The 59548-nt window shown below is 42.0% G+C and overlaps 1 protein-coding gene across 1 annotated transcript; it reads right to left on the bottom strand.

Moving 5' to 3' along the window:
- Positions 1-27866: 27866 nt before the first annotated feature.
- On the bottom strand, positions 27867-58875 carry RAP2A (RAP2A, member of RAS oncogene family). The gene is made up of 2 exons (XM_066176376.1): positions 58543-58875; positions 27867-31934 (listed from the first exon to the last, which is right to left on the bottom strand). The coding sequence occupies exons 1-2, from the start codon at positions 58854-58856 to the stop codon at positions 31697-31699; spliced, it is 552 nt and encodes a 183-aa protein (XP_066032473.1). The 5' UTR covers positions 58857-58875; the 3' UTR covers positions 27867-31696.
- Positions 58876-59548: the final 673 nt, after the last annotated feature.

Below are 59548 nucleotides of genomic sequence, written 5' to 3'. Positions count from 1 at the left end.
GATGGCAGACAAAGCCGGGGCACTTCTTCCCCAGTGTGGAGGCAGCCCTGATCCCATGCCTGCTCAGCCACCTGTGACCTTGGCAGGGTGGTGGGGAATGTGTGAAGTTCTGCTGCAGCCTTGTACGAGGCACTTCATCCCTTCTGGTGAAAAATTCTCTCCTTTGCAGCTATATGTTTTGGTCAAAAATAAAGTGGCATGCCATGTATTTAACAATAAAATTCAATTACTGGAAACCAAAAATCAAACCAGTGACCTATGAGCATCTCTACATGATTAGTGAGTGTTAGTTTAGAGGTGCAGAATGCTACAGCAATGCTAGAGACCATAAAAAATAATATTGGTAGGTTCATGGAGGTGTTTTCTTTCAGTTTTGATTACAAAAACTTTCTATTACAGTCCTCTGTGAGTGCAGTGCAAAAGGAAGAGGGCAAGTCTGGCCAGGTCTGTCCTGCCCTGCCCTTGTGCCTCTCAGCCCAAATGACTTGGTAACCTCCCCACTGAGCCCTGGAAGGAAATGCCTCAGCCACGCAGATCCCAGCACGCCTGTACAAGGGTGTGGAGGAGAACACACAGCTTGTTCTGTTCCTTGCTACCAAAACAGCTGCTGGCCAGCCACGGTGAACAAGGGGCAAAATGCTAACCTGGACGCTTCTGAAGTTCACTTAGAGAAATGAGACTGAAGAAAAGAAAGGAGTATTCTCTGTGATGTCGTGGAAGATGACCAGCTCTTTCCCAAACTCTCCATATTTGCCTTATTTTCTGGTCCTCATGCCCCTCTTTTAGCCTGTGAGACTGATCCTTATCTGTCTTTGTAAACACAGCAGCTACATAAGGGAAGACGAGGAGCAATTCCTGTCCCCAGGGACTCCCTGGCTCCTGTCTGTGCAGCAAAACTCTATTCCTGATGTCATCAGCACCCTGCTGGTAACAATATGCATATATATATATATATATATATATATATATATATATATATAAAATACACCTGTGTATTATAGGCTGTCCTCTTGTAACTGCTAAAAGACTGCTAAAAGCACAGAGGTTGGTGGCTTTGAGAGTGCTTCTTTGTGAACCTGTTGCCTCAGCTTCTGCAGGGACAGCCAGCAGGGTAATACTGATGGTTCCATGGTTAAAGCCTGACAGGTTTGTGGCAAGGAAAGCTCTGCCCTCCAAGGCCTGTGTGTCGAGGCTGGGGAGCTCAGTGTTCCCCAGCCTGTGGTAGAGGCATATGCTTTCAACATATTGGCAGTGGGTGCCCGGTCCCTCTCTGACAAAAATCAGATGGAGCAAGGGAGTTTCTGTAATTGGCAGCTCTTTCAGTCCAGGAGACGCCCTGGGACTCAGCACTGGAGGGAATGCGAGCACAGTGGCTAACCAACCCAGCAGGGTCACCAGCTGAACTCCTTGCTTTACCTGTTACTAGTGCCAGCATTTTAATAAAAAAACCACCCTTACCTGAGAGAAGAGTAAAGCACGACCTGAATAGAGCTGGCTTGAGACCCTATCCCAAATTTGCACCTATATCCACACAAGCCAGGACATCACTCTCTTACTTTTCCTCAAAAAACACGGCCCTCAGGCCTGACGCTTGTATTTGGGTAAGAGAAGAAGGCTGTGCTTTGTAGGTGGATGGATTAAGGTCTCGGGCACAAGACACCATGGCTGGGCCAGCATCCCCAGTTGTGACCTGAGAACCTGTGGGCCTGGAGAGGCTCTTCAAAAACACACTTGATGTTTCTTCCTTCTCTGGCCCTCAGGCCTTGATGAACAGACAAGGTTCATCCCATCCCTTGTCCTCACTAGTGACACAACCACAGCAAAGAAACCAATCTCATTAACACTGCTGTTGCACTTCTTGAACATTGTTTTTCCATAGCTACACTGCCCAGCCTCCTCCTCTCATGTCTTACCAGCACACGTTTGAAGGAACAGAAGGGTATGTTCCACATGGGCCATGCTGCTGAGCTCACGGTGGAGGGACTCACGAGCTGAGTGAGGATGACGGGGAAGTTGGAGTGAAGGATTTTGGAGCCTGACTGTGCTTCTTGTGCCAGAACCATGCCAATGCCACCAGCCCTCAGAGAAATGTGGCCTTCCACTCATTCTCTTTCTCCTCTGGGCCGTGGGAAGAGTGAGAAGATGTTGGGTCTGTCTGCAGGTCCCAGGTCATGGCAGAGGGGCTGTGGGACTTTGGCTGCCTTTTCCCCCAGGGCCTGGCTCCTGAGGAGGATGTGTAACAGCCCACGTGCACAGAAATTCCTGGAAGGGCTGCTCAATCTTGAAATTGCTTTTGGAAGAGACAATGAAGGAAAGCAGATCCATTTTCTGCCCAATCTCAGCAAAGCTGCCTTTGCTGGGCTTACAGAAACACTCCTCTGTCTCTCCATTTGAGTTTCTGTTTTCCTTTACAGCTCACATTTTTCCTTTCTACTGTATGAGGTCAGCTGACAATTTTAAAGAGCCTTAAAATCCCTATTGCGGTATTTAATGCTTTTCCCAGAGCATCTTCCCTGTGTTTTATTCTGCTCCTCTCTTTCCTCATTATATCCATATTTTCTTCTGGAATATATGTCGCCAACTAGCTACAGAAGACCCTTCCCTCCTGAAATTATTTATTACTCGTTCATCATCTTGTAAACAAACTGTTTTCCACCTCTGCTTTTAATAGACGCAGTCATTTCTCTTCATAGAGACCCAAACCTGAGTTTCTGAGAACAAAAATCCCTCTGTTGATTATCAGCATTGTCATTATTTGGGCTTTATTTATATTGTTTCTTTCCACCTTTTCTCACAAAGACAGGCTAAACCCGCTCTGATGCAGTGCCTATCATGACTGTCAACTATCTGGCACTGTCATTAGTTTTACTGAAGCTGGAGGGATTTCTCTGCACTCAGCTAAATGTGACTGTATGTGTTTGCGAGCTTGAGAACAAAAAAGAAATTACAATATCTGAAAACTTTTGATAATTTATGGATCTAGACTTCCACCCCACTAATGGAATCCCTGTGGAGGGTGACACAAATTACTACTGGTCTGAAACAGGATCATGCAACCTAAAATAGCCCCATGCTTCCTCACTCCAAACTGCTTGGCATTTTTTGCTGTCATCTGTCTGGCGGACCTAAAACAGCAAGGGTGCCTCAAAATGCAGCATGCTTTTGGCCAAAAGAACTCCCTGAGTTGTTTAGCAAATGCAAAGAGAATAAGGGGTTAAAAACCAAAAAATATTTTTACTTGAATTTATCTGAAAAACTCATCCTAGAGGCTTCTTCAGGAAACACTGCAATATGCAAAGAGATGCTGTACATTGGTGCACTCTCAGTGCTTCCAGCACTAAGTACATTATAAACACACTGCTTTAAGGTCAAAGAGGTGACAAATCTGTGGTAGAATCTTGCATCAGACTCATAAGAGCTTAAAAAATCATAGGATTTAAATGACCTTTTCTTTCTGCTCCTCCGGTGAGCCGCTTGCCTTGTCTCTAAATTGTTTTCCTGCTGCTCAGATGTCATCCAGGAACGGAAGAGAAGTGCCTGAAGACTATGCATTGGTCTCTGAATGCGCAGCATGTGCTGCTGCCCCTTCACAGGAGGAGAGGCACTTTCAGATGACAGACTGTCTTGGGTTGTAGTATAGGATGTGCACAAAGTATTCTATCACCATCTTCATGAACTGTTGAATCCAGGTGGGGCAGTGTTTTCCCAGACCCCCTCCCTCTGGGCCATTATCTTCTGTTAATGGCCCATCAGATGCCTTGCCCATGACTCATAGATAACTCCCTCCGGGAGTTTTCTCTGTTTAATGGGCCATCAAGGACCCCCTGCATGACTCATCATCCCATTGTGAGATGCTCCGCCCAGGGGGAGGAACCAAGCATTCTCACCTGGATATAATCTGGGGGTTGGGACAGTACGGGGGGGGGCGGGGGGGGGGGGGGGGTCCTTACCCCCTGAATTCCCAGACGACCCGAGCTACCAGACCTTTCTACAGAATCACTGCTTCAGGAAGACCACCTCATCTGGACTGCTTCCATCACTCTGTTCAGGTTGTATTCTGACTCTGTCAGTGGTCTTTTGTATTATTGCATCTATTTTTATTTTACCTTTTTTTCCTTTCTTCCTATTAAATTGTATCTCTGACTTGGAGCCTCTCATTTGTTTTGCTTTCAAACCACTACACAGACAAATATTTTAGCATCACCATCAAGGCTGAGTGCCTGGCTCACCCCTGGGCATATCAAACATCTGCAAAGCTGGGAATCATGGAGCCGCATGTGAGAGTCACTCACGGCATGGCACTGCTCCCAAATCATGGCCCGAGAGAGGAGTGGCAGCCAGGGAGGGGAAGGTAAAGGTGGTTTGTAGGTGGTTTACATCAGCACTGCACATCCAAGGGATGACATTTCCCCTTGGTCAGTTGAGTTGGATGGGGCTGGTCATCACTCTAGGGAAGTTAAAATCTGCTAAGCAGACACCATAACTACGTGAAATGCCAAAATTTGGGCTACTTTTCAGTGGCCTGAAACACTCATTGAGTTTCATCTGGTTTTCCATGCTCCTCTTCTTACTCTGGTTTCATTTAAAGGCCTGTATTTCTGTTTAACACTGTAAGGGAGATGCTGTCTTTAACTTATCACCATTCTTTGGTGATATTGGTAAAATCATATCCATAATAGTTATCTAATGAGGCCGAGTAAAACACAAGCATATTCACATGCTTAGATGTCTATGACTCACCCTGACCATTCCTGATACAGCCCTTTCCAAGGGTGTGACTGTGCTTAAAACCACAGGTACCATGCATGGTACTTATGTATAGATAAATATATGTGCATGTGTGTGTGTATTCACTCACATAAAAAGTCCTTCAATCTGTATTTACATGAAAAATACATATGAAGCTAAAATAAACACATATGTACTTAGATTTGGACAGCACTACAGCCAAATGGATTATAACTCACCTTCAAATAAGTGTACAGTCACTGTCTGCTGGTACTGTGAGTAGGTTAACTGTTGGTTAGGTCTTTCTCTCTGTGCACATATCTGCTGAATTAAGGAAATTACTGATTTCCCTGTGCAAAAGTAGAAGTAAAAAATGTATCATGGAGGATGCTCTAATGAGCTTGTACAGGAGACCCACAACTGAGAGCACCTGCCTCAGCCACACTTACTCCTCAATCAATTCAGAAATCTTGGTGAGAGCATCCAGCCTATTAGGGAAAGCTCTTAGCCATGGCTAATTTGTGATTATTATCCCAAAGGAAATATCATGCCCTGGGTCCTGGTATGAGGAGGTGATGGCGGACACAGCTCCCCCAAAACCTCTTTTGGGTTCTGGTTTTCCACCTCATACACCGTGAGAATCTGCTGTGGGGCAGAGCAGCCCTCCTTTCCCAGCCTGCTCACAAGGGATAGAAGCCTCCAAACTCCTCTGATGGGTTTCCAAATTTACAGATTGCTACAGACTGAAGATTTTCGACATTGTTTGCGTTCCTGATCGAAGCAAGATTGAAGTTTCCCCATGGACCATGTTCCTAGTGGAAAAAAATCACTTCTGTGTCAGGAAAAAATAATTAAATTTAGAATTGGCATATTTTTAATCAGAAAAAGATTTTGGAACATCTATTTAGAACCATATCTCAGAAAATGCCTGCTTCTATACACGTCTCTGTAGTAAAAGAAAATGTGTTAGGAGGAAAGATCTCAATCTGCTCCAAATGTTTAGGGTTTTCTTGTCTTCCCACGTTTAAAAACAAACAAACAAACCAACCACCCAAAAAACTCCCCCCAATACAGTCTAAGAGGATATTCTGGATTTATCAAAATGCTTCTGGGAATAAAAAACCCAACCAGAACAACCTCCACTCGGTTTTGGTTCCTTGAGTCCTTCCTAGAAGCTTGCTCCTTGCTCCCATGGGACACTCTGGTTGTTCCTGTGGCAGCCAGAGCTACCTCCTCCTGCAGCTCCAGGCACAGCAGGCAGCTGTGGAGCATCCAAGTCCCAGCTCCAGCCACAGCTGCTCTTGTAGCTGCAAGGGGAGTAAATGCTGGCCTAGCTACTCTCTGGGATGCTGGAGCTGGCCAGGCATGGAACTGGGAGTCAATTTTTACAGGGCAAAAGTTAATAGAACTGTTCTTGTAACGCAGGCACCTTGACAATCAGCTTTGACAAGCAGTTCAGGAAAGCTCCTGTGTACTCCTTCTAGCTACTTGAGCTTCTGTGTAACAGTGGCTCTGCAGTAAAATAAAGTAGCAAAAGCACAAAAAAAGCATTGAAGAATTGGGGCAGCAAGTCTGAGAAAAAACTGTTTCTTGAGCAAGGAAAGGAGGTGAGGAAATACAGGAAAGTAATTCTTCTGAGAGCCTCATTCTGAGTAGTGCTGTCCAGGTCTTGTGTTTGTGGAGCTGCAAATGTCTGTATCGTGGGGTTTTTTTTCTGAGTTCTGAGTTCATGGGTCAGCACAGAACAAAGGGGGATTGGTAAAACAACCACAGCAATATTTTCTAGCTTTTTCCTACTTCTTTTTCCTTGATCTTATTCTAACTTGTCTTTGTTAGTAGAATTAATGCAGGACTAAACCCTTAATCCTCTATCTACCAACTGGCCACAGTTCTACTGTCCATGGGAGCATTATGGCAGGGCAAGGACTGAGTCATGGAGCTCAGGGATAATTGATTAATGTAGCAGCAGAAGATTGCACAGCTCATTTTGATCTGCACTTTGTTGAACAAGGGCCAAAGTTCCAGAACTAACCTGCAATTTGATGAGGGACACTTGGGCAGATCAGCCCCACAGTAGTGCTGGCACCTATGTCAGTCTGTAAATACCATTTTCAGCCAAGGCTTTCTTGTGAATAGTTATAAGACTTGGTAAATCTTTTGTTCAGACTGGGACTGGCTTGGGCAATGACAAGAAAACACCCTGAAAATGCCTCCTGTCACTCTGTGCAGCACAGGTGGGAATTGGGGTCTGAGAGTCTGGGCAGTGGACGCATTGCAGGGACAGTGCAGTTTGTCAGTATTTCACCTCCTGCCTTCATCCCGTCCCTCCTGTCTGCCACGTCCCAGCATCAACATCTGTATGGCCTTGCAGTGACGTTGGTGTCATGGGAAAAGCATTTATAAAACCCCTTTATTGGGTTTGCATAGCTAGGTCTTGGTAGCAGGGGGGCTCCAGAGGTGTCTTCTGTGAGAAGCTTCCAGAAGCTTCCTCCATGTTGGGCAGAGCCAATGCCTAGCTCCAGGGTGGACCCACTGCTGGCCAAGGCCAAGCCCATCAGCGGCGGTGGTAACGCCATCAGTAGGCTGGGGTGGATCTTTGGAGGGGACACGACTGACCCAAATCAAGCAAAGTGTTATTCCGCACCATATGATGTCAACTCAGATATGAAAGCTTAGGAGAGGAGGAGGAAGGGAGGCATTCATTATTTGCAGTGTTTGCCTTCCAGAGCCAATGCTAAGGGTGCTGAAGCCCTGCTTCCCAGGAAGTGGCTGGGCATTGCTTGCTGTTGGGAAGTAGAGAGTAAAGCCGTGGTTTTTTCTTTGCTTGTGTGCATGCAAACTTTCTCTATTGCTTTAGTAAACTGCCTTATCTCAACCTGTGAGTCATTTTCCATCTTATTTTCTTTCCCCTGTCCAGCTGGGAAAAGGAGTGATAGAGCAGCTTGGTGGGGACCTGGCATCCAGCCAAGGTCAACCCACCACAGCTACAAATCTAAGTTAAGCAAAATTTCCATGTTAAAATTGTCTCATAGGCTGTCTGCCAGCAGTCTCTAAAAGAAAAAGGAAAAATCGCTCCTGAGAGTGAAAAGAAGGAAAGAGTTGCTAAAATTTATGCTAGGCTTGCATACAAAATCCATCGAATTTTCATGCTGGCAAACACAAGGACTGGGTATATCAACAAATCTGTTAGAAATTGAGTTGCTGAGCACCACAAATAAAGAAAGGTCCCTGACTGTAGAGCAGGGTCCAGCCCTTCCCCTGTGAGCTTGGGACTCTACAGTTGCCTGCTTGCTACAAATGCAGGTCCAGGTTCCAAGTGCCTTTGGTCTTTGAAAACCGAAATTACCTTTTAGATGGGTGGTTTTACAGAGTTTGAAGCAATGACTGGGCATTCAGCCACTAGCTCAAGATAGCTATGGGCTTTCTGATCAAATTGCTTTGGTTTTTTTGGATACTATTTTTCCAGAGTTACTGGTGTAGGAGTGGTACTTGTATTGACAAGGTAATGTACCTGCAGCACAGCAAAGGTGATCAAAGTGGCCTCAGTTACTCAGCTACCAGTGTCCAGAAATGCAAGGCTGCCTCCCTGCAGCAAGGTGTGTGCTACCACCACGCTCCTGCCTTGCCACCAAGGCTTAGGAGTCCAAGAATAAGCAACAAGCTTGCCCCTGGATTTGTGACAAGTAAGCTGCAGCTATTCCTTCGGTCCGTGCATCCTGAGCCAGTAAGCTTGCCATCTCACTGACCTTTGGTTGGCCTATGCTACATTTTAGCTTCACTTTCTGCCATGTCTTCTTACTTGAAAATTATTTGTTCATTCAGAATTTGTTTTATAGGGTTGTAAACCAATGAGGTTGGATTAATGAGTGTGTAAACAGCTTAGATCATACCCTCCTTTCCATTTCTCACATTAACTGGATTCCTGTGTTATGGTATCTGTCTCTGATTTGATAGATCAGAAAGCCTTACTATCATACTGCCAATTTCATGGGCCAGTTCCCTCAGCACTGGAGATGGAGATTATCTGGTTTTTTTAGCTGAAATATATTAAACTTGGAGTTTAGCTTCCATCTGTAGCAGGGTAATTTCCATTTCTCTGAACATTTCCATTAGTCATCCTGGCTCTGACCCTGCAGTCTAGATAATTATTCTTATTGAATTGCAGCGCCAAGCTAGTCTCTTATTTTTTGAGACCTGAATAAATTGTTACTCCTTTTAACCTGAGCAGGAAGCTGAATGTCAGGATCTCACAGAAAATTTCATTTGAGAAGGTAAATCAACAGGAGGAATTGAGTGGTTCGGAAGAAGTTTTGTTGGTTTGCTTGCAAGAAGATGCAAAGACCAGAACAAAATGCTCCAATGGGTTCCCAGCTGCCTGTCCCAAGCCCATATGGATGGTGCTGGAGCAGCCAAGACCAGGCAGGATTTCCCACAGAGCTGGGGCTACTGTCACTTTGGCCACCCTACCCTGTCAGCAGTCATCTGCAATGCCTCCTGTCCTAGGCACGAAACATTTTGTTCATCTCTGAGGAATTTTTTTCATTGGTATATTCTTATAATTCACTTTTGTTATCTTTCTGTTAACTTAAACCAAATCTGCTCATGCCCTCTTGGTCCAGGGTCATCCTCTGCAATGAGATTTTCTATAACCAGTTTGATGGATAACAAAATAGGTTGAGGTAATGTCACCCTTGCTTGGTTCAATGATGAGTGAACTGCTGCATCCAAGAATACATGGGGCTCGTAACTATTAGCAGAACTATTTTCCAGATAGTAACTGAACTTCAGGTCTTTTCGATGATATGATTCTCAAGAGTGTCTATTTCTGCTGAAACTGCAAAGCACTCTCCCACTTCTAAAGCTGCTGCTCGGAGTGTCCGAGTCCGTTTAACAGTCCCTAGTTCCCCAATCATCTCTTCCAAAAATAGCTGATAACATCCCTTGTTTCTGTTTATATTGGTTTCTCTGTTTCCTTAACAGCTCATAGATTGGCCACTGTTCTTTCTGCTTATCTGTTTGTCTGTCTATCTATCCATCTATTATTTTCTGTCTATCTGTTATGGTCATTGCTTTTGCACCATTGTCTGTACAATATCCACATTTTCTTCCCTTCGACCAGCTCCCTAACAAGTGTGCAAACACTGAAGTTATGTGTTTCTGATCTTGTGCACACTGTTACCTGTATCAGGCCCAGTCCCTCCCTCTCCACACTTCAGGCTATATGTAAGCTTTTTTCCACAGCTGGATTTTCCCTCTGTCCTTCCTGTTCTCATTCCTTTGTCCATCGATCTCTCTGCTTTTAAATTGTTTTTCTCTGTCTCTGTAGTAAAATCAAGCAAATGGCTTTACTAAGTCTCACATAACCTCCTCTTCCTAATTTTTTTTTTTGAAAACTCTTTTGTTTCTAGGCTTATCAGCATTCATCCCACCAGACTGGTAGCTTAGGCATGCAGGTGAAGTCCCTCTGCCGAGAGAAGTCCCATTCCTGGAAATGCCTACTATTGCAGCAAGAAGGCGATGAATGTTGTGTGCATGCTGTGCTGGCATGAGGGATGTCACATGAGTTTTCTTTGTCCTGGACCCCTGAGTACTTTTCAACATTGTTATCAAAAACTTATAAGAATTTGCTGATTACTTGGTGGAAGTTAATCAAGCTGAAAAGTAGATTAACTGCATTAATTCACTTCCATTTAGCTCTTACTGGAGTTAACTTCTTCAGCAGTTATTTGCTGAACTTGGAGGTTGCTTACTTCATCTTGTGAACAAACCTTTGTGTCTACCTGTCTCTGCAAGTGCCCGTGGCTTTTATCTTTTAAGGTTATCAAGGCCAGTGTAGATGTACAAGACACAACATCTTGACTCATCTTCCCTGGCCCCCAGCTGTGGCTGGAAGTGTTGAGACAGCAGTGCCACTGGCTTTTGTTGGGATCACATGGAGGATTGAACCTTTTGGGTTGGCCAGACATAACCCTGGCAGGAAAGAAGTGATCCAAGGAGAGCAGTAACAAACCCATTGCTGTGATGATGTGAAAACAAGCCTTCAGGCCAAAAGGCTTTTCAGACATAGACTGAGCTGTTTGAATGGCCATCATCCCCCCTGGTAGCTGACTCTGCCCCCCACTAGCTGGGGTTGTCACCACGAGAGCAGGACCCCATCAGAGCCATATGAATGCTCTCCATTCCACTGTGGCAGCCCTTCATTCTGCTAAAATCCCTGGCGACCTCACACTGAAAGGGAGTTGGAGCACTCACACAATCCCTTACAGGGCTGCCTGTGTGGTTGCCTGTCAAGGGCAAATAATGAACACTCGGGGTGGGATTTCACCCAAGTATGCACATCTAAAGCTAAAAGCAAATCAGATACATTCCACTGCAGTTAATGGAGCCTCAAGAGTGACTCAGACACTCAGATTTAGGTATATACTGAAAGGTGAGAGGAATAAATTTAGGAGTCCACCAAATGAAGCTAAATCCTGTCTTTGATGACTGATAAAACCTTCATCTTCTCCAAAGGTTTTCTAAATCCCTATAGCCATAAACTCTGGCACTCAGTAAACAGTTGGAGGCTTTTCTGCAAGGTCAGTCACAGACCCAGCCAAGACTAGGGGTTATCCCCCTCCCCCCCCTCCCCCCCCCCCCCACTTTCCCCATCCATCCTTGGGCTGGAGAAGTTACTCCAATCCCTACCTCATGGTTCTTGCGCTAGAGCTGGAGGGAGAGCAGCAACTGGTTCTCTCCTGCCCCATAGGTTGTGCCACAGATGGAGTGGGTCAGCACAGCTGCTGGGTGGCAGACACAGGAGTGGGGAAATGGTCACTTCTTCCTTTCTATTACTCATGCTCTTCAGTGTCTGGGGAAGGAGCATATATTGGACTGGGGATGTCATCTATGTCAGTGTGTGACCCCATGCCCCCCTCTGTCAGTAACGGCAGAATGGCTTAGTGCTGCTGCTCCTTTCGGCCAGTGGAACTGCTAGGGGGGTGCATTTTCTTTGCCATTCCTGACACCTCTAATCTCTGTTTCAAAACCAGCTTTCTGAAACTCCGGAGGGAAAACATTTCCCTCCTTTCCCAGCACTGATACGTTTTGCTTGTTGAGGCAAAGGGTTGCAGTGCCTGTCTTTCTGCACTGCAGCACCAGCAAATATATCTCACAGGAACATTCAGGCATCTATTTGCTCCAAGATAGGAACACCGAGATATTTATTCCACAGCTTAACCTGTTTAACCTTGTTTGTCTACTAACAAACCCCATTTAAGTACTGTTCTTTTTATTTTGGTGGCTGTTGCACAGAAAAAGAAAGTTCATCAGGAGAAAAGCCTCTCTGCTCATGCCAGAGCTTACTGAAGAAAAATAGACTTGGGTTTGAGTTTCATTTTTTCCCTTGCAGAGAGGCCCAAACCAGTCACAGGGCTCCTCAATTCCTTCACTGAGTCTGAAGCTGATGCCCTCTGGGAGATGCTGTCTGGGAGCACAGGGTTTCCCATCCATTTCTTGACCACCTGGCAGTGATGCAGCAGCAGAACTGGGAAAAGATGGCAGTGGGCAGCAGGTTGGTGTCCCCAGGCACACTGATCCATCTGGTGGGTTGTCCTGATACCACATGGGGTCAAGAAGAACAAGGAATGGCCTGTGCAGCAGCCATCTCATGCATCCCCAAGTGAGACAACCGTTCTGAGGAGAAGTACATGACTGACATGTTACCATTTGCATGTGTATGTTAAACAGCACTGATTGCAAATTATCCATCTTTTAGCTCACATTAGAGTATTGTCATTGAATAACTCTGCACAGCATGAAAATGCCCATTCGTGGAAGGGCAATTTGAAGATGAAAATAAGTGCCCCTTGAAGAAGGATATGCACAGCTAGAGCTTCTGCAAGGTGATGGCTTTTCCAAGGTAGCCCAGCCTGGGCAGATAGCTACACTGAGAAAACACAAGTCAAAATGCTTCCAGAAGAACCCCAAGGTAAACAAAGAAACTCCCAGGACTGTTTAACTGAGCACAGACTCTCGGCACCATGTTCCAAGCATCAGTATGATAAAGCCTCAAGCTGTGCTGTACTGAGATGGAGTGTCCCAACAGCAGGAGCCAGGATTTGCCCTTGTTTGATGGACGTGACTTTCCAAGTGATTCATGCTGCTTCTGTCAGCTCTGTACCATGAAACCACTCTGGGCACCTGAGACTGTGTTTCTGGAGAATTGTGACAGGTTGGGGCCAAGAGCGGGTCTGCATCTCCCTGTGGGCATGGAGTATTTCGGGGAGGCATTTCAGGGAGTCCTGTGGCTCTGTGCAGAGCCCCTGAGGTGGAGGGGTTTGGGTACAGTGTGTCCCTCAGAGTGCACATCGTGCTCTTGCAAGGCAAAAAAAGGGGGTGGAGAGTGGAAGCAGGGGAGAAAGGGAACAGCTGCCTCAGGCATGAAAAGATTTGCCAAACTCCCATGGTTAGATTTAATAGCTGGGTGCTGCAAGCTCAGGAGAACAATGTAATTTATGTCATTACTGCTAAAAGGCTGGTTTGATGGCAAGGGCTTCATTTGAGTTGCCTAAAATGTTTAACAAAGGGGAAAGTGAAAACAAACATGAAAGCTGTATTAAAAATTATGAGGATTTTGGGGAGACTGCCAGGTACATTTTTCCAGTGGTACAAAGTCCTCTCCTGACAAACAGCTCATTTTGCCTATGCTAACTCTAGGATACGAAGCTGGAGCTAGAGGTAGAAGGAAATAATTAGGTTTTGCTTTAGCTTTGCATGTTTCTGGAACAGTAGTTGGGTCACCCTGTTGTGCTTGAACAGAAGAAGCAATAGTGTGGGTTTTTCTCATCCAGTATTAATTGTCTCTTCTTGAAAATTTACTTCTTAGCATCTTTTTAAAGTATTTTGGGGATGGGAATGGAAGGAGACAGAATAGGGAGGAGGTCTGGGTGGTTGTGCCACACCCACCTTTTCCACTAGTGCATTGAACATGGCAGTCCTGTTCTCACAGCAGTAAAAGCAGTGTGTGTGGCTAACCCTGCTGCTCTGCCTGGTTCTGCACACGGTGCTATTTTTAATGCACCAGCTCATACAGCATTGAGTGGAGCGTGGTGGGATCTCAAGTTAAAAAAGCGCTGCTGCTACGTGAAGGCACCACCAGGCCGCCCTCTCAGTTCTGTCTGCTATGAGGCCATATGGTGCTGGGTATGTCCAGTCCTCTCCCTGGAGCTCCAAATGCCACTGAGTGCTGCAGGGGAAGCACAGCTCACAGGCAGCACATTCACAGTTCTCTTGGTGCTGTGCTGAAGCTGGGTCAGGGTGCCTGCCTTGGCCGCCTGCTCATCCTCTGCCAGCACAATGCTCTGGAGGACTCAGCCACACAGGGAAAACTGAGACAGCATCAGCCTCTGGGCCACCATTTGGGCTGAAGGGCTTCTCTGGGGCATTCTTGCCCTGAGCAGACAGCTGGCATCAGCTGCCATCCTAGCCAGGGTCCTCCTGCAGTGCTGCTTAGGGTAGTTGTGCCTAAATTACTCATATCAGGAATTCACTACAGAGCCCCCCCAGCCTGCAGAGGGCTGCACCTGCCTGTATTTGCCCCCGTTTGGCACTGGTGGGACCACTGGGAACAGGCCAGGTGCTGCCAACCCCTCTCTCTGAAGAGACACGTGCCCCTGACAGCAGTTTGCATTCTCACCAGAAGGCCCTTCTCTCTTGTGCAGACACAACCATGCGGGGGCACGTTTGAGATGATGATCAGCTCACCTTCATCCAGCAAGCTCACCTTCATCCATCTTTTCTAGCTGTTAATGGCAGCCAACTGGGTAGCAATGATTTTGCAACAGAATGGCTGCCAGGCCATTCAGATTATCTGCTCCAGTGCTTTGAGAGACAGCTGGTAAAGCAAATAGTAACAATCCAGAGAAATTATCTTTATATGCCTGTAAGCACAGCACTGTAATGCGAGGCTCAAATGAGCCTCTTTTGGCACGCAAGGTCAGCATTGCCTTTTGCATATGGCATATATTAGGATCATCCCAGCCCCACATAGCATCTCTTAACCAAGAAGCTGCATTTCAAAATTAGATGTATTTTGTTGCTCTTGTCAGAGATCAGCTTACAGAATTGGCTGGCAGGAAGATTTGAACGTTCATATGAGCAAATACTTGAATACTTTTAGATGAGTTTTAAGAAAACATTATTATACTTTTTCTTGCTCTAAGACGTTGCTGCACACAGGAGATGGTCACCAACATCCCATCAGCTTTAATAGGACAAGATGCAGGATATGCACTACAAAAAAATCCTGATTTTCATGACGCTCAACATCCCATTCCTCCTCCCTTCTACCCTTATGAAGTTAATGTTATGAAGATGGTGGTTATGAAGGTGGTTTTTTAAAGTGTAAAATATGCCTTTTGTTGCCAGACCCAGAGATCCTCAGACTCTGAAGATCTCTGTAATTTAAGAGTCTGACATTATTTTTCTGCGCCTTTTTTGCATATGTGTGTGCTTTGCTGCCCCATTCTCTGACTCTGAAGCCAGGGAAACATGGCAGGAGAGACACTCAGAAGCTGCTGGATCTCAGCATAAGGGTCCCAGGCACTCCACAATGCACCATCAGACAGAACTTCCACACTTCTGAGGCATTTGCTTCAGAATCCCAGGAAACCTCTACTCTCTGTCTCAGCTGCCACTGCCTGTGGACCCCTACCTGATCATTGCTGAAGGTGCTGCTGGGCTGTGAGGACTGTGTGAGGACAGGCACAGTGCACAGCACCAGCACTATGCCAAGCTGCTTGCAAGAAACTTCTCTCAGCCAGTGGACCTGCAGACTGTCCTCTGGCTGGCTCTTCCATGGAGGTTTCCAAAAAGGAGGATGCTTTGGTGCTGGAGCCAGCTTGGAGCAGGTGCTCCATGGAGATCTGACTCAGATGTGCAGGTTGCCAGATACCCACCAGCTGCCAGAGTATTTCAGCCATTAATAATGGCAAGATTAAATGCAAAGCATCAACAGTGTTTCCAGAATGAGCCAGGGTTTTCTGCTTTACTGCTTTTTCTTAAATGATTCAGATCCAGCAGGGATGGTGCTCCTGGAAAGGCCTTTACCCTCCTTCAGGTTATGTCCATCACATTTGTACCATACCTGCACTGCCACTGCCACTGGGTGAGGAGGTGACCAGAAAGGGCAGATGCTATTCCTGTCACAAACATATAAAGAACATTTCACTGACTCCACTGGACCATCCCTCCCAAGGCAAAGCATTTAATGCACTTTGTCTTTTTCCCTGTGTCCAGCAGTGGCTACTGAAATTTCAGGACATTGGTTTGGGTAGCTCTGGAGCATTATGGCTGCTGCTGTTCTTTTATTCCTTCCCGTCACTGTGCATTTAAGTGTTGTATCAGTTTCAGCACTATCAATTCCTTGACCATGGTTATCTCATGCAATTAACTCCACTGCCTTGGATTTGTGCTGTCTTCAGATGTTTTCCCTTTTGGAGTTGGATGAGAAAGTGCACGGACTCCACTGGATCTGCATGTGCTCTGTTACTCACCAGTTGTCACATCTTCACCTCTTAGTCTCATCATATTAGACTCATGTCTGTCTTGAGCAGTTCTCTTTCTTCCACTGCTGACTGCAGAAGTTTTGTGTATCACTAATCTTTTTCATTCTTGTGTCTGGCTCACTTTGCTGCTGCTGACGTATGATGCGAAATGGCATGCTAATAACACTCTACAATATTTCAAGTGGGAGTACAATAATTTTATAAAGAAGCTCCACATTTTATCAGTTTTCAGATTTGGTGTCTATTTTGAGTCCAGGTTGTTGAGCACAATGAAGTGCAATGATGCCTGAATCAAGGTGACTTGAGTTGCTCTAGGACATACGGTCTGTATGTAATGAAAACTTTCAAATTATCCCTTTCTACATGCAACTTGAAAATGATTTCCACCCACTGCTGTGCTATGCATCTAGTTTGCTCAGTTAGGACCATAACCTCCCAGTCTTCCCTGGTATTTATGAAAATAGCTGTGTATTTTGCTACCAGCCAGTTCTACACCTGCACTGCTGTTCCAGGTTGTTAACAGCTCTATTAATCATTGCTGCCAGTTTGGAAGGAGACCATACCAAATTCCTCACCTCTTGTTGCACTAAAATGAATACTTTTTCCTTCCTCCTTTGTCTCCTGCCTGTTTCAGTTAATATTCAGAAGCATCTTTTGCCCACTCTTGCCATTTCAGGGCCTTGAGTACCTTTATTAACTGAGTAGGAATGACAGGTTTGACAGTGCCAGCGAGCTCTTCTGCCAGGTGGTTTATGCTAACCAAGCCCCAGAATTGTTAGGGCTGAAGACAACCCCAACAGAACACAGCACCCGGCTCTGAGCAGAGAAGGGAGTTGTGGGAAGATAAACTTGAGGAGAGATAAACTGTAGGTTTCTGTGGTCTAAGTAGAGTGGCATTTCATAGAAGCACTTGAGTGTGCCCCTCTTTTGGCTCTAGCACTACTATTCCTATGATTGCGGCTGGAAAAACAGTCAACAGCCAGCCTAGAAAATGTGGCAATCACTTGATCTGAGTTCAAGAATGTCCAGGGTAGCTCCAGGAGGCAGAGGCTCAATATTACCCTTCCCATGGCCATAGTAGAGGCTCACAGAGAGGAGAGCAGCCTGCAAAGGCTTATGTCACATTTGCTACCCAGAAACGAACCTTTGCAGGAGGGTTTGCAAAACAGTGAATTTCAAATGCCTGCAGAACAGGCACTGGAAGTGAATTTCAAATTCATGTCATCACTGGCAAAAGGAAGTTTCTTCCAAAAGCCACGCTCAATCAGGGAATAGATACACCCTGTGACCTTGCATCCCATCAACACCACCTCAGTGCCAAGAATCTCAATTAGCACAGGCAATGCTCACAGCGAACATTTAGCGAACATCTCCTGGGCTGGAGGAGCTCATTCAAAAGCTACTGGGTGGAGAAAGGAGAGCAAGTTGTCACTAAAACTTATCACCTGTCTAAGGGGGATGGACAGAGGCTGTGAGGGCTTTGACAAAAACTGCTTTTAGCCCAAAAATGTGAGGGGTAAAAGAGCACAGTGAAGAATAAAGCCCAGCTACTGTCATCCACGTAAGGCTGCCCTCACTGATTGCGTTTGAGGGAGCACAGGCGGGGGGGCCATGCTTTGCTGCTTCCAGTTACTAATAATTATTGCCTGCATGACCGGCTGTGAGTGTTGGTTTTGCATGTGGCCTCGGAGGAGCTTGTGCCCATTTTCTTCCTCGAAATGCAAAGATTGCTCTTCAGTGACGAAGAAGAAGAAGAAGAAAGCAAGGACACACGGGCTCGCTTTGCAAAATGAGCACGTGGCTTGTGATGCAGGCACAGGAGCCTCCCTGACCACAGCCTTCATTTGACAGGTTACAAACAGAAGTACCCTTGGCAGCCGAGGCTTTCATCCCAAGGAAGCGTTTTGGCGGGTGTTCCACAAGGGACCGAGCACTGGTGTGGATGGAGGGGCACAGGACTGGTTACCAGCATTTTTCCATTAGCAGGGACAAGTGCTGGTGGTTGCAGCCCAGCAAACCCAGACCCGGGGAGGAGGCCCTGAGCCCAGGGCTCTGGTCCAGGATGGATCTGTCGCCAGCAGAGGTGGCCAGCAGCCCCCACAGGGGCACTGGCTCTGCTGTGGTGCTGGCCCAAACCCCCCAGAGCTGGGACCTTGCAATTGCTTGGATGTTTCATTCCCTTTATCTGTCCATCTTGTCTGCTCAGGCCAGGTCCAAGCCTTCCTCAGGAGTGGCAGCCACCTCACACCAGCCCTGACTTGACAGTGCTGAGCTCTCTGACAGGTCCATCTGGAAAGACACTTCGGCTCTGCATTCCTCCTCCTTGCCCAACTCTAAAGTGTGTGAGTCTGAAACAAGATTCCTTTTGTTTTCCTCCCTTGGAGGCCATTTTAGGCCAACTAATTTGGGAGATACCAGCTGGCCTGGGCCTGAAAATATGGGGAGGGTTTAAAAATTTTTTTAGCAGCTCTAAGAAAGCATTTCCCAGTAGGTACATGACAGCAGAGACTGCCAGTTCAAATCACCTCACAAGGGCCCTCCAGAGCAGCTCTCAGACACAGGCAATTTTGATAGTGAGAACGGGCATTTCTGCTATCACTTTTGCTTTCCTCTTTAGGACAGAATGACCACTTAGCTTTCTTCTTCTTCTTTTTTTTAATTTTTTTTTAAATTTTTTTTATTTTTTTTTTTAATGGGTTTCATTGGATTGGCATAGTTTAGGTGGGGGAGTTTTGCATACTGACTTGTCTCCTGTAGCTGTTTTTATATTGCTCCCTCTCTCCCTGAAAATTTCTCTATCAGTAAAAGCAGTTACTATTAGTACAAACTTTTCTCCTCATTTCTCCTGGGTTTTGCGTGACAACAGGAGTCTGTCTGTGGAATCACTCTTTCCTCAATCCATTCAGGGTGTCCCATGCACTCATAAGCTGAAGTGCTCCATATTGTTTGCTTAAATACAGTCTGTGGGAAGATCTGCCTCCCTTAGTGGGGGCTGGAGAGTCCCCAGAGGGGCTCATTATTCACCACACGCTGCCAAACAGACTGGTGAGCTTGCTTTTACACAGGCATTCTCTGACATCAGGTTCACAAAACATTGCTCTGGTTTTTTCTTCTCCCCTACAACTTAAAGATCAGGAAAAGAATTCAGCATCTAGAACCAAGATGCATGCAAGAGAGTACTTCCATCCTCACTTCCCTGTTTTCCATCCACCAAGCCGAAGTGGACAGATACCCTCTCAAAAAGCATCTTTTATTCCCTCTGACCATTAAAATTGTGAGCAGAAACATGCTAATATGCAAAAATGTACCCTTCTCCATTCGTAACAGCTCTTTTAAATAATTCCTGCCAATTTACTAAGCCTGACCTCATGTTTCCCCGACATCACAAAGGCCGGCTCTATTCAGGCTGTCCCTTTCCAGGAGATTCCCCATTCGAGCGCTTGAAATGCTTTTTGTCTCTTTGGCCACATACAGCACTAAAAGGACTAGAGTAAATTTATGTTTACCCAGACTACTTTTCTAAGTACATCAAGATCTACAGAGCCACTTCTTACTTCATCAGGATTTTTAAACACAGAAAGAAGAAAGATTGAAGCTACAGGTTTTTTTAACAAACAGAAATAGTGCCAACTTCATTTCCTGTTGCTTTACATTTGGTATATGCTGATGCACTTAGAAGCAGGGTGGTTTCAAAACCAATGGTCTTTTGAGTTTATTTAGTTTCAGAGTTTGATTTTTTTGGTCAGTTATTTTTACTAACAGAATAATTCCCAGTGAGGGGAGTTTGGGGATTTGTTGTGCCATGGAACAATCTTTTGGATGAATATCTGTCTCTACAACTTTCTTTCCAAAGCATGAAATGAGGATATAATGCATACATTTCACTCAAAAGTTTAAAGCTCATTGCCTGAGAGTGTGATATAAATATAGACTATGAATTCCACAAAGAGAAGGCAAAACATCTGTTATTTCACCTCAAGAGATTGTTAGACTGCTAAAACAAAAGACTGCTGATAAAGCTTACTTGCACATTTGGATAAATTACTAGTAAAGGGTCTGTTAAGTATCAGCAGAGGAAAGGATTCCTTATTTCCAGACTTTACATGGCCCATGTGCAAAGGTATCTCCTTGCTTCAATAGGAAAAGGCTGGGAAGGAGAGGACATTTGAGATCCTCTTACTCTAGGTTCCTGAGTCTAACTCATCCTTGAGCCACTCAGCTGAGGAAAATGCAACTGCTCATCTTTTCCAAAGTATTTTTAAATAGTTGTGCGGAAAACAGAAGTTGGAAAAATAAGTCTTAGCTGGAAACTTTGCTTTAACTGAATATCAGTGGTTACCTCCTCCAAAGCATTCAACAGACATTACCAGGGTATTTTAATTTTTACTGACTTTTAAGACGACTTCAAAACTCAGCTTTGCCATCAGTGTTGGACTACTTCTGGCAGAGCATTTCAAATGCTATTGTACTGTAATCCCTAGATGAGAAGGCTTGCCAAGTTTAATTTGATTTTAATTTAGCTTTTGTGCAGGAGCCTCCAACTTTCCAGTTTCCATGACTATTCAGTTGACTACAGGAAAAACTCCTTCACTCTCAGGTTGTTGCTTTGGTCACTATTAGTATGAAGAGCCACTATTGAGTGTTTTGCCAGTGACAATAAGTTGGTTGTGCTTACTGAGAAGTGGACAGGTAATTGGACAGGTAAGAAATACCCCATCCTTTGAAGAACAACAGATATGTTGGTAGTGAAAGGGAAAACATCCTATGTGCCCTGACACAAGGTGTCCTATCACCTCCTGCACCTTCAGTGACTTGTAGGTGGCCAGATCCTCTCTGCACACCCTGAAAATCTCTGAGTAGGGAACTGAGTTCTGCATCTCACTTGGTGAGTCTCTTTGGATGGGGACCCCTGGGGCTGTGACATAACATTTGCAGCCCCACGTTCTTCAGCTCTGGCTCGGAGGCAGGGCAGACAAGGGCCAGGGCCAGCCACCCTGTCTGTGGTGTGTTTGCAGCTCAAGGCAGGCAGCAGCACATGGGTTTTGTTAAGGGTGTGTAAGGGGATGTGCAGGAGGCATGTCCTGGAGAAACTGGGGCAGCAATGCACCCACCTTGCAGCACAGTGGGCATTTCACAGTGCTGGAAACCCATACAAGCACCTGGGGCATTGAGCTGCTTTGCTCTTGCTGCCACTCAGGGAAATTAATGCGTCCAAACATGCTGACAGCAAGGATGCTGAATTGTCCCCCCAATACACCTTTGGCAGAATGTTTCTCAGACAGCCCTTGTTTGCTTCAGCAAACAGGCAGTGGCCAGAGCTTTTCTGGAGTCTGTCCACACAAAGCCAAGGCAATGAGAGGCCTGCACTAAGGGGATTAGAGTGGATCTCTGCTTAATTAGTCTAAGAGGGCTGATCTCAGAGATTATTTCTCACAGAGCAGAAAGAGCTACCAAATGATCTTTGGGTCAGTCAATTACTGCCCATATTGGGTGATGTGGCAGAAAACTGGCTAAGACTTTTGATCCCAAAATCCAGTAGCAGAGGTAGCTGGGGCCATACTGATGCACAGCTGGTCAGGGGGAAGCATAGGCCATACCTCTCACAGGGTGGCAGAGCAGCAAGCTCTGAAATCATGATGGCCTGATTAGCCCAGCTTATCTGGAAACATCCTCCGTGCTGGCTCCTCAAGGCAGAACAAGTGTTCAGCATGATCTGGTCCTGCAGCTCCTGACTAACACATGGAAGAGAAAGATGGCCCCCATACCCTTCCTCTGTGATGGATAGGCCCTGAAGGTGATTTTTCAAGGTAAAAGCAGGTTTAGCAGCAATTACATGATCAGTTAAAGAAGCTGCATGTCTCTAAATGTACTAAGTCCCAGCTGTGGTCTGCAGGGAAGCTTTGCTAAAGAAGGTGAATGTAGCAGCTGCTGCAATGCTAATCCAGCTTTCTTGGCACTCACAGCAGCATTGCAGGAGCAGGCTGCTCGTCACCCAGCACCCACACGGTGTGGCAGACGCTGTTTATTCACACACTTCCTTACAGGGAGACTTGGATGGGTAGAGAGCAGGGAACTCTCTTTTTTCTAGAACTTTTCTTATCATTGCTGCCATCAAGTCCCAAGTGACCACCTGCTTCCATCACCTCCTTTTTATACTTGATCAGGGAACTTTATGGATTATTTTGATTTTGCCATCCAAGCTCAGTGAGCTGCAAGAATTTTTCCCCACCCCAAGCCTTCCCTTTTCCCTCCTTTTAATTTGCATTTATATGTTTCTGGACACATAGAGGCCACAAATAGTAGCTGAATTTTTTTTTTTTTCCCCCGGACAGAGCAAGATGAGAAAACCTGAATTTGATTTGTACTGTTTTTAATCTTGTTTTCTTGGTTTTCACTGTTTGGTGTTTCTTGTTCATTGGTGTGTTTTAAAACTTTTGACAGATATGCCAAAATGTGGAACAAATGAGAAAGTTCAATAAGGAGCAGTATTGTGACCTTTTTGAAAGTGTGGTTTTCATAATTTATTGGAAAACTCTACCACTTATAAACAAGCAAACTAGGTTTATAACTTCAGTGATGCATAGGCTGTGTACATTTCTGAGTCAGAGTATCTCCTGAGAGCAGGGGAGACGCAGCTTCTGCCATGAACTATTGATTCAAGAGCACACAGCGGTTGCTTTGTGCAAAACCTATACAAGACTAGAAAAAAAAAAAAACCCAGACCAAAAAAAAAGGAAAAAAAGAGGAAGAATCTCTCTTGTCTTACATGAAACAAAGTGTTTTCCACATAGAAAAAAGATGAACATGAGAACACGATGTTCACCCAGCGGCAGAGGTGACTTGCCTGGAGTGAAGAGCTGCGTACCTTTATGAGCAGTGTATCTTCCCTGTCACTATCCTTCCTCCATACTGACAAATACAAAATTTTTTTACCAGTGTATGCTTCTGGACAAATCAAAGAGCTCTGAAGCTGGGGATACCTCACCTAATGGGGAGAAAGCAATGTTTATTGCTCTTCAGATTTCTTCCAGCCATGAAAAATGCCAAGGAAAATGAGCATTTTGCTTTAGATCTGATGCAGACATGAGAGTTCCTGAACCACAGCCGTCACAGAGAGCTTGTTTGCAGGTGGATGTTGTCTTGCTGGATTAAGGATATTCATCTGATGGGTAAACTTTAAATGCAGAGATTAGGAATTATCTAAGTGAACTATCATGCATGTCATGCACAACATTCCCCAGTTGAAAAGGGGAACAAGTAGACAACATGCTGTAAGTACCCACCCACTCTTCATGATCTCTGACTGCTTGAATAAGCACGTTCCTAGAAATAACCACAAATAGCACCTTCATCAAGAAAGGTTGATCGAGTTCCCTTAATAAAGAGCTGCCAACTCTTATGAATACTTCTTGAATCTTCACAGTGTATTTTTTCCTGAAAAATTAGGCAGAACCAGAAGAGTCTTTAGTGTTCTCCCTCCATCTTAAAACACAAAGCTAAATGTTACATTAATATTTCATTTAAGTGTTGTCTTTCCCTCAAAAAATTTTCAACAGAACCACCCAGGAAAAAAATATACATTATTTAAAAACCAGTTAGAGAAATACAAAGGCTTAGAAGGAATCCTGCCCTGTTAGAGCAGCACCTGTTAGAAGTCTTGAGGCTTCAAGGAGAATTTGAGAAGCACCTTAATTCACATAGCATTGAGTGTCCTCATCCATTTAGTCTCTATCAATAGGACACTTATGTATCATTTATTTTGCTTTGCAGAATCTTATCTTCTTTGCATTAATCAATTATTTGTGTTCCTGTAGTATAGCAAATATTATAAAGGTTAACTTACTATTGCCTTACTTAGGCAAGGACTTCTAGGCAAAATCACACTAGCACTTTTGGAAAGTTGTTCTTGTGACCCGGCATTGGTGACAGGCCATCAGGCAGGTTATGAGGTTCCTGTGTTCAGACCACTCCTCCACTACTGCTGTTAATGAAGTCTGCCTCTGAATCTGCTCCTAGATAACGTCACTGCCACCAAAGCCAATTTCTATTCCTTAAACAAGAAACATTAGGATCTACAGTTGGAAATCCTCCCTGCTGAAGTCTCATCCTACTCTTTCCCACTCTATTTCTCAGCTCTCAGCCAGTGTGTACAGACAGGGACTGTGCCTTGCACCCAGCAGTTACTATATATGAAATACAAAGAGCAGAAAGCATATCCAACCCAGCTGAAGAGTCTGGATGCAGATTTTCATCCCTTCTTATAGTGGGCAAACCATTTTTTCAGAGGCTTCTAATTTGGCCAGGTTTAGACCCATGTACCAATATTGTGGGGGTTTGGACCATTTCCCAGTGGTTCAAACCAGAATGGCATCAGGTTTTGTCAGGCTTTGACAGAATGTTTTCAAGAATTTTGCACATGCAGAATGGTGCATCTTCCATTGTTTTATCCTTAGAAACAGCTGAACCATTAAAAAATAGAGAACAAACAACCATCCCCAAATCTGGGACAGAGAGATCATCCTGAAAAAACTGGAGCTCTACTAATTAGTTTGGAAAGCAGAAAAAAAAAATCACCTTGTCTCATACTGGAAAGTGCTAGGCAATCTCTATTCATTTTGATTATTCCATCTGCAAGAAAAAAGGGTGAATAGCAAAAAGAAGCCTATGTAATAACCAAAAGAGCTGTGATCTAGAGTATATTCTTGGCTGTAGGATGAAAGCATGTTTTGTTTTCCTAAGCTGTGTTGTACTACTAGAAAGCTAAGGTGCCATGTCTCAAGTATTTGGGGATGACATTTGAAGTTAATGTCTTTTGGTTATTAAACTGTACACAGATTCTAAAGCAAGAAAAAAAATCGGAATCTTTCCGTGCAACATCTCAAGAAGCAGCTTTATACTTATTTCAATGAAATGTCTTGTGGAAGGCTACATTTCAGATCCAGTTCTCTGATCTACCTAATAAGCATTTTTGTGCAAGAATACTCTTGATCTTAATACTCATATTTCTACCATTCAACATAACACTCAGTCTACCTACATATTTTTCTTCAGCAGTCTTTCAGGTTTATAAATTCACCTCTTTAACCTAGATCCACCCCCATTCTCCTCCACTTCTGCCAGCTAACCACCTCACTGTTCCATTCTTCAGTAAGACTCCTACGTGGCTGTCTGGCCTTGCAAACACTCTTACGAAGAGCAGCCAGGTCTGTTATCCAGTTGTCTACGTATGTGGTCACTGCACCGTGAAGAACTTGAAATAAATTCTCAGCACCCCACAGACTATTTCATATTCCAGTCAGACCAGAAAGCATGTGCTTGAAAATACACAGAAAAACCGTTCCAGCAGAGTGGAATGAAGATGTGCCATTAGCAGTTCCAGTATTGCAGTGCCTGGCTCACATCAACACAGCTTTTTCTTCCACCCACTTGCAATCCAGCCTGTAAATGCAACCCACAGCCTGGAGAAGAGAAGGCTCTGGGGAGCCTTCTGGCAATCTTCCAGTACCTAGAAGGGGCTTGCAAGAGAGCTGGAGAGGGACATTTGACAAGAGCCCATGGCAACAGGACAAGGAGGAATGGCTTCAAACTGAAAGAGGGCAGGTTTAGATTCTAAGAAGGGTGGTGAGGCACTGGAATGGGCTGCACAGAGAAGCTCTGGATGCCCCATCCCTGGAAGTGTTCAAGGCCAGGCTTTGAGCAATCTGGTGTAGTGGAAGGCATCCCTGCCCATGGCATGGGGATTGGAACTAGATGAACTTTAAATATGCCTTTCTATCTGATTCATTCCATGAGCCTATGACTCTTACCTCAGTACTTTTTACTTCCAGTGTGAGAAGAAAAACATGTTGTGTTGACCATCAGACAAATGAAGCCCTAAACAACTGGAGTCAAAATCCAGATGTATTAACTGACCTCCCTAGGAAGAAACAAACCTGCAGTTCCAAATGTCTGACTGCTATTAGCAAAAAAACACAAGAAAAGTTCTTTCTGCAAGTTTTATGGCAAAAGAGGAATTATGTTTAAGACAACTGAGTAGGACACTAGTGCATTCAAACACAGTCAATGGAAGCTGGAAATTTCTTTCTTAAATGAGAATGACCAAGATGGTGCCTGCCAAAGGAAGAGATGACTACACTGCTTTGGGCCAGACAGAGCAATAAACACAGTTTCCAGAAATTTCAGAATCATTCTTCCTGCGCTCAGAAAAATAGATGTCGTTTGATGGATAATGAAGCACATGGTGAACAGCAAGGACACAATACTACTGGAGGTAACTTGGGATAGAAGATGTAGTCCAGTGAATCCCTGGTCAAGCAACAGAAATATTGACCAAAGGTTGGTGATCCAGTTAGACTGATACCTGTGCAAGACTGATAACAGGATATTATATCCAACCAAAATATTTTACAGAGTAAAAAACTTCCTGCAGTAGATAGAAAGAAAGAAAGAAAGAAAGAAAGAAAAAAAAAGGGGCGGGGCGGGGGGGGGGGGGGAGAGTGCAGAGAGACCGAAAAAGCATTTGCAAGGAGGAAAAAAATCAAAGTTTTCTAGCTGCTCAGTTATTTGAAAAGAGCATGTCACGCACTGGCATTTTTTTAACTGTTCAGAACAGCCCAATGAATTCCTGTTGTCTCTCTATAGGTACCTTCTTGGGCAAAACACAAGGATATTACTAAGCTAATGGGACTGGAAGAACCCATCAGCAAAAGTTCCCTTGGAACTGATTTATAGAATGAATGGGCAAATCAAAAACATGCAATTAGCAGCATGTGTCAGCCTTCTATATGATCCATAGAACTAAAAGCTTTTTAAGATGTGCCAGCCTCAGGCTTCTTGCTCCTCAAGGCATGCATGACATGAAAACAAGAGACTACCAAGCACCCATCATTACTGAAAATAGAGTATTTTAGTGATATTGGCATGACTAAAATGTAACTGCTGATCAGTGCCAATTAGCTAGAATAATCCTGTTAGCATTAGCTCAACTGTTCATTTATAAATCTCTGCAACACTAATTGTATTTGAAGTTCTTTTAACACTAACTCCTTTTGTGTGGTGCTGAAAGCCTTCAAAACACTCATCAATTGAACAGCTGATATAACAAACAATCCTTCTTTAACTCTTTGCAGACTCAGTGCTACAAAAGTAGTTCTGCGTATTAACTATATCATATATTGAACAAGTTTTTATTTGGTCATTTTATTTTTTATACACAGAACATTTTATTATATATTTACAATAAGCACTATTCTCTTGCCATAGCAAGAGCTGTATCTTATCAAACACTGAGTATTACTGATTGTTGTCAGTGTGTATCCCACTAAGAAAAATGAACAGAAAAACTCCCTCTGTTGCTATTGTTCTTTATCGAGATCATAACTTAGACTACAACATCCATCCATCCAAAATAAATTAGATTTGATTTTTATTTATTGCTATTTAATTTGTACCAGAAGAGCATTTTGGCAGGAAATACTTAGCTGAACTGAATATAGTTGACAGTTGTTGTTTCAAATTACTGGGCACCCATTTCAGCTCTGGATGAAGTTTTTGATCAAATCAAAATGGACAATAGAGAAAATGCAAGAAAGATTTCATTAAATAAATTTATTTGTTAAAATAATTTAACTCCAAATACAACTGCTGAGTTTGCATTGAGTTCTATGTACAATTCTTGTTTTATTTGAAACATCAAGGTTTAAACAACTGACATTGTTACAAAACAAACTGTTGCCCCATTTTAAGTTGCCAGTTGTATTAGAGCTCAACAATTAACTGTGAAATACATTAATTCACCCCTAGGAAACTCCAAATCAACAGTGTTAAGTCTGACTCCAGAACCCCCTTCAGTCTTTCTTCAAACCCTGATCAAGAATTAACAGATGCACAACAATGCAGATAGAAGCCTCCTGCAGTTGTCAAACATTTGCTTTTGTTGCAGAGTTTCACAATTAAAGCCTAACCAGTGCTTTGATGGCACACTGGCAAAAAAGAAGGAAAAAAAAATTAAAAACAAACATGCACAAAACCCCCCCCAACCAAATGGCTGACATCTTTAGGTAACATTCTATACAGGAAAGCAAATACCAGTAGTTTTCCCACAGAAAAGTTATGGCAACTGTAGCACTGGGGTTAGGGAGAGGCTAGAATCAGAACAGAGAATGTCACCAAATTTATTTTTTTGATGCTCTGAAGGGGTGGGCAGGGGGATGGGCACAACAGAAAAAACCCAAACAAAATCCAAGTTATATTTAATACTCTTGATCTGATTGTGGTTTGTTTACTTTGAATCCTTTTTGTGTGTATTTTTAAGGGAAAGAGGAAACAGTTGCTCTCACTATCATAGCTTAAAAGAATAAAAGTTGCAACTTTATTTTTAAAAAAAAAACAAAAACAAACCAACCCAATAAAACCGGAGTAACGCTGTCTTTGTAGAAAAGTACAAAGCTCTACAAGAACAGCCAAAGGAAAAGTGGGTCTTTGGAACAAATCATAATATTTTAAGGCATGTTATAAGAAACTTTCAAATACTATAACTGGTAATCCTATCAGGGTACAAATGAAACAGTGACCCGAGACCAGTGATTCCTGCAGGGTGGCCATGCAGCTGCTGTGTGGCTCACCTACCTCCCTTTCTGCTACCCCTATAACTTGAAAAATCTGTCGAGTGCAACTGTCATTGATTCAAGCTCCACTATCTTCACATTAGTGGAAATACAAATAGTGCATAACTACTTCCTCAGAACTATACAATGAAAAACAACACTTACATTTTGCCCCCCCAGCCAAGTTGCATGGTAGCTTACATATGGCCTATGCTTGTGAAAATGTAAGAGTGTAATGAAGAAACAAAACCGGGAGATATTTTCTTTAATATTTTTTGTTAAAAATTTACTGTGCAATTTTTCCTATATTCAAAGCCCATCTGCTTTATATTATGAACTTCATGTCAGGCTGTTCATACTCTACTTCATGCCATTTTCTTGGTCGATGAACAATCTGTGAGGTAAGATTTTTCGCATCTCTGTAAATAACCTCCCGTAACATGCACTTCCAACTCAGTTTGAAATTTGGCTTTGGTTTGTTTTCTGGGGTTTGCTTTTTGTCGTTTTTCTTTTTCGAGGGCTTACGCAGTGGATCTCACACTGACAAGCTGTTTTACGGATGGATTGTGCTGCTTCATTAACCGTTTCCCAATCTAGATATTTGAAACCCTGAAATATTACTAATCCAACGTCTCACACCTTGTTTAAGCATGGCAGCTGACACAACGGGCAGGCAGGGGGTGGTAAGAGAACATTCATACCATCTAGTTTAGGCATGTGAGTTGTGTGACTTGGCGGACTAAAGTTAAAAGCCTAAGTTTGCTATACAGTCAATGGAAAGAGGTAGGTGCCTCTAGGAGGGCGATTCAGAGCACCCAAAATGGGCATTCAGATGCCAGAAATAAATGCTGTGCCTATCTCCCTAAGAGAACGAAGTACAGTAACAAAAGGTCTGCAAAGTAGATGGGAAATGGGCTACATTTACGTTCTAGTAAGGCTTAATGTTCTGTGACATCTAATGCCCTTTGTCACACTGGTTGTGGAAAGGTCTTGAAATATTAAGGGCAGAGTTGGCCAGTTCTCTTCTGTGAATGATTTTCTTTAGTTAACATCCAGTGAACTATAATTCAAAATGTTAAGGATATTTATGTATGGAAATCTGCAAAGTGTTTTCTACTCCAGTGTCCTTTGTGGCAGATGAGAGCGCTTTTAGGAAGTTCTGCAGATGGAGGCAAAACTCTCGAACCTAACTCCAATTACAGCATTTCTAAGGGCCATATACACACACACATACACACTCAACACACACACACACACAGCCCAGCACCCCTATTTTCACTCATTTAAACACAAGGAACTACACTGTTACTGCACAAGATTTAAAAACTAATAAACGCATGGTGTTATTTAGACCACAGGCTCAGTGACTGTATTTTTATGGCCAATTTTACCTATAAAAGATCCAGCTCAAGACAATCTCTCCAGCATTTAAAATCTAAACATTGCAATTGAAAACTTTTCTATACTTTGATTGTAAGACTTTGAAATAGGTATTTCTGTGCCATTAGTCATGCAAATGATAAATACTTCACTGCTATGAAACTAGCAAGTCAGAGCTCGAGCATCCTTTCCAAATAAAATATTTGCTCCCACCATTAAACACTCCAATAATTGGGGCAACCTTTGAATAGTGTGTCAGGCAATTAAAGAGCCATTTCCACACTCACCTAAGGAATTACAGCCGTAACTATTTCACCTCTGAACCAAATGATTTCACATGGTTATTCAATTTAAGTTTTTAACATTAAAGCTATCAAATAGCAAACTGGATTTTCAAAGGTTAGTTCGGGATCACACCAGAGAATGTAGCCCTTAAAGGCAAGAAAAACTGTTGTCTTTAACAAACTTAAAAATGCAGGATGTTCATACTGTCCCACGAGGTTTCTGCAGAAGGGAACATATGGATGAAACATGGCTTAATTTTCCTTACAAGATGGTACTAGTTAATCTATTAAAGTGTTCCTTGTTAGTAAGGCTCAGCAATTTTTTTTTCATCACAGTTGCTTCCTCCTGGTTCAGTAAAGTGAAAATAAAGATGCTTCCTGCTTTGTAAACAGAGGGTTTGTTTGGCTTTTTGTAGACCAAAACCTGAAGCGATCCTCCATTTTTGAGCAGCAAAATGAAAGATTTAAAACATTCCAATGCCAGACTGTTTCTTCACCCGTCACTTGTTTCCAGATCTTGCCTCTCATTTCACACACTGATTCAATGTTTTCTATTTCAAGATGTGGGATAAAGTGTAGAAATAATAGCATTGATTTTGAAAAGAATCCAAACTATATGGGTCTCTGGTAGCCTTTTCCTCCAACACTGTCAGAAGTTCTGGTGAAATCAACATAACTGACTGAACAAACTCAGCCACATGTGATAGTGCCCATTCTGAAGCGTGGTAATCAGACACCAAAAGACTTGGCTCTCCTCTTCATACTTATGCTTGTCGTGAAAAGGTCTTCAGAGATAACCTCTCCACTGCTTCCGTCTCCCATTTCCAAAAGGTTTCTGTCCTCTTCGGAAATAGTTGCTGTTGTTGCTGTCTGACATGACAACACACATATGTTTGACTGGAACGACCCTGTAGATCAACTGACTGTGCCATAAAATTGCAGGTGCTCAAAGGGAAAAAACGGGTGAGATGTGGTCATTTAACCCAATTATATTCAGAGTCAGTGATTGACTTCCAATGCTCAGCTCTGAGTTAATGTTGCTACTTCACTACAGATGTATTTCAAGTGACCCACAAACCAGGAAGTGAAGTAGACAGTTTTACCACCTTACAAAATTTCTGCAAATTAAGTCCAGGTTAGGTCATTTTTAATGCTATTGTATATTACATGCAGAACAGCATGGATCATCTTTGTCTGGCTGTGCTGCATAGTTCATTTGTCTAACAATTTCCGCAAAGAGCTCATCCACCATTGTTTTACTTTTAGCAGAGGTCTCCATAAAGGGGCAGCCCCATTCTTCAGCTAAGGCTCTGCCTTCACTCAATGACACTTCTCTCTCACTTTCCAGGTCCACTTTATTACCAACCAGAATTACTGGCACCTTCTCATACCTACAGTTTAAAAACAAAAACAACAACAATAATTATATTTTAAAAAATGGCAACATTCTTAAAAGTTAAAAAAGAAAAAAAAAACTATTTGCAAACAGTACAGACCCAATAGGAATGAGACATTTGGACGATCTTAAAATTTTACATTTGGAAAAAAAAGTGTATTTCACATTCTAGCTATTTGTCACATATCTTGTTCCCTTCAGACCTTTCAGAGTTCTACAAAAATCTTCCTCCTCTGAATTTTCCTTCCCTCCAGGAAATATGCCAGGAATACTTTCACACTACAAAAATGAGGAATCCAACACTATTTTCTCTGTTTGCAATCTCCGAGTGTAAGAACAGGATGGACATCAAACCCGCCCTTCAACATTACATCCTCCTTCTCCCTGAACAGGTATTTTGTATCTCCTGCTTGGGATAACGACGCAACACTCTACCTTTCAAGAGTAAATTTACCTTTGGTCAATATACACAGAACTCTCTGAATAGCAACAAATGAGACAAGACCAAAGGGCCAGTAAATTAATTCCAAATTTCAGGAAATGTAGCCCGCTTCAAGTACTGCATACAGACAGAAGTACTGTTACATAAAAACACATATTAAATAACACAGAATGTATATCTCTCCCTTGCAGCATTCACATCATTATGCCAGATAAACAAGTTGAAGGGACAAATTAAAAATCACAATTAAGTTTCAGGCAATACTATCAGAGTTCTGCTTCATAATCAACTTGGACAGCACAACAGATCATATAGCTGTGAAGGAATTTGTTACTTTGCACCTCCTTGTGAGCGGATCCTTGCCAAATTGTTTTACAAAATTGAAATGCCTGCTGGTTTCTTTTTTCCATCCTCACATTCATAAACCTTTCTTCAGACATGAAACTAAGTGTTCCATCAGGTTTTAAATTTACATATTTGCCATAGAGAAGATAAGAGAGAAGAAAACATTGGGCCTATTTCCAGAATACTATTACACAGGTTTTTTCACAGAAGCAACTAGGACTGAGAGAAAAACCAATTATGATTTTTTAGCACTCAAACCAGACCTAAGAGAAGCAAGATGGTACCTTCTTAACTTAAACCTGATTTTCTCCTTCATATTATCTTAGTAATACTGCTTTGAGTCAAATCACTGGAGTAAGACTGGACTGTGGACAGACAAAAGACGCAGCTGACACCTGCAGCAGCTGAAGATGATACCCTCCTTAAGCCACCTATTACACCTTCATCCCTCCCATCCGTCCCCCCTGCCTGCCAGGCAAGGCAGCAGAGCAGTGCTGGTGCGTCTGCCTCACCTGGTTGAGGGAAACAGCCTGTTTCCCTGTCTGTCACCACTCTGCACTGGAATAGGTAACCTGGGTGTTCCTGCTGCCTCTGCTGAAGGGATGGTGGGGTCCCCCAGAGTCCGAAAGGATAAAAAGCCTATAATGTCTCAAACCACATCAGCAACTCTTACATCATCAGACTAGTATCGAAAATTCATCCAACTACGTCATAAGATGTAGCTGAGATTCTAAACTTTGTTATGCCCCTTTGCTTACTAAGGGAACGTAATTTAATCCATAGTCCAGGGCAGTCATTAATAATTGCAGAGAATTCCCCTCACTTTTACCCTTTATCCTTCATTTACCATCTGAAGAGACACAACCCATTTCTTACTCAGTGAATATGCAGTGTTTAGCAGAATGGTAAGTTTGGAACTCTTGCAAGAGCTAAGCTGCTGCCATTTAATAAGTACCAAAATACACACAAGCATCTTGAAATCTGTCCTCCTGCGTTTAAACGCAAGATAGCATAGTCTTAAATTACATAAGATGGATGGCATTCAACAGATAAAAAGAAATAGTGATTTGCTGTCTTATCTTTATTGTTCAGATGCATGTGTCCTATTGTATTTGCTATACAGCATTAAAAAAATCCTTCAGTGGAAATGGAATCAGGTACTCCTTCAAAGCATTTCTTGATTTCTGAACTTTCCCTAACTCTGCACTGGCTTGCCTTCTGGTAAAACTGAGAAAATCAAAGCAGCTGCTTGAGAAGTGCCTGGTGAAGAAATAGATGAGCCAGAATTGAAACAGAAGATCACCTCTCTGAGTTTTGTGAGATCACTCCAATTTGTTGAGAAACATATAAGGAAACACATACACACTTTTGAAGACTTATAGTCAAGTTCCACTGAAAAATTCTTAAGTACTTAAAAGGTTTAGGAACCCTAGAAAAGCTAGGCAACTAATTATGTGAGAGCCTGTATGCTGTGAATACTCAGCACCTGGGAAATGGAACAGTGGAAGCCCTGATGTTTCATAGTGAAGAACAGAAAGAACTGATGAGCTGACAGAAAAGATGCGAAAAGCCTAATTTAATTTATTTACACAGGACCATCTAGGAACTATTATGTGGAACAGATAGAAGCAATTTTCTGTATTGCTTTTCCTGTTGCGTTTACCCAATTCACTACCTACCTTCACCACCTAAAATGAGATCCTACAGTCAATAGCCTTATTCACCTTATAATTCAGATTCACCCAATAACCAATAACTTTACGATACTGAAATGTGTAACAAAGGGTTTCTGCAAAGCTCTCATTATGTCTTCCTATCAAAAATCAAGTTGCTCTTGCAGAATACATCTCCGTACTACCTAGATTTTGAGTAGTTAACTTTACAGAGAAAATACATTTTGTATATATATACCTATTCTGTGTGACATATATTTTAGATTTTTATATATATTCACTTATGCATGTCCATAATAAATACACCCAATTTATCTTTCTACATAGAAAACTCAGTGTCTACTACCTAGAATACAGCAAATAATGGAAAAACAGTCCACGGATACTGAGCAGAAGACTGGCTCTGGCATGAGCTGGACTTAGGAGCTCCAGCTCAGTTTCAGTCCTGCCAGACCCAAGCTGAGTAGAGGGAGTCAGACCAGACTTCTGTGTATCATAATCCCCAAGTACCAAGAGGATGATGAACTGTGTGTCTTCATTCAGAGTCCTAAGGATCTTCACACTTTCCAGTTCTTGAGTTCTGGTAACACTTTGTGGAAAATCTAGCTCTTGACTCCATCAAACTACAAGCTCTGAAGTTCAAGCTAGCTCTGCACCCTTTGCCTCTCAACACTGCCAGAATTTCTTGCCTCACTTAGTATCCCAGTAATTTTTTTTTTTTTTCTGATGACTATGGGGGAGTTCCCTGGTTCAATACTCTCCTTACTGCAGCTGCTGATCTCACTGGAGGCAGCTTCTGCCTGCATCTGGAGATTCCACTTGATGCTCAGAGCTTTGACCAGTCAGATGTCGGACATGCACCACTCAGGTGGTGTGTGGCAGCACAGACCCACCACAAGAAGGGCAGTTTCTCAGATGTGGGAGAATTACGTGATTCTGATGACATTTGAAGGGAAGAAGAACATCTCTTCCTCACAGGCTTTTTACCCTGTTGAATTTCAGTAGCCAAGAGAAAAAGAGGTGCTTTACAAAGGAAAAAACAAATAAATAAAGAAAGAGAGCCACCTTGAAATGTCCAAGCAGCAACACAGAACCCTTCCATACAACCACAAAAATCCAACATAGGAATTCACAAATCCTTCCTCTAGTAGGATCTGACTTACAAATACTTTTAGCAGAGCAAAAGAGGCTAAAACCCCATCACCTATACTTAAATCCTGAATCCAGGCTGCTGCCCCCATCACAGGATCTGTGAGAGAGCAGCTCAGCCCACAGTGGGAGCTGGGCAGAAGTTCTGCCTTTTGCTACAGCCCATCTACCCCGGCCCGTCCCCTTAGCAATGGAAAAGTGTCACAGTTCTGCTCATTTCTGGAGAAAGAAAATCCAATTTTCTCAGTACGGCTGAAAAGCTTTGAGCAGCACTGATCATTCCTAATGAAAAGCAGAAGGGCCACCTGAAAATAAGAACTGCTGCCACTTTTGTCAGTATCAAAGCAGCACAGTATGTATTCTAGGGCAAATACAGCCGAGCCTGTAAGAAACACTCTCAAATGTAGCAGGGGAAGGCTTGACTTTTTAAGGCCTCTTCAGGAACAAATTTTTGCAAGACCAATTACACGTGTTTGCAGAACACGATTAAAGAACAAGGCACTTCACCCTGTTTAAATGATCTTGCTATCTTTAGCTCCAATATGACAAATACTGAGCAGTGACTCTTGAAGAGGTAACAGGACTGCAGTCATTTATAGCCCTATGAAAGACACCGGTGCAGAGTCAAATGCCATCATATCTAGGGTTTCCACTACTGGCAAGGTACAGTCACTGCCCCATAAAAGTCAATCAGAATGTATTTCCTATTTCTAGATAAATTCAGTGCTAAAACCTACCGTTACCCATCTTTAATGAACACCTGGGACCAACAGCCCACAGTAAATATCTCCGTTTCCCTGAGGATGGCCACCACAGCCACATGAAATCAATAAATACACAAACTTTGAATGTTTTATGTGGCCCAGTTATACACCACTGACCATACAGCCTTATATGTCACACAGCAATAAATATTTCTATATTTTATCTTACCTCACAGAGCACACATATCATCCACACTTCTCTTTAGATGACTATGTACACTTTAAAAAACAGCTTAAAACATTTAGAAAGCTTCAAGGTGAATGGTACCAGAATGATCTTCAGACACTTTTTCCTCACAGCTTTTCCACCTTCAATCATACCCAGAAAAACATGGCCAGTACCTGACTTCTTTTACAAGGTACTTCTCAGATTTCTGATTAGAACTGTCATCAAAGATAAATACAAAGATGACGTGCAATGAAAATATAATAAAAATGAAGATCAAACCAGCAAGAATTAAAAAAAACCCAAAACAACCCAAACATACACCAAGGCTAATAAACTGATCTGATTCCCTTAAACAGTGGTAGAGATTTCCCGATATCCCTACACTCTGTGTGTGAGTGAGCTGTACCAGTCAGTAGAGAGAAAATTACAAACAGGTCCCTGTTTTCTAATTTGACATTCTGGAAGTTGTGTCTCTTTTCTAGGATTTTTTCCTGAGCTTCCTATCAGACCCAAGTTATTTTCAACCAAATCATTCTGTTTAATAAAAGCAAACCAAGAGAATACCCTGTAATCTTAAAGACTATTTTTTATAACAAGTTTTAGTCCTGTTGAAGTTTTTGGGAAGATGCATTATTACTGCTTTATATGATAAAAACTGGGACCACTGAAATACAAAAGGTATCTATATGGGATAACTATTACTAATAATCAAAAGTGGTCTCCAGTACTAAATCACCTTTATTACCTTCTACATACAGGGCATCTTTCTCTTTTCTTTTTTTTTTTTTTTTTTTTTTAATGCATTTCTGGCACTTTTGCCAGCATTTCAAAAAGAAAATAAATTTAAGGGATAAAGATATTAGTGTTCAAAATGATGCAAATAATATCAAAAAGTCAGTAAAAATAATTATTCTTCATTTTAGACTTACAAAAAATTTGTGGTATGAGTCCTGCCAAAATACACAGCAAAAGAATTATGGGTAATAGGAAATAAAGTAACAGAAATGACAGTTAAATCTATTCGGTTATTTACAAATTCACACTAAATATAACTAAATATCCTTTTGTAATGTAACTTGCAAACTTTGATTGCCTGCAGTAAAATCTGTCATAACTTGAACAAGCAGTTTCCTCTTGGAGGAACATATTCCAAGTGTAACTATCTAGAATTTTTCTAATCCCTTTCATGTAATTACTTGGATATTTAATGCAGAATCCCCGATAGTTAAAACTCACATCAGCTATGGAGGATAAGAAAAGGCACAGAGTGCTCCCCAGCCTGATTCTGAGCCTCTCAAACACCCGGATGAGAGGAAGCAATACTATAGAATTTTCAAGGAGAAAACCATCTTAACTCTTTGCTGAAGCTACCAATTCTTGAACCAAAGGAGCAGGAAAAAAATATATATACTTCTCAAGTTATTACTACCTTAAAACACACAGACAGAGGAGACATCTCACTTTTTCCAAACCCTAATTCTTTGTTTTTCGGTAGCTTTAAAAACTGCAACCATTAGTGGGTCATTGTGCAGAATTATGTTTCCATGGACTCCTGCAAATAGACGCCAATGACGATGTGTCAGTAACGGTATACATGCATTAATGTGTCAGAGAGATACTCAAATCTAACACAGGTAGGTTTCTGAAAAGTTAGAGCACTTTTCCCTCTAATGGAGATTATTACAGATTCTCAGGCAAAACCATACAGAACAGCTGTAAAACTCCCACGATTCTGGTGCAAACAAGTCATTCCGGTTTACTAATTAATTGCATTTAATATTCAGTTTTGTAAGCTATATTGTGTAATGATTTAATTTCTTAAGCAACAACACCCAACTAAAAAAATAGTCTTAAAATCATTTTTATAAATGAGCAGATGTCAAAGAGTTTATTGGAAGTCCCACTGCAATTAGGTGGCTGAGTCATGAATCAGTTTGCTATAAAGAACAGTGTATGGCCTAATTGCAGGACTGGGATCTAACATTTTATTCTAGGCTTTGACATGAACTCCTTACATAGCCTTTGGGAAAACAAACTCTTCAGATGGATAGACTGAGGTATATAAAGTCATGATAATTGTACTTACTCACAGGACAGCAAATTAAATAATAATTGCAAAACAACTCGGGAGGGTAATATTAGAATAATAAATAACACCACGCCATATCACTTTTAAGGACACTTCAGAAACTTTGTTCCTGTACATGAAACTTTCTGGAAATAATCCCCTCAGCTTAAATAAAATACCTTAAAGCCAGTTCAGTTCTGTGGGTGTTAGAGCTGGCTTCACTTGCCAATTTGGCTCACCATTGGTGCTGCGCTTGTAAGAAATTAAAGGAAATAGTTCCAAGCAAAAGCCCAAGACACAACAACCAACCACAGCATACAGAAGCACTACAAATACCTGCTTCCCAGCTCTCACAATAAGCACTTTTCAACCAAAGCACTTGCACACATTATTCCTAGGCAGCTTACAGCTGAGACCTTCTAAGGGTCAAGAACCATGGCTTGTACAACCCAACACACATACTCAAAGGCCATATAGTAAACATATATTCCCTTGCTGCAACAGATGTAACAGGATGATGCACACGATCTCTGTATGAAGGACACCAAACATCTTTACAGGTCATTTCTATTCACTCCAGAGAAAAACTCTTATCTACAGATGATTTTCCGCATCTAAGATTTCATACAACTAGAATAACAATAAATTCCTTCCAAGTTTTCAGCCTGCTTCTGCAAGTCACCACAGATAGAGCCTACCTTCGGCTCTTCCTCCAGCTTTTTAATGTAAAATGTCAAGAACATCTGAAAATTCAAAGGTCTATCAACATGTCTTAAGGGTTTGCTAGTCACTAAAGTAAGTCCTAAAAAAGAATCCCTGATCATTAAGATGACAGGGAGACATTTTCTCATTAAGCTTGCAGAACTCCATGAATGTTTAAACTATGTCCCATGACACCGTCTTTTCCCCTCGAAGTAAGGCTCTGGCACAGGTGAAGGAAAACAGCTCTCTGACTGCTGGGGATGACAAGGAGCCAATGACACAAGTAGCTTCAGTTCTCATCTACTGCCATTTCCGATGCTCAAAAGCCTTCACAAACAAGAGGTTATTTTTCACCTTAAAAAGGACCTTCTCCCTAGTATCTATCATTAAAATTCATAGCTAACACTGAAGTCTATTATCAAGACTGAAAAGACTCTAAGGGATATATAAAATCTACCTTCTTAGCAGCAGGTTTGCTGGGAGCATATCCAAACAAGGTTTAAATCCTTGAGTTCCCTCTCTATGCCAATCAAAATCCTCATCTTACACAAGTGAGCATCAACATCATCTTGTTGAAATCCTGAAATGCTTGGCGCATTTAGCAACTCAGAAACACTGGAATTTTCAAAAGGGAGTTTTCTGTCCCTTGGTTTAGCTTAAGAAGCAATAACCACAAGGCAAATGTTTTACCTGATTTTTTCCATTGTGACTAATTCCCTTGTTTATAAAAGCAACAAGAAAATCAGAATGTCCTACAAATCTGAGATTCTCATAGCTGCATCAATTTCATCTAGCTCCTGTCTCTCAACTCAGTTCATACTGAAAGAAGTCTACTTGTCAAGAAAACTAACAGATTAGGAGGCATGTTACAATTGCTTAAATACAAAAAAGTTCTTGCTCAAAAAAAAATTTCCAGACATTAAAGCTGAGGCCCTAATTTTTTTTTGAAATTACTGCTACTAGCTGTAGGAATAGCTCAACATCCTCAAAATTAGGCCTCACATTTCAATATTTAAGCTTTGCATCCATAATTGAAAATTATTCTTAATAACCACATTAGTTTTCTTACCTTCAATATTTTAAAGCCATATCCATGCTAATATACTAATGTTTATTTCAATAAAATGAGCATGACTGGATATGTCAAGGCTTTCAGTACCTACACCAAATGTGCAACATACAGACGACTGTAAAATTAAAGAGACAACCATCTACCTTTTATTTGTATTCTGAAGTCTCAAAAAAAAGACATTTCTTTTAAATGACCACTTTTTTCAGACATAACCACTTATAATTAAATTTTATCCTCTGATGTCTTAGAGCAAAACCATCAAGCATCAAGCAAGGGGAATGCTGAGATGTGATCTAAGAGATGTGGGTTCAGATTCACACCCTGTTACAGACCTCCTGTGCAATTGCTAGCAAGTGCCTTGAACTCTGTACCTCTGCTCTCCATCTGAAGAAAAGTTGTCAGCTTTAACCTCTACTGCCTATGGCACATAAACATTTCTGAGGTTGTCCATCCTTAGTGATGGAGGCAATCTGAACACCTTGAAGGATGCAGTAGCAGTTTTGCTTGCTTTTCAAGTGAAAAAGCACCCTGCATTCCAGCTATTCTCAGCAGTAAGCTATGTAACACCACAAAATTTGGGGATTTCTTTACAAGTATTGAGAAGATTAGGGCAGATTCCACGCCAACATCAAACCGTCAGCAGAAAGAATAAAGCTGGTGGATTAGGTGTGCCTTGAAGCAAGAACACCAACTTTGAGGACAAAGTCATGGTTATCTCACTTCAATACCCCTGGCTTGGGCAGAAACCGCAAAGGCTCACAATACCTTAAAACATATGCTGTCATTGAGGGATTTCTCCTCTTCCTTTGCTCCTCTGTACAAAACTCTACAAGGTGATAAAACCTGCCTATTCTGGTGATGTGGGGCTGAATAGGTCACTTTACAAAGGCAATGAAAAATGTAGATACCTATTAAAAGCAACGTGAGCCTCTTGCACATCATACAAATCTATGGATCCCAATTGTTTCATAGTTCAGTTACTACACTGCTGTGTTCAAACAACAGTGACTCTAAAATGCTTTACTATTTATCTATCAATACACGCTTTGTAACAAGAAATTTGTCTCAGAGGCATATCTTGATGTGCAAATGTTTAGATAAACCACTGTAATAATTTAAAATATAAACTTCCTGTACAAGCAAGCATTGACAAGGTGATGGAGGAGAAAGAAAGTGACCACAGAGATTTGTACCAATTCAGATATATTAAAGTTCATGCCTGTAGCTCGGCTTAAAAAAAAAAAAAATCCTTGCAATAAAATAGCGTTAATAATCTTTTTGGAAAAGCTGAAACAGCACAGAGTCTGTAAAGTAATTTATGAGTACAATGGTAGTCTAGTTTCTTACAGTCTATCCATGGTGCTATCTAAAGCTCTAGTTTTTCCTTCTGCCTACAACTTTTCCCCTCACCATTCTCCAGTCCATAATCAGGATTAAGCATGTGCCGGTTTCTTCCATAACTACAGCAGTGACAGTGTATCTTTCCCACCAACAATTCTGACAGAACTTAATCATTATTTAGATTTCTAATTTGTTCCAGATGTTGATCTGGGCAGGAAGGGACCTTGGGAAGTCTCCAACCCCCTGCTCAGAGCAAGGTCAGCCAGGAAATCTCAACCAGCTTCCTCAGGGCCATGCACAGTTCAGTCTTGAAAACTTCCAAGGACAGGCCTTCCACAATCTCTTTGGGAATTTGTCCTAATGTTTAATTCAGTTCAACTGCGCTGCAGAATTCAAAACTTACTAACAGGTAATGGAGGAAGATGAGACAAGCAGACAACCGAGTTGCATAAGGCTTGTTTACATAGAAAATGGGCTGAGAAACAAATGACAAAGTTATATAAATATTTATAGCTATTCATTTATGTAGAGGAAGTGATAATCATACTTACGCGCCTCAAGACAGACATGTATCTTAGAATTTTTGCAAGCAAAATGAACTAACCAGATTTTGCAGAATTAACTAAAGCTCAAGCTAAGTTAATGACAACTTCAAACTCTTTATCCTTGTTTATTTAAAGTATAAAAAGTGAAACACTTTAGTGGACATATAAAGTAAAAATAGCAAAAAAACAGTGAGATGCATATGCGCTTTAAAAGGGCCAGAAGACTATAGTCCTCTAAAGTATTAGTTCACTCTTCAATGCCAACACACTCTTATATTACTTTAACCAATTTAGAATCACTGATAAAAATTCCACTGCAAAACTTGTTTAAACTATTCTAATAGGATTTTCTCTAGCTCATTGAAATTACACTTTTACAGTCTTCAAGAATAGGCCTAACAATTAATTCAAAACCTTCTTAGTAGCATCACCCACTTCCAAAGGATTAGCGTTCAGGAACAACTGTGTTGTCCTGTCCAGTTGGAACCACGGGGAAAGAAACAGTTTCTCTTCCATCTGGAGGTAAGAACCTTTTACTCCAATAAGTCTGTGCTCCAATAGGTCTGACTTCTGCCACTACCCAGATCTGGCCGCTGAAATGCAAGCCTAGGTCACAAAATTCACCTCTGATAATTTGACTGCCGTGATCTAGTCTGCAGAATTGAGCATTACATACTGATACAAATTGCAGTTCCACAGTGGCTTTCATTTATTTTCTTTTTAAAGAACTTGATTGATTGCAATGAACCTAGCTGCAGGTCACTAAAACTTAAGAAAAAATAAAACAAAAATAACAGGGCTAATTGGCAAAAAACCCGGCCTGAACTTCTGCTCTCTCATCAGTCCCCATGTAGAAGCTAAGGCAGGTAGATACCAGAGTTTTTATGATACTGCATAGCCTGAAAAGAATTTGTGTGTCTAGTTCAAAGCAGAGACTTTCGTTGCCCTAGAAACTAAAGAAGAATACAGCTTAATGTCCTTCAAGATAATAAAAAAATTCTACAATGCACATAAAAAATCTTGGCGAAAAATGTTCTTTTTCTGATCTTCTTCACAGTGGTACAATTAGGGTACAACACTGGATATTTTTCAGAAGATGGACTGTTTTACAGAAACTCTAAGCAAGTGACCACACTGATACAGTGAACCAATTCAGGACAAAACAATATAAATGCTATCATTTTCTCTTTTGCTGCAGAAAGAATATTCTAAGTTTATGTCCTTTCAACCATAGTCAAACCCTCCTCTACCAACAAAGAAAAAATCCAAGGCCTTGACTTGAGCAGATGCTCTGAAAGCCTCTTCACTCCTGCCAAGTTTCTACCAGAACATTTTATTTTCAACTTGGTAAGCAAAACCATTCTGCCATGACTTCAGAAAGTTGGTGGCCCTTATCTTACGGAACAATTTATCTAATTACCATATGCCTGCTATAAATAATTGGAATGTTAGAATAAACAGAGCACCAAGAAGGTTTTATTCTCCACAGGTTTAAGAAGTCACCTCCATCTTCAACACCTCAACTTTCCAGAAATTTTATTTAAAAAGTGTTTATCATCTTGTTAAGAGAAACTGTTTTCATATGTAAAGAGGAACAGACCAAAATAAGAGCTTCAGAACTGTCAGGATTTTTTGATTATTTGTTACTTGTTCGTTCTTATTAAAATAAATTTTGGTTCATCTTCAAATACAAAATACTGCCTCCAAACATACTACCTCTAAGTGGAATAAAGATAAATACAGGGAACAATTTCCTAATAGCCTCCCTTCTATCTTGAGCATAAAATTCAGAAATAATTTTCATAGGAGATTTCTTCATTCTTTCCACAGTAAGACCGGTACCAATTAAAGATAAACAACAGACGACTTCATTCTGAATCAGTGTTGTGAATATAATCCACTCGAATATCCAGAAATTTCTTTGTAAGAACTTGTTTATAAGATGACATTAAATACAGGGTATCTAATAAAACAGTGAAATCTAAACATTTTACTTTTTCTCACATACATAGATGTGTGTATGTATCTCCCAAATTTAATATTTGATTAACTATCAAAATCAAGCCAACTAGAATGAGATGCTCAGATATACTCATCATCTCAAATGTCGAGCTATTTATATTTTAACTACTGTACAAATGTTAATTTCCTTGGGTCTAGTCTAGGTTATAAAAAGCTCCTTTTTCCCAGAAGAGTTTTACTAACCTGACAGCCATTTTACTGTCCACGAAGACCCTCTGTGGCAGCCAGTCAACCCAGCAGACCGTTTCATCTCGTACCTGTTAACCCTACCAGCAAGGCTGGCCCCTGGGACTCAGGCAGCACGCCACCGCATCTCTGGGGATGTGGGCACCTGGCTGTGCCAAAGCTGTGTCAGCAGTGCCGGGGTCAGAGCCCAAGGCCCGGGCTGTCAGCATCCCTTGGGCACGGGAGCGGCTCCGCGTCCTGCCGGCGGCTGTGTGCCGGCCGATGGCCGGGGTCACCCAGCGACACACCAAGACGGGGAGGACGGGCCTCACTCGCTGACAGAAAAAGCAACCCGAGCACGAGTGTGTGACAGAGGCAAACAGAACAAAATCAATGCCTACGTCTCTTTTTGACATAACCTTTTTTTCAGAGGGAGAAAACACAAACAAGCCAGGCCAACCTAAGAAACTTCTTTAAAAAGCTGTGAATTCCCACATGGATTCCAATTTTAATATTGCTCAAATTAGGTATGAGACAAACAATGTGGCTTTACATTGGTTTAAACAAACTTGTTCAGAAGCAATTTGGTGAAAGAATTTTCACACGTAGACAAAGCCTATTTTAAATTATTTTAAACTGCAGAACCTATTGGAACTCATATATTATTTTTTTCCTTTTATCCTGAGTCCTGACCCCAGATGGCTAAAAGACTGAAAATCTCTTGTGTACATATATGTATATATTTGTGTCTATTTTCACATACACATACATTTAAAGTGTCTCTCTTTCTGAGCAACCGATTTAAAAAATGTACTTTATTTTATTCTAAGAAACAAAATATTACCCCAATATTTACATGTCTATTTGTCACATTTTAGGTACAGAAAGGATGGCAATTTTTATACTTAACCCTCAAAAGTAACAGTAAGACAATATTGGAAAAATGCTGAAATATTTGAAAAAGAAGGTTTTCTTTAAAGGAAGAGATTGTGATTAAAAGGTACTGTACACACACCCCAGTGTCCATTACACCTTCTTCATTGAATCACTAATTGGTAACTAGAATTTCCTGAAAATAGTTCACTAATTATTTTTTCCACATTAAGTTGTCCTATTCAGAAAGGGCCATTCCAATTAATCTGAAGGTGTGTGCGGAGGTGTGAAGCCCAGTCTGTTCCCAGTCCTTTTAATCTAACCACATTTCTTGCTGACAGACAGTCTTTCAAAGCAAGCGTTTTGATCATCTCTTGGAGAAGAATGTAAACTTAAATTACCAGTCTAATTATCCAGCTAAGAAGGCAAATCAACTGCTTAATTTTAGAGTAATGATGGACTTTCAAGGTGTGTCTTCTCAGCTTTCATCCAAGGCTGAGCTTACCATTGTCCCTCTCTGGCAGATGAAGCTACCATGATGGTAGTCACTATTTCTGAGTAAAAACCATCTGGAGGAGAATTCTACATTCACCAAGTTATGGGATATCACACCTTTAGGTTATTCGTTTTCTTTCTTGAATATATTAATCTAATTTTAAAAAGATGCTTTGCTCTCTTTTTTTCTGTGTATTTTTTATCAAATATAGTTTATGAGAAAAAAAAATAGGAAAGGCAATATCCTGCAATAAATTGCAGCAATTATATTGAATGACCAAGTTCTTGAGAAACCACGTAAAGAAAATATTTTTCAAAAGTCATACTTCTTTTCTCTGTAAAGCCTACAATGCAGTAATTCTTTCCAGAGCTGAAAACTTTGTAAACACTGAGTTTTTTCTTTTTCTCCAATGTGTCCCTATGAAGCCTAGGGACACATTAGCAAGCCCTGCAATTCATAGCACCTTCTTTCCCTCTTCCTTATGTTCCAGAGCAATTTGGACATTTTAAGTTCAAGCACTTGGATGGTAGCTTTCTGTATATTTTGTTTTCCTTTTCATAACAGAGTTACATTGTAAACTTTAGTAGGTAAAACCTGAATTGCATGGATTTGTTCAAAGAGTTACTAAAGTACCTAAGACGAAGCAGTCTGGATGAACCACCTTTCCACTATCAAGCTACCATGATATTTATCTTCAGCTTCTTGTTATATAATTTTTAGAGATAAGGGCCCTTTGAATGTGCCTGCTACAGTTTAGTCTTGTGATGGAGGGTTCCTATCATCTGCAAGTGCCCTTCACTTCCTTCCCTTGAGAAAGGGCCCTGCTTCCTGTCAAATGTACACATGTCCTGTCTACAAACCACCACTGCAACCCAGAAGTTGAGCTCTTGGCAATTACAGGTCTAACCAACAGTGTAAATCAAAAAGATGAAAGGAACAGTAGCTCCAGTCCATCAGGAGGCTGTCCAAGGACTGTATTTGCTCATCATAGTTCCTGAAAACCACCTTCACACAGATGAGGAACAAATCTTCCAATTACATGATCAGTGCAGAATCTGGGGCAAAAGGCCTGGTGGCAGCAGGACCATTCCCACAAAGTAAAAACAAACTCAGAGTGGTGATAGGAATAGCACTCCTTGCCAACGGTTGTTAACAGACTCATCTGATGAGCAGCAAGTATCTGATTTTGCTTGCGAAGAAATCTGGTTACAAGAGAGTATTAGAATGAAAGAGTTACAAGAAGTTTGAATAAAAACTCCTAGATAGTAAAACAGACTCAGATATTTACAGCAACTACATAATAAGACAGTGATACTTTGTTAAGTAACAGAGGTTATGAAATCCCAGACCGAACAACTACATCCTGTATGGTGCCAGACTAAAGGTGAGACTATTAGATATCCATTTATGCAGTCCAGGCAAAATTATCAGCTGATCCATTATGTTAGGTTAAAGCCAGCAGAGGATTCTTCAACCCCACTCCCACAAAAACACAGCCACACATGCACCACACCAGCAAGCAGCCTGGCTTCTCCCCGGTTTTAATGAATCTTGGGAATATTTGGATTGAATGAAATTCTAGAATGTGCCATCACGCCTAAATTTTCTAGAACACCGAGGACCAAGGAGCACAAGGCTATTGATTCTCTCACATGGCCAACCTATACCAACTACTGGAGAAAGATGGCATGAAAAGAGGTTGCTGAGCATCTGCAGCTTCTAATGTTATGTGAGGCTGCACACAACCAAACTAAGAGACAGACAGAAGAGATACCTAATGAAGGCAAACTAATCAAGCTTTTTTCTGTTTTATGCTTAACATTAAAACTCTACAGACTCTTGAACAGCTATCCCGATACCATCTTCTTCTCCAGTTTCTTCCTGGGAATGAGTCTACCATCTCTCAGACAACTACTTGTATAAGGATACGCACCCAAGCAGATTAAACTCCAAATAAAATTTTATAGACAGCAATATAATATAAGCTTGGCACAGAACTCCTAGAGAAGGAAGGCACCTGAAGCACAAGACTTGTTAGGTCTATGCTGAGGATGATTTGATCATCAAGTCTGTGGCCTACTCCATATTCTATACTGAAAAAGTCACACAAAGGCATTCAGAAACTCACTGCTCAAAACATACAGAATGAAATCACTGTCAAAAAGGAGGGAGAGATTTACTCATTCTGATGGCAAATATTTCTGGGTCTGAAAGCAAAGCTGAGGCAGATAAATATACTGGGACTACAGAAGCATTTAGAGGCCTGTGACCAAGAGACTGCTCCACAAAATTTTTCCCTCCCCACTAAATTTCTTGACAAGCTGCACCCACCCGAAGTTTTTGTCAAAACAAGGTATCTGTCTGAAAGCCTAGAGCTGTGCAAGCCCAGCTGAGCCACATACTGGAACCAAAACAGGGTCACACACCTAAGGTCTCTGCAGACTTATGTAAGCAGCCAAGTCCCTCAAGACGCCTAATTCACTAAACATTGCTTACTGAGTCTACTAACATAACAATAGTAAGATATTCAACAAACCCACAGCAGATATCGCTTCCCCAGAAAGCCCTGGGAATAAAAGCAAGTGTTGTCAATGCCATTTCTCACATTTAACATAGTACAGCGATTACAACCCTGATCAACAAGGTGACAGACCTACACCACACACCTCCTTTAGTCACAGGAGCTTCACATGTGCTTTCCCCAGAAGACTGTTCTAACCACTAAACTGCAAGAGAGGTTTAGAAACTACTTTTCAATCTTTTTGTTGAAGATGTACCATTATGAAGGTAAGTACAAGCATGAAGGCAAATTCACAAATCCCAAGGGAACAACAGAAAAAGATCGGATGTACAAGAAATAGAAAGGTACCAGGACTGGTACCAAGTGATTTCCCAGGACTGCTTATTCTCTTTAGATTAGGAAGTCACTGCAAAAATACCAAATTGATATCTCATATAGTTAATGATCACCAGAAGACTCCTCTAGTCCAAGTGACCATAATATTTCAGGAAAGGTCAGCCGTTTCTTCATGATGACATACTGACTTCCATTTCTCTCCCATTCTTTTTAAGTGTTTTGACCCGTGGCCAATTCTGTTTCTCAAGAGAAAAGATTCTGCATATATGACTTGGTAGTTCGAGTCGTTTGCTGCAACAGTATTATACTTAATACTTCGAGCAAAGCAGATTCCTAAGCAAATGACCCAAAATAGCTTAGTGTTTGTTTTTTATTAAGGTCCAGGTCTCATTTATTTCTAAATGAAATGCATAAAAAGAGAAGGTCGGCATTGGGGAAAAATACATTAAAAAAGGCATCTGTTCCAGAGCACTGCATGTTCAGAAGATCATTGTCAGAAGTGCCTTGCTTGCATCCTGCACATTTGGTACAATAATGAAACCAACCTCTCCTACCTCCAAAGCCTCCATGCATCCTGAGGAGCTCATCTGTTTAAGATTCCAAGCAGATCAAACAGATTTAAGCGGTACCACGCTGAAAACCCCCACTCCCCCCCTTCCAAACTTAACACCCCACCCTAAACGAAGAAAGCAATGGGAGAATTCACTCCACATTATCACTCGGACTTTGTCAGTGGACTGCAGCAGCTTTAATCCAGCAGAAGGTGACTCATTCTTCTCGCTTCCAGGCATTGTAGGGAGTGACCTGCATGTCAGCTCCCGAGAATCTAGCTGCATTGAGACTAACAGAGCAGATGCCATCTTTTAAGCACCGAGATGGAGAGCCTGGATTTAACTAGAGACTGAAAAACACTCAGACCAGTTAGATTTTTTGCTACGTGGGGTTAGAAGGGTATGAAAGGCACCTGATAAAATCCTCCGAAGAAATAGTTCAACATGATCATCTTCTGCCCTCCAAATTGTTAAAAAAACATCCAACCTGAATTCCTGAAGCGAAAAAACCCCACAACTAAACCACAAAACACCACTGTGTGATGGGTCTTCAGCAGAATGATTTCAGCAGAAGAGGGGCAAATTCTGAACCTGGAGATAGAAGACTACTACTAGGAGAACCTATTAATACATCAAGTTCTTCTGGCAGTAGAAACTAATCCACGGACTGAAAACATACTTTCCTAAAAACGTGTGTTTACAAGTAGCACTATACAAATTAGGACTGATGTCACAGTTCAAAAAAATACACTTGTTCAGCATTCTGCATCGATAAATACAGAGGTGGGTGAAAAAACCCCAGATTTTTCCCCTCTCATTTATAAATTCTGGGGAAAATGGTATAAACCCCAAACATTTTGTATTCATTGTTTGGTTTGAACAAAACCAAGGAGTTTCTAAAATTTATAAATTAAATTAAAACCTAGTATGGACAGTTCAAAAGAAAAGGAATTCCTGAGGAGAGAATCTATGCATTTCTATATTGGTCTTATAAAGTTCACAGCTTTTTGAAAAGACAGAAGCATTCCGATTATTTTATAAAACGTTTCAAGTAAGATTCTATACAGCAGTTTACAGCAATGCTGGACACTGCAACCAGATCTAATCAGTTAAAGTAGGTTGATCAATCCTGGCTTATACTCTTTACTGTAAAATATATTAGGAGTAAGAGGGCAAACAGTTCAAATATTCTCCTATGAAAACTTGCTCATAATTCAGCAGACATGAGTATAGGCTAGCGGTGACCTATTTGGCTATTTCTTGAAAGCATCCTTTCTTGCAATTAATCAGAAATCCAGGATCAAAGCTCTTCTTCACAACATTTAGAGCACTTAAGTTCAGTGCCTTATCCAATTCATTTCCAGTTCAAATTAAATTGTAGTCGAGTTGAAACTCACATGGGAATCTCAAACACTATTAATCTTTTAGTTAAGGTGGCTACCTGTTAACCAGAACAATAACGGTAGTCCCCAAACCATTCTACAAAGTAAGAACTGTATTTTATTTTACCACAGACCTACCCTGCACTATTACATCCTAGTATTTTAAAAATGCTTTAATGTCTTTCTGATTACCATAATTTTTGCAGAAGATAATGTTTTAAAATTGTTAAAGCTCTATCTACAAGACATAAGCAATATTTCAAAACAAACTAATTAACTCTAAAAACACTCCTTTTGTTTTTTTTGTCCTTCATCTGATCTTTCACCTAGTCTAGGGCTAACAAAGCCAAGAATTAAAATATTGTCACCATTGCATTTTTGAAGAGTACAGCACCCAATCAATTGTGCGAGTCCCATGACATTCATGTCGAGAAAGGATAACGTGCTCATAACACACCTTTAATTCTCTTGTCTAGACTAGGATTTAAGACAACACAGCTGCCAAAATGCATCCAACCCATTGACAAAGAAAGTGTTCAAGTTGCACTCATCACTGTAAACTGTACCTAGACTACAGTGTTTGCCTTCAGGTAGCAAAAACTGAACACTAGTCCTGTGTTGGAAACCTCTGGAAAACAAACCCAGAACAGAAGAAAACACAACCAAAACCCCCCAAAAAGAGCAGAAGTAAGCTAATGAATAAGAGAGACCATAGAAGCAGATAGCTACAGTTCTTGTTACCTTAAAATCTTTATCCAAATCTTTATACAAGTCACTACGTGCCAGGATAATTTAGCACTGCAGTCCCAATCGCTTCCCTATTCTCTCTCAAAACGTTATCATCACACACCACCTACACAATTTACAAGGAGGAAAAAAAATTGTTTGAGCAACACTTGTAATGCTCCAGAAATTAAATAACCAGTAACCCCAGGTTTTTTCTTAGGTACGAGAAATAAAAATTTGACATTCAATTATTAAGAAGAAAACTAGAAAAGAAATTTAATGTAAGGATTTGATAATTTTTTGAGGGGGAAATCCACCCACTCAGACATTTCATATTTTCATTTAAAAACTTCCAACAGCCAAAGAATGTCTATTTTTGAAATTTTGGTCTAAAAAGTATGCCTGATAACATAAGAGCTTTAACTAAACATAATGTTACCCAGAATGCTTCATGTTTGATCAAAGAATAAAACTTATTTCTATCCACACACTATCCAACTGAAGAATTATTTTGAAAGAAAATCTTAAACTTACTGCCAACAGTGTTGGCTACAAAAAACAGTATTTAAAGAATAATTGTCCTCTCAGCAAAATAGAAATTCAAAGGCAAAACTAGAAATTCTAATGAGCAATGATTTTTTTAAAATAAAGTTTTCCAAATATTCAAAAATCTGTCTCAAAACAGCCTAATGAAGAGCAAGGTAGAAAACATTCAACCCCAAGCATTAATGCCATATTACTGAACTAAGTTGTGAAAGCAATTAAAGTCATGGTTACATTTGGTCTTTAACACATTAAATAGCATTTTTACAACACAGACACAATCAAGCAATACTGCACAGCCAAAAACAAATTTAAGAAGTCTTGCCACATACTGTTCTACTGTCGATAACTGTAGCTATCCAAAAATTATCCACACATCTCTACAACAACACAAGCCACAGCAGCAATTAAGATCCAAACCCAGAAGATGATGCTAAGGAATACAGGCATTAAAAAAAAAAAAAAAAAAAAAAGGCACTATACTCTAAACTAGCACAATCTAAACTAAACACGCATACAAAAGGAGCTTGCCTACCTGGCTTTTTCAATAAAAGTCCAAAGAACACCTAAAAAGCAGGAGGGGATAAAAATATTTATATTCAGTGTTGATATACGAAAACTACCATGTCACTTTACCTTACAGAGAAAAATAATTAAAGCTTGGGAAGGAACACCTATAAAATTATCTGGACTAGGCCATGGCAGTGGAAGGGAGCAGGGAAACAGCCAAAAAACCCCCAAAACATTGGAACACTGTGGTTATAGGCATTGCTTCCAACACATTTTCCACTGAAAGAAATTCAAAGTAATATGAGTATTTCAGATTATCGAGAATGTGAGAGTGGGAGAGTGTGGGGGGGGGGGAAGAATCAAGAGAACTCTGCAAATAAGTAATTAAATTCAAAAGTTACTACAGGAAAACATTAAATGTTATATATTCTGAAGATGCACGAGCACCTTGAAATATCTGAGTTTAAGACTAAGCCAAACAACTTTAAAATAATCTTCTATAGCTTAAAATTGCACATTGTCAGAAACACTTTTTAGAGGATTGTCTGTATATGACTTGTAGGAACCTATAATTTTATCTGACAGAATTAGTTCATTAATTTCAAATTAAAACAAAGGTAGATTCACACACACAAAAAAGTAATCTGAACTCTATACAATGCCTCTTTTGGTCTCTAAAGTTATTTAAAAACACAAGAGCACAAATCTGAGTTGTAGTCTTTCTGTTACAGACACTTTTTTCAGGAGTCTGCGTATCAGTTCCCCAATAAAACACAAGAGATGGCCAGACAGCTGAAGGTTATATATTATAATATATATAATATTATATACAGAGTCTGATATTATCTACAGAGTCAATTAGGTATGACTGACTACTTCTGTCTACCATTCCTTTATACCTCTACAGATGCCTAAAGTATTGACATTTTGTTGTTATAAATGAACGAGGTTCCCGCCTGATAAGCAGCTATCCATAGGTGTCCCTTAACTAAGAAAAAAAAAAAAAAAAAAAAGGAAAAGGGAGACCAGTGGAGTTCTGCTATTGTACAAATGTTTGCCGAGATTTAGAATCTGTTAAACTGTTCTTCCAATGAAGTCCTAAATTTCATCTTATGGGTATCCAAGAGTGGCTGGCAGCTTGGCCAAGGGGAGAATGGGGGCCAAGCTTTTTACCCACTCTGCCTGTTTTTACCTAAAGATGAGTATTCAAAACAATCTATTACATTAAGATTACTGGAAGAAAAAGAACTCTTGCGTAAAAACACTTAAAGATTTCAGTGAGTGCTTATTTCTGCCATCTCTACATAGCTGGCACCTATGAAAATCCCTAGACATTTGTCAATCTTTGCACATAGTACACTTCAGAAGAAACAGAACTTTCCATATTTCACTTGTACCAAACACTTCAGTGTTTCTTCCTAAAAGGCTGAAGCCATATTTGCGGTTGAAGGTGTTATATCAGTGTTTATGAAGAATTCTCTAATTACTTCTCAAAAGTAGAAAAAAATACTTTCTGAAAATAAGGATGCAACATACATAGAATTTCAGAAAACTGAAAAATTCAACCTTGTTTAAAGAGGTCTTACGCTCTTTGAATAAAAACCAATCTTTGATTTCATAGTACTTGAAAAGCAGTATTTTCAACTAGACTTTTGAGCAATTTCTAATTTCAAATATAGTTTTCCAGACTTAATCACCATTAAGCCACTAAACACATCAATCATCACTGACTAAAGATGCTGATTTCATAATTAATAAATTTCAATAATTACATCTCTTGTATGTTTCAAATTACTATACAGAATCCCTAGACTGGGAGGGACAGATTTTCATCCTGATCATAAACCACAGCTACATGAAGAACACTGTCAACTCAAAGACATATTTCTGTGATATTTCATAGCAATATACTTACATAATTTAGTCTGCATTTTCAGGCAATCTAAATAAAATAAATTTTCTAGCCTTTTTCTTCTAGAGAAAAAGAATTAGATTAATGAATAGGAGGTTTTTTTCACTACTTGGAATAAAACAGCACTTTTGAGAAAAGCACTTTAAGTACGTTCTGTTGGTCTCTAAAATACGAACACAACAGTCCTGTACTTAAAGCACAGGTCAGACATCTAGAGAAATTACTGCAAGTGAAGAACTCTGAATTAACTTTGAGTTAATTTTTATTTCTAGGCTCTAGTTTTCTGCTTGAATAAAAATACTTTCCTATTTCATGGAATTCAACTGAAAAAAACACTATAAAAATGCCTATAGAATGGATTGAGAAATCACACTACTGGAGGCTAAACAAGCACCTAGAATTGATATCCAGTGAGTTTTAAACATACCTTCATAAAAGAAAAACATTGGCAGTCATATTAAAAATTAAAATTCAGTATTTGGCAAATACCAGCAGATTCTCTTAAGAGAGCTTTCTAATCATACAACAGACAAACACAAAAGTGTTAGAGACACGCAACTCCTTTTTCCACAAAAATAAAAATAAAATTTACACTACCTAATCTTCACACTCACTAATTACTTCTAAACCTTGACATCTAACTGGGGAGTACCATTTCCAATCTGTTCTTTTGACAGCTTCTCTTCTTCCTTCACCGCAGACCTTTGTTGGCATGGGCCCACTCATCCAATTTAGCCCTGCTCTCACAAATAGAAGGTTTCTCCAGAAAACAGCTCATTCTGAAACTATGGCGAGTTCTGTCTGCAGCATAAACAACTCAATTCTTTGCTGCCAAGCCTGTAAATCCAAGGAAGAAGGCCCCAGAGCTGCAGCACCTACCAATGCACAGGTAACATACTTTGTGTATTACCTCACCAGGAGGCAGCTGATTCTCTTTATCCTTCTTCAATACAGAAAGTAAGCAGTCTTCAAAGCTACCTTATGTACCCTCCATGTTCCTAGCAGTGCAAACCTTCAGCATATGCAAGAATTAAGAAACGAGGCTTAATGGACCTATTTAGCACAAGCAGGGTTCAGAAACCAGTACTAGGTGCCCAAACTAGGAATGGATCAAGGCATTTCAGATGAAGCACCTAGAGGAAGAAGAATGGCAGCTGTGATTTTGTACCACTGTGATCCTTCATCCAACGCTGGCAGCACTCTGTGCTGCAGGAAACTCCAGCCCAGAGTACAGCGAGCACTTCTGAAACCTCTTCCTCATCCTCTGTCTAGGCAGGACTGCTGGGGGTGCACCCATCCACTCAGAACAGGCAGGGCTCCCTTCTGAAGGTAACGCACCTGGACTCTCTCTTAGAAAGATCTAAACCATTTATTTTTTTTTTAACTTTGAAAAGAGGAATACTGTTTACATTTAAAACATTCCCAGGAAAGAATTTGAATTACCTGTTTAAAAGCCACGGAGACATCCTCCACTCTTGATAAAGCTGTGCACCATGACTGAAAGGGATGCAAGGCCTACACCCACTACACAAGGAAGCTCAACTTCATAGTTTTGCCATTAGGGGAGTTCTCCGCAAGCTGGCAGAGCTGGATTTCAGACTAAGCCTACTTATGTGCTAATATTAAATAGCCATTTAACGAGAACAGAAACTAGAGTGGCAAGAATGATCTCAATCTCTTCTAACCACTAAGCTTCAGAGTTAAGTGAACATCCACTTGTTTCCTCTCTTCCATTCATGAACATGTAATTCATTCCTCTAAGATCACTCAGCTTCGTCAGGTGGTGTGAAGGACTCAGCTTAGCTTAGCTGGCCTGGTATGGAGTGGTTAAAACAGGGAAGCAAAAGAGTCAAGTGTGCATCTCTTAACCCAAACAGGGAATTCCAACTGGCTTTTCTACTTCTTGGGAGAGTAATTAAAATTACTCTTTAATTATGGTATAACACAGGGATTCTTTCATCCAAAAATAAAACTAAATAGCAAGGACAATATGTAAAATGCATAGATACCTACCAGTTAAAGACTGAGCCAATTGGTTTTCAGATACAACTAAAGTTCAGAGATTTTCAGAACGTTGTTTTGTATCAATATAAGCATACAGTTGTCATCCAAAACACCCAAGAAAAGAGTACTACAATTATTTGTTTCTCAACACGGATTAAATGCCTTTCTGCAACTGTAAATTATAATTTAGAAGTCCTTGTACAGATGCATATTGTACCTGTAAATATGCATTTTTCAGGTTCAACTGGTAACAAAGATGCAATCTTAAGTCTACAGCACATCAGGTCTTACACTGCCTGCGAACCTAAGTTCCAAAACATAACACCCCCACCACAACCCACAAATGTAAATCAGGCAAGTTAACAAGTAAAAATCTGGTACCCTTGCCGAAGCTACATCCTTTTAATGCATCATATTTCTTTCAACTACAACTCAATTAAAATTATCTGGGCTTGCTAAAATTTTCAGGATTTCAGCTGCATTTAGATTACTTTGCATAAATGAAATTTAGGATTACAATGTTGCTCATATGTCTCACAAAATATCTAACCAAAAGCCTAAAGCTGAAGTCTTGCAGTAAAAGAGCTGGCAGATGAAAAATGAGAGCAGCATTTAAACTCACTCCCAGCAGTGCTGAGTCAATGTAACTATGGAAGTACAAGTTGCTTTCTATACAGCTTCACCTATCTACAGCTTGTCAGCTGGGGTCTGAATGCAGATGCTCCAGCGTGAGGTACAAAGCAAGCTGCCAAAGCCACAGATATAAACTCAGAGGCTAAATGAATTTATAGTGGTGATTAAATACAAGAAAACAAAAAGCATTTATTAATGAATAAAGTCTACCCGAACTACTTAAAAAAAAAAATGTTCTTCTGTAAGGTATGTGCAAACGGCAAGGATGGAAGGATACTGAGAATGCGTTTTTCATAATAAATTCAAAATAACTGCATTACATTGGTCTTTAGAAATCTCTACTGAAAAAGTCAGGACACACATTAAGAAACACCCACTATGGAAAAGTTGCAAGTCTTTAAAAATAGCAGCACTTTGCCTCCTCCCTCCCCTTTCCCCTACTCACCCTCCTCCCCAATTTCAAAATACATCTTCCCCAGGCCTTGGTCTGGAATGGCAGTTTCTGTGAACAGACCATACCCGACCATATGATTAGCCATTATTATTATCATCACCTTTTATGCTCTACTCTACTCTACATTAAGATGCAAATCCAACAGATGTGGTCCAACTAAGTTATTTACCAGGGTTTGCCTTTCAGATGTCCAAGCCAAAGCTACAACCAGTTCCGCGATATAATTACAGCCTCTCTCCACGGGCAGTAACAGACCTCTGTCTGCGACGATCTGGCCAGCGGCATTTTCTCATCTACGCTCTGGTTCAAACGGTTGCTATGATTTCAAATGGTGCATCTACCCTTATTTTAGCGCGACTGGCTGCATTTCAGCCGCTGACATCTGACTGATTGATGCACATCTAAACAACGCAGCGATTATAAAAACAAACTGGCAGCAGGCACCGGTGTTTCGCCACCGTGGGCTCGCTCCTAACAGAGCGGCTGGCGACGAGACCGTGGGAAATTTAAGAGAAACACCAGCATACATGAGGCCTAACACTCACAGCCGCCACTTCCACCGAGAAAGAGGCTGGCGTCCTGCACTTCTAAGAGTGGGAAGTTCATGGAAATACCTATGCAGGTATCTGAACAGGCAGTCCTCCCGCCTGCCGAACGAAAGCATCCAGGTGCTTCCCCTGCACATCGGCCACAGCACGTCCACCAAGGAAGTGCACTCGAGGGCTGGCTGACCCGATACACCACTGGGGGAACTGCTTTTCCGCCCCCACGGTTCCAGCCTCTGGCTAGATTCCCCACCTATTCCGTACGGGAGCGCCCCAAACTCCCCGCACACGCGACTCGAGGGAGGGCGAGCGGCGGAAACCACCGGAGCCCGGGGCCCCTGCGCCCGGCTCCGCCAGCCCCGGCCGGCGCCCGCCCACGGGGAGCCCGGGGCTGCGGGCGCGGCTCCGGAGGGGGCGGCGGGATGGGGGGAATGCCCTGCCGCCCGGGGGAGGGCGGAGGCAGGCGGGCGAGGGAAGGGAGCCGCGGGGCAGGCACCTGAGCGGGCGTGGGCAGCCCCCGGGCCGGAGATCCGGGCACCGGGGCGGGGGAGGAGGGCACGGAGGGGGGGAGCGGGAGGCCCGCAGGCCCCGGCGGGGCGGGCCGGGCCGCAGGTGGGCGTCGGGCGCGGCCGCCGGAGGAGCGGCCGCCGGGCAAGTCACCTCTTGACGCGGATGATCTGGTCGCGCATAGGTCGGATGTCCTGGAAGCTCTGCTGGTTGACCAGGCTGTAGACGAGGATGAAGCCCTGCCCGTTCTTGATGTAGAGGTCCCGCATGGAGGCGAACTGCTCAGTGCCCGCCGTGTCCAGGATCTCCAGGACGGAGGGGGAGGCGTCCACCTCGATCTCCTTGCGGTAGAAGTCCTCGATGGTGGGGTCGTACTTCTCGATGAAGGTGCCGGTCACGAACTGCACCGTGAGCGCCGACTTCCCCACCCCGCCCGAGCCCAGCACCACCACCTTGTACTCGCGCATCCTCCCGCCAGCGCGGACCGCCCGCCCGACCCGCACCTGCCGACGGCCCCTCCTCACCCCCCCGCCATCGGCCGCCCCGCCCTGTGCCCGCCGCCGCAGCCGCCTCCGCTCCGCTCCCCGCCCGGCGGATGCTCCGGGCCGCCGCGGCGGCTCCTGGGCGGCGCTGCCGGCGGCGGGGCCGCGCTCACGGGCTGCGGCGCGGCCGGGGTGGGGCGGCGGCCCCGCCTCCTCCTTCCCGTGTCGCCACGGCAACAGCCAACGGGGCGGGACGGGGGAAGAAAGAGCGGAGAGGAGGAGGAGGAGAAGGAAGAGGATGGGCACCGCCCCGTCACGTGGCGCGCTCCCCCCTTCCTGCCCCCGGGCGCGGCGGCCGCACGTGATGCCGGCGGGCCGTGGCGGCGCTGCTGCCGCCGTCGCCGCCGTCGCCCGTGTCCCCTCCCGCGCCGTCGGTCTCCCGGCGCCGTCGCCCTGGAGACACGGCGTCCCCCGGCGCCGCTGCCCGGGCCGGCCCCGAGCGGGAAGGGCCAGCGGGCGGGCACGCGCGGGGGCGGGACGAGCCAATGGGAGCGCGGGCCGGGCTCCCGCGGTTCCGCTTCCCGGGCTGCGGGAGGCGGCTCCGGCGCGGTAAGTTCGCGCCGCTTCAAACCTGCCGGCTCTCCGGCCCCGTGAGTCCCGCTGCTGGGTGTAAAAGT

The sequence above is a fragment of the Chamaea fasciata genome, unplaced genomic scaffold, assembly GCF_029207755.1.
Source record: "Chamaea fasciata isolate MVZ Bird 193981 ecotype frontalis unplaced genomic scaffold, bChaFas1.0.hap1 SCAF_2, whole genome shotgun sequence".
Taxonomy (NCBI): domain Eukaryota; kingdom Metazoa; phylum Chordata; class Aves; order Passeriformes; family Sylviidae; genus Chamaea; species Chamaea fasciata.
The sequence above is the reverse complement of the archived record's forward strand: the minus strand, read 5'-3'. Positions and strand labels throughout refer to the sequence as shown.

Excerpts from the sequence above, each read along its gene's own strand:
- RAP2A (XM_066176376.1), bottom strand. The coding sequence starts at position 58,856 with ATGCGCGAGTACAAGGTGGTGGTGCTGGGCTCGGGCGGGGTGGGGAAG. Across the intron at positions 31,935-58,542 it reads CAGATCATCCGCGTCAAGAG|GTATGAGAAGGTGCCAGTAA; the intron begins GTGACTTGCCCG and ends TTTAAACTGTAG.